The 60,948-nt window shown below is 37.4% G+C and overlaps 1 protein-coding gene and 1 long non-coding RNA gene across 3 annotated transcripts; both read right to left on the bottom strand.

The window, feature by feature from the left end:
- Positions 1-398: 398 nt before the first annotated feature.
- On the bottom strand, positions 399-20,200 carry slc26a6 (solute carrier family 26 member 6). Of its 2 annotated transcripts, none has more exons than XM_038294078.1 (20): positions 19,731-20,200; positions 19,226-19,365; positions 17,989-18,128; positions 17,317-17,427; positions 15,912-16,087; positions 14,595-14,759; positions 14,362-14,514; positions 14,205-14,287; positions 13,970-14,117; positions 13,771-13,884; positions 11,929-12,006; positions 11,479-11,574; positions 10,647-10,753; positions 10,362-10,431; positions 8,351-8,443; positions 6,543-6,674; positions 6,259-6,429; positions 5,427-5,481; positions 4,442-4,599; positions 399-1,449 (listed from the first exon to the last, which is right to left on the bottom strand). In XM_038294078.1, the coding sequence occupies exons 2-20, from the start codon at positions 19,351-19,353 to the stop codon at positions 1,426-1,428; spliced, it is 2,202 nt and encodes a 733-aa protein (XP_038150006.1). In that variant the 5' UTR covers positions 19,354-19,365; positions 19,731-20,200; the 3' UTR covers positions 399-1,425. The 2 variants fall into 2 exon arrangements, with proteins under 2 accessions (XP_038150006.1, XP_038150007.1); XM_038294079.1 differs by having other exon boundaries at positions 6,259-6,426.
- A 15,347-nt stretch (positions 20,201-35,547) lies between these two features.
- On the bottom strand, positions 35,548-45,629 carry LOC119789226. The gene is made up of 2 exons (XR_005281554.1): positions 45,514-45,629; positions 35,548-37,668 (listed from the first exon to the last, which is right to left on the bottom strand). It is a non-coding gene; the product is annotated as an uncharacterized LOC119789226 (long non-coding RNA).
- Positions 45,630-60,948: the final 15,319 nt, after the last annotated feature.

The following is a 60,948-nucleotide window of genomic DNA, read 5'->3' as shown; positions in this document are numbered from 1 at the left end:
TTACAAGGCTTTTGTTGGGCTACTCTACAAAAGCCAGACTTAACTCTAATCCAGACATCTTGAATTGAGAAAGCTTCCTGGATGGGAAGTGAAACGTCTTCAAACTTGGAAAACATGTCCAGTGGTTTCTTTTTTAACTTTAACTTTTTGAAATGACTATGAACTGGAAGACTGAGAATCTCCACCAGCATAAAGGAAGGTAAATGTAGCTAAAACAGAGAAATCCTGGAGGGAAGCATGTTAGAGGCTGTTTAAGAGGAAACTACCTTAAACATACATCAAGATCAACAATGAAGCTTTAGAATTAATTAGCAAGAATTAAACATTTTCAGAACAATTCCCCATCTATCTGACTAAACTAAGGTATTTTGCCAAAAAACAACCCGACACAAAACAAGCTATATCTCATATATAATCTTTATATTTTGTAGAACATGGTTACATAGATTCTGTAAAAGTGGTATCTACAAAGTATAGACCCAAGGGAACTGAATGCAAACGCATTCCATGCTTTACACATTTTTGTTCATGAAATATACAGAAGCCACATAATGTCTTCCTGGCACTTTTAGGAGCTATATTGCATTGGGAGATTAGATAAATTCTTAATCAACTAATTAAATTAACATTTGTAACTGGAGAGTGGAGAAATTGGGAAAGGTTCTGGAAATATGATAATTTTTGTAGGGCACTTTAGATCAGTGTTAATGCTGATTCAAATGCAGGTCTTGCACTTTAAACTGCAGATGTACTGAGACGCCAGTTCTCCTCTGCTTGGTCAGGGGTTTATCTGCAACATGCACCTCCAGAGAAGCAAGAAGATATTCGGCTATGTGGCTAAAAAATTTATGATTTCATTATTTTGTTTTGTTGCCTAATGGAAAAACACTGGCCCTTCCCTGGCACCCTTAGTAGATATAGTCTAGAACCACCACTGATTTTCTATTTTTTTCTCCACTTATGGTGCCAAACTAAGACTGCCTGACATATTTTCAAAATGTAAAATGATCTATCATGATGCTCTTGCACATTAGCAAATATTTTTAATATGACATATTTTTTGCATCCATAAATTAAGAGATTAAAGTACAATGGATCACTTTAGACTTAAAGAAACACTTCATACTGATCACATAAAACAGCAGGACACATATGTCCACATTTACACAAAACTTAGTGTTTAAATCAATTCAGTACAACATAAAGAATAGCAAATAACACAACATAGAAATACAGTCATGGAGGTAAAATGCCTATATTCAGCCTTATACAATTTCAAGAAAATACATTCTGTAGAAAAAAAAATATCCTGTATTTGTTTTCCACTGTATGTTTATGAAACAGGGTGTTCCAGAATTTTCAAGCTGTCTGGATGAAATCCTGCTTCCCAGTTTCTGTCACATCCTCCGTCTCTTCTTTTAGGACTTAGAAATTAGTTTCTTTCAAATCCTGCGAAGAAAGAGGACACAGAAAAGAGGAAAGCTGAAAAAAAAAAGTATTTTTTGACTTTCAAAAAAGTGTTTTCCACAGACTCCATCTCAGAGTTTATTGAGGAGGAAAACTGTGAAGCTGCTGCTTGAAATTGTGACTCAGCAGGCAACGTTCTCTGAAGCAATGGGTCGGATTTTTCTATTAAATTATCATCTGACTTTTGGGATGTTTTTTAAAACTGAATTTCTAATAAGGCTTTAGGGTGAATTTAACAGCCTGTCATTTTTTTTTGTCCCTGCAGAGACCCTAACTTAGCATTTCTTCACATAGCCACATAACATTTTTGGTCTTTGTGTGAGTGACTAAATTGCAGGAAACTATTTTTATAGGAGACTGGTTTACAAACACCCTCTCTTCTTATATTATTATTATTAAAATAAACACTTTCAGGATAATTTGTGGGCACAGATTTTATTTAAATCTCCCTCTTTCCTTCTAATATTGCATGCATTTACATTTATGTGTGCAATCCTTTACACAATCTCCTCATTATCCACATTTCTGTCATTTTTTATTTCCTCACTGCGGTGCTGAATGGATCTGAAACAGATTAGTCACGTAATTTTTTGCAGAATAACTCTTTCCAACAGAAAAAAAATAAATACCAGAGCAGATTGTGCACAAACAAAAGTGTTTTCACTGAAAGCTATGCTAGGATATAAAAGTGTTTGAATATGAGGTCAGATGAAATCTAAACAGCCTATGTAAGCCATTTGGTATGTTTGCTCCAAACTCAGAGAGGCTATTTGCATTAATGGTCAGTGGTGGAATGAGATGTAATGACAGTTCATAGAGCAAAGGTTGTCTGTTAAATTGTGCATTGGAAAGCATTAGCAGTTTCAAGTTAAAACTCATTCAGCTATAAATATATCCAAACAGTGTTTAATGAGCTGTCTCAGTCACAGTGCCTGGACATACAGTAGAGGAGGTAAATGAACCAAGCAATTGAGGCACATCTAAATCATTGTTAATCAAGAGAGGCATAATGCATTAGGTTCACCATGAGCTGCAAAGGGAACTCAATCAAATTTAATCACTTTCATTATCATTCAAATTGGTTTTAGATGGGGGGCTCTCCTTATAAATTAAAAAGGGATGTTTCTAATTTTGTATCTAAAAGCTGAAAGTTAAATTTAACATTTAAATATACGTAATAAGCTCTGACAGGAAAACCTGTCAATGTCACCATTTTATGCTGGGCAGCGATTTCGCATCCTTCAAGGAGGCACCTATTTTGTCCAGTAAACAACAAGCCTGCTTTATTCGATCAATGATCAGGGATGTGAGGCAGAGCAAAGTTTAGTTGAAGTGGCTCTTTTAGCACCTAATCTACACAGTCACAGCAGCACTACTTTTTTTTACGCCAATGTTCCAAGTAATAAAAATGTGTTTTTCAGCTGCGAGAGATCTCAGATTTTGCTCTGCCTTCCTAAAGAAACTGAGTAACATGAGAGGCGGTGCCACAGTGAAAGCAAGTGTTGGAAAATATCACCAGAAAACAACTAATATTTAATAACAAATTGATATTCCATATTGCCAAAGGCAGTAATTAATTATCCATATGAATACAGTTGAATTTGTAAGGCTTAAAACCTTCAAAACAGAGAAAGCTGCTGATTATCAGTTTGATCAACTCCGACTTATAAGCAGTCTGCATCTCAAAATTCCTACTGTTTTGTTATCTGTGAATGTGGCACATTAAGTCACATTAATAACACCGCTCTTAATTGTGAGCCTATTTACTGTCCCGTATTCGCTATTTTCAGCATCAGAGAATATTTCTGTAATGATTTTATTTAATTTTTGAATAATAAAGTCAAAACTTAACCATATTAACTCCCTTTTACTGGTGACCCCTAAAACTCTATAAGAAACAAGAACATTTAAATATTTTATTTAACCTCTTACACCCTAAGGGGATATAAATAAATATCTGCCTGACAAAAACACACAAAAGTAAATAACTTATAGCCTCAAAGCTATTAGATTTAAGAAGAAACTTTTGGTACGTCTGTAAAGGTAAGATGTCATAGAATGGTTTTCTGGTGTCAGCACCATTGTAGCTTTGACCCTGCCTGAAATATTAGGGACAAAATACAAAATATTTTGCAATTTTTGAACCTCGCCAAAATTTTCTTTGAAATAAACATTGCAAAACACTACCAAAATATTATTTATAGCACAAAAAAGTAGTACAGACTTTCAAATCTAAATGTTGTGTAAAAAGATACAAAATGTGGACTCAATCAGATGAATCATATTTATTTTAGAATGGTATTAGTGAGAAATTTCTTAGGCGGAGAGGCCATTTTGGCACATTTATCCATAAATGTCACCAAACTGTGCCAAATATGTTTTTTACATCAAAACTGGGGGTTTGGTAAAACTACAAGGTCATGTAGCAGCTGGACCCGCCGGTGGGTCCGTAGGGTTCAAGGGGTTAAAGTATAGACTTTGATAAATACTAATGTCAGATTTCAACACCGTATTAAATTGCTGCCTTTTTCTTTGCTGCATTGTTGTCTTTTATTACATCCATCCTTGCCTGTTCTCCCTGTAGAAAAGCTTTAACATCCAAACCAATTTCTCTGTATGTCCCTTAATGAGTTTCCAAAAACAAAATTACCGTATTGTGTCAAATTCATGAAGAAATGTTGAAAGAAAAATCTTTAAACGTCCTGAAATATCCAGTTTCACGTCATATTATATATGGAAACAAGCCCATCCTGGTTAAATTAGGAAATTGTGAAGAATTATTCCAAGTAATACTGTGTTCTGATGCATAGTACTAAAAAGTTAAAATATTTCAGAGTCAGAAATAATTGATTTATTGAAGCAAAACAATATTTTGGTGAAGAGAATGCTTCCTAATATGAGTTTTGCTAACTTTGTGATCCTGTTTTGTCACAGAATTAATATTAAACAGAAAGCCTGATAATAAGCCTCCTACCTCTTCTTCACTGTCTTCTTCATAGTCTTCATAACTTTGGCGCCTTGGTTTTTCAGACTGACAGTACAAAACTGCATCATGAATAGTGTTGAAGAGGCAGGACTTTGTCACTTTGTCGTTGAAGAACCCTCCATCCTGGAGGCTCTGCACCACGCCATCTAGGCACAACGTTAACGTTCAGAACATAAACATAGGCACTGAAGAGTAAAGCGGAAGGTACAAGAAAAGAGATGAAAAAATGAGAAAAACGATAATCATAGAAGGCTTCAGTTAAAATACATTATAGTTCCAGAATGCATGAATACTTTCTGCCATTCTTTTGCAAGCCTAAACCATTTTAATAAATAATTTCCTTACTATTTATATATCTCAGCTTAATGCAGGCTAATTAGTGCTGTTGATTATTTGAAGTAACCTGGATGGCTCCCAGCTTTCAGCAAAGCAGACTGTTAATACCCCAAAGATTTATGTGTTGTTTTTGTATATATATTTATATATATAGAGAGAGCTTTGTCTATATATCTACAGTATATAAAAGTATGTATAAAATCTAAATTGAAGTTGTCTAACATTATGTAAACATCACATAAGAAAAATTGCACTGAAAAAGCACATGACCCCGGAGAGGAATCATTTATCATCATCTAATAAGAGAGCTTGAAACAGTCATTAAACTTACTTAACAGTGATGCTAAAGCAAAACTGATTACCAGCTGAACCAAGATCTTGTGTTTCTATATGACCTCCAGTTGGTTATGAGGGTTTTTGAGATATTAAAAGAAAAAAAAACAGAAAATAAAGGCACTTCATGCCAATGAAGTCTCCCAGAAAGACAGTACCAACATTTATCTAATGAAACTAGTGTAGAAATAATGGTTTTAATATTAATTTGATCAACTAAGGTCATTACAGCTACTTGGGAACAAATAATGCAGTGTTTTGTATTCTGGCAAATGATGGTACACAACCTGAAGGTTGGACTTACTCTGGCAGCAAGCAAGAACAACCTCAATGTTGATTTCTCCATAGTCTCTCCAAATCTGAAGCAGAAACACAGATGTATGGATCATTACTTGCCTTAAAGTTACCTTAACGTTTCAATGAGAATGAAAAAATTGATAAAGAACATTTTGCAAACATACAAAAAAACTTGATTGCTTAAAGTTTAATGATTTAGCAATGAAGTTGACACATACTCTAAAAGGATATTTCTCTCTATCTCACATGCACATTGAAAACCTGTTACTGTTGAGCCTGTCTTGATTTTCTGTTTGGAATAAAGATGCTGTTAAATAATCTGATCTCTGCAAGTAAAAAAACTAAACACATAAAAAAATAATAGGATGATTACTGAAGTCAGAAATCTGGGCTAAAAAATATTTTAAATTTAAGATCAACTGAAAATATGAGATATGAAGAAGAGTAAACTGGAATGGGTGGATTTTAAAACAATTTTTAAGGTTAATTTATGTTGCAAAGAATCTCTTCTCAGTCTAAACTTGATTTTTAAAAGGCCTCATGAATTTAACCCCTTAACTGTCCTTTCTGTATGTGGTGCCTCCAGAATTGCAGCATCATGTGGCAACAATAAGGCCACTTTCCACCATTAATAGTTTGATATCTGAACCTTGAACCTCCTCAGAGTTAAAGAACAGCAGCTACTTTTTTGTGTGCATTTTCAGACATAAAAACTGATTTCTTTGTGGTAAGTTAACAGGTTAAAACAGAACCATCTTTTTCATTATTGCACAGATTATTTTTCTAAATATACAGTATTTTTATAATCACATAGAGTTATGTGAATCTTATTTTCTTACGCTTTTTATTGTCTTGACCCCCACTGTATCCAGGAAGTTCACAGGACTAAGGTCAAGGATGATGGCTTTGGGCAGGGTGGGGTCAGGAGCATCGTCCACATCGATTGTGGCGATTTGCCTCTGGTGGTCGGAGTCTGACTCTCCCGACTCTGCTGACTCCTCCTGCTGCTGCTTAGAAGGATAATAGACACAGTTAGAGTTTAGCAAAATCAGAAGAAAAAAAATGAAATATGAAAATTTGTTCTAGTAAATCTGTTCTGGTTCCCTCTTTGGGTTCAGCTTACTATGTCTGTCTTCTGCTTCTTCTTCTTTTTTAGCTCTTTCTTTGCCTTCTTGGCCATTTTCTTTTCATGTCTTTTACGTTTTTTCTCCATCTTCTTCTTTATTGACAGGATCTTTGTGATGTCAATTCCAGTCTAAAAGAAACAGCACAGAAAAATCCCCCCAAAGTTTTCCTTTTATTATTTTAAATAAAAATTCGTAGCGTATTATCAGACAAAGGAGCATGGCCTTTATGTCAGGTTTGATTTGTCAATTAAAGGCTGCTGGTTTGAAACAATCTCATTTAAAAGCTGCAGAATTTGGAGCAAGAAAAACATCAACTCAAATTAATAGCATAAAATACAGCTGAAAATAAATATTTATTTTAAAAATACATATGTAGTTTTATCGTAGGAATCTGAGTATATAAACAACAAATCATATTTTCATTCGTCAGGTGCTGATTCCTCTCATAACATTTCCAAATGTAAACCTTAGGCAAACTTTCAGGATTTATTTTGTGAGTAAATCAATTTGTTTTGCATTTCAGCTCAAACAACACAACTTTAAATATATATGAAGCAGATTTGCAATAATAGAGGGAGGTGGATTTTTGATGAGACCCGATGTTCTCCCTACATATAGCTGGATCTGGTTGAACTGCTGCTGCAACCTCCATGTAATTCTGTGTCTGCCTGCAGGAGAGGCAACCTTCATCTCATCGACCCTAACCTCCAGTCAGTGCAGCTACTCTACTCACTCATTTGTTGACTTTTATCCCTTTCATTCAGACATATTTTCTCTTTAGGGCTCAGCTTGACCTTTCAAATCTGGTCAAAGCCTGATATTTCTAAAGCCAGCCTGTTTCCAAAATCTGTACCTTTCTCAGTTCCATAAATCCACTTGCCATTTTTTTCTGTGCATCTCCATTTGCTAGTTTCTGTATAGTAGTTAAGTTCCATTAGAAAAAGACAAAGGAAGCTGCACTGAAGATTATTGGAACTCTTGGGCATTTTAAATTGATCTTGTTAAACCATGTCTGCAACAACAGATTAAAATAACACTAAATTCCAATATCTCTCATCATCTGATGAGAAACCTTTTATGCCCACGTTTTCACTGGTGGTGATTTCTCACCTTTTGTAAACATCCCCTTCGGTCAGTGCATGCCTGCCCAATAAGAGCTCAAAATAGTGTCTCAAAGAGGAGAAAGGAGAGAGGAGAAATTCTTTGTCTTTGACATGTTGACATTTTAATGAAATGTTCCATTATCTCCCACCCTGATTCAGGCTGTGCACCCCTCACCCCTCCCCTGTCTGCTGGCATCTATTGTCCAAGTTCCCTCCCTTTGTCTTCCTATTTACAACAAGTAGACGTGAAAGAAGAAGAAGAAAAAGGAGAAGTAAGGAGGAGGAGGGTGGGGGTGTTGGAGGGAGAACTTTAGAAGAGAAGAGAAATTAGCAGGATGGCATTTTTAACAATGTCTGTCACGACGGTGATGTGTGAATGGTAACATGCCTCATCTGTTGTTAGTGTGTCAGAAGTGATGTTTGTAAAAGAGAAGTCGATTGCAGAGAGATTGTGACAAGAAGGATTGCAGCTGCCATGGGTTCTTTTATATTGTTTCCATGCATATGTGTGTGTTTATGCATCTGGTTCAATGAATCAAGGCCATTATGGTGCATGGCTTACATCAGCTCTCATGAGGGCCCTGGGTTTCATACAGGGAAATCTTTAAAAGCGTATTTTGTTTTCACTTTAGAAGGAGCACATCTAGCCCTGCTAGAAGAGGTTTGTAGCTTTAATATTTTGTTTGTGTTCGTGTTGTCACCTTTTCTGCCAGAGCTTCTTGGTACATCTCAGCGTTGGCAAAGTAGAGGGTGGCAGAAGAGCGGAAGATTAAAATTCTTGGCACCTGCCTCGCCTGATATCCATAAAGTAGGTAAACACAGAAAAAATACTTTGTAAATGCTCAAACCAAACTCAGACTATAAAGCAAAATAAACATCAGTATTTGCTTTATATTATATTTAAACATCTTGAAAGACTTATAGAAAGCATAAGGTATTTAAGCTCACACCCCAGTAAAAATTAGTACCTAATAGAATTTGAACTTTTTATTATGTTTCATTTTTATAAAAACAATCATATCTGGATCAGTCTCTCTGATTTATTTATTGTTAAAGCTTTTCGTTGCTGTTCCTGCATTTAACCGCTGCCCTCTCAGCCTTTATTCAGCCTCTTTCCTAAAGAGCTGCCCAGTATTTGGCTCCATAAATCTTTCCCTCAACCGTTTTTCAGCAACAAGAAAATTACTTGGGACACATTGTGTGAGATCTTTGCTAGATTTTTGTCATTTTTCTTAGAGATCTATCTTTCTATCTTGTTCATTGTTTTAAGCAAACCTGACAGAATTTATACTGATTTGGTTAGGACCAAAAACTGGAATGAAGATGTTAAAAGTGTTTCAGAGTTTTCCGCAATAACTCTAATCCACTCACTGGCCAATATATTGTAGAAGCAACTCGGTCGGCTTAACTATTGGTATGGTTCAGTGAGTCTTGATTTCACCTGCAACATTCACAAGGTAGGAAAATAAATTATAAAACAACATGAACACATGGATCCATCCTTCCTTGCATAAGTCCTTCAGGTGATCGGTGTGTAGTGTTTTATGTAGTCGATACACACTTTATAAACACCACAGATCTTTTTAGAGGGGTTGCTGAGAGAATCCATCACTTTATGATCACAGTGTATCACAGCAGTACAATCCACCGAGCTCAAATTCTGTCAGTTAATAGAACAGAAAATTGGTTTGTTGGAATTCAAAAGAGCTCCACACTCACAGGAGATTAAAATTGTGGAGGTGTGATGCTTGGGGTTGAATTATGCAGAGAAAAATTAAGGCATATTAAAATCAAATGGGCTACAGGGTCATCCAGCATGGTGGCATTAGAGTTTACCTCATAAAGTGGCCAGTGTTTTGCAAAGTAAAAGGTGGTCACTTTGAATGACCATGTGAAATTTTAAAGGGCTTCAAAGAAATACATTGGTTCTACTTTTTTCAGTCAATCTTCTGACAAAATGAAAATTGGACTCTTTCCTATGGAGATCGGTCTTATTTTTCACGAATACACATATGCGATTCACACATGCACAGGACAAGATCCACACATGCATGGAACGATTCACACAAACACAAAAATATCCACACACACACAATACAAGATCCACACATGTACAGAACAAGATTCACCAAAGTATTTCTGGTCCATAAACAATTATAGATTAAATTGCAAAATACCAATGGTCTTTAAACTTCACTGCACTTGTGTGTGGATTTTTGAGACTGTGCTGACGTGCCTCGATACACAAATGCATTTTTTTAAGCAGGTAATGGTTTGCCACCAATCACAATGCTCCTTTGTGTAAGCCAATCACAAGAAGGTACCTCACATGGGATGACCCCCAGATCACACATCCTTTATAATTGTTTATGTACCAGAAAAACTTTGGTGAGTCTTGTTCTGTGCATGTGTGGATTCTGTACTGTGTAAGTGTAGATTGTTTTGCGCTTGCATGAATTGTGATGTGCGTGTGGATCTTGTCCTGTGCAAGTATGATTCACATATGTGTATTTGTGATAATTGAGGCCAAGCTCCATACTTTCCCTGCATGGCTATAATCTGTAGAATATGGTTAAATAAAGAAGTAAAATCCTAATATACTGTAGGATTTAGATATATTTTGCACTTTATATATATAAACCGGTCATAAGTTGGGTGGTTATAATCTGGACATGCTAATGCTAACAAAAATAAGAGGTTTGTTGACATTACCAGACCATATTCCTCCACTGGTTTGTAAATATCCGTGTCTGCCACCTGTCCTAACAGGGAGTACTTGGGTCTGAAATGTGTAACACAAAGAGGCGGTTAATTAATTTCCCTTCCTGTTGAAAAAGTGTATGTTAAAGATGTAAAAAAAATATAAATGTATTGCCTGAAGGGGAAAACAGTCAGTGTTTCCTTTAACTAATAATCAACATGCTTACATTCTCTCAGTAGCTGCAAAACTTCTGGAGCGTCATATTTTTGTGAATGTTACCAGTAAGGCCTTCTTACAGCTGTGTCCTGAAGATGATAGTGAGTAAAGAGAAGGCGATGGAGGCAGCGAGTCCAATGTCTGGGTTCAACAACACAGTAAAGATGAAGGTGACAATCCACACCAGCTGGAGAAAGAAAGAATCACAAGTCAGGGGACCAAATAAAACCTTAATCACTCAAGGTTACTTGATTATGTACAGCAAGGCAAGAGTTAACTCTTAAATATGCAGAAGAGATGAGGACAAAAATAAGACAAAAAGGATGTTTTCAAACACAAAAACACCATGAATAAGAATAAAATCAAAGACAAAAGAGAGCAACAAAGGGCTTTCTGCTTTCATTAATATATGTAGTTTTTGTCTATCTGATCTTTTTTATGTGCTTTGGTCACCATAGTTGTTTTTTAATGTGCTAATTATATAAATAAATGAACAAATCCTTTTAAAATGCTTATTTGTGGTCTAATGGGTTAAACATGTGACATGATTGACCATTTGAAGGTTTTCCATCTCCTACACATGCAGAACAACTAAAGAGAACATATCACTGTGTTACATATAGAGAAGTTAATGCAGAGTTAAACGACTTCAGTTGTCTTTAGCTATTTATTCCTCTAAAAGACAATTGTGCTTATGGATGAATATCGGGACATTGAAGGGCTTGAAGGTTTAAGCACTGCTATGTTTGGATTAGAAAAATAAAAAAAAAAAATATGCTGTGTTATTTTACAGAGGTAATGAAGAACAAAGAGGTACAAACATTTCATAAAAACATTTTCATATAAAAATGAAACTAAGTAATCTGCCTTTGCTTATACTCTTCTTCCCTACCAACCTTTTGGCACACTCACCATGTCGATCTTATTGCTTCTCCACAAGGCGGGAATATCCCAGAACTGCTTCAGCATACCGTGGAGATTAACGAAGATGATGGCAGCCAGCACTGCCTGAAAAATTAATCAAGTAGAGTAATTGATATCGAGCACTGAGCTGAGTTTAATGAGCTCAACAATGGAGTTAAAGTTTATTCATAGGACTGGAGTGCTTCGAAAATTTTAACTGTGGAGACCTAACAAAGATCTGCTTGTATGTGATGTCATGAAATGCATTGGCTGAGGATTAAAGTATCACAAGTGTTTAACCTGAACAATCTGCTGGTTGTATTTCAGAGTTCAATCCACAGCTGTGAGTTAAATCGCTCCTGGTTTTGGCTTTGAGGAACCCCTTAAAATTCTTCACACATTCCTGCTCAGTTTTGTACACATGTTCATGATTGTGTGTGGGTGAACACATGTGAATACCTTGGGCAGATCTTCAAAGAGAGTTCCAATCCAGAGAGTGATGATAAGGATAACCACCGCTGACAGAGCTCCAGCAACCTGCAGAGAAGAGAGAGAGAGAGAGGGTGGGGAAACAGGCATGATGGATGGATGGATATAAAGAGAAAAAGATCAGAGGAAAAGCATTAGAGAGAAACGTTCAAGAGATTAATGATGTGGCTATTAGCGGAGTGAGCTGAAAGAGAGAGAAGAAATAGTGAAATGCTTCTTTCAGAGAAGACCGATCCTGGATCCGTTAAACTTCATGTCATATCTCTTTTTTTTGGATATAAGTTAAAGTAAAATCTGCAAAAGGCGTTTATATAAACGTCCCTTTGCATATATTCACCTCTTCACTAAATTCAGGTCCTCATTTGTCTCAGTTTGCCACAGTTCCAAGTGTTTCTATCATGTTAATGAATGATCTGAATGTGGAGTTAATACTAGACTGATAATATTGTTGTGGTACTGGTGGTGGGTCTCTTTTATAGCCTTTGTTTTGTGTCTGATGATGGGAATCCCCCCCATTAGAGGGCATCTCCTCTGTGCAGAGAGAGATCAATGATCTGCCTTTTAGTGCTTTTTTAAACACACGGTGAGATGTAGTGCAGCGGTGCAGAGGAAAAATGTGCAACTCACGTTTGTAAGGGCTTTGTGCCATGGACAGAATACAACACAAACCTATTGAGCTAAAATTATGTCAGCCAAATTGGAGCTTGCTCCTTTGAGATCGTGACTTTCTCTTTGGAGAGGACTGGTTCCCCAAACCAAAGTTTGGAGGTTTATGTAAGTGGAACAACAAAGTGATCAGGAAATAAGCTGTGTAGTGTCACATCTTATGTTTATCTTTATTTATTTTACTTTGATGTTTTTGTTAAGGTCATCTCCAGATATTCTAAACCAGACACGGCTGCATGTTTCTACTATCGGGGAAATAATTTCTTATAACAGCAGCAGAATGTCAAAATACCTTTCTTAACAGCCTTCAGAAAGTAGATATTTATACTGCTTTCTATAAGATTCATAGTATTTTTTTAAAGGCAACCATTTCTTAATTTGATAGGTCTTTTTTGGCATTTTTTTAAAATCAAATTCAAATCCTTCATTTTTATTAACTTCCTTTCCTCTGCAGTGACACTTGTTTCCAGATGTTAGCTACATCCGTGGAATTGTTTCTATTAAATAGTAGAACATCAGGGATCCTAAAACAATATAACTTCCTCTCTGAGAATGCTTTGTTGCCTCCTCTCCCCTCATTTTTGCCAAAAAGCCCTAACAGACATAGACTTTGCAAGATTTTTTAAGGAGCGCTGTGATATCTGATGCTAATACGTGGGGAGGAGACCCTTTAAGTCCTGCCAGCTGAAGGAAACGCTCTCTATGAATCAAACCCGTTTGTCAGATCTCCAGGTTTAGAGTTCTCCTGATGTTTTTAGGTTTTAACCAATTTTCTCACACCAAAAGGTTCTCTTGTCAGGAAAATAAAGGGATAAGTAATTTGTGATAATAATATACATATCACCATATGATGTTTTCCATTACCTGAGTACTAAATAAACAGTATGACTGTGTTGTGTTTGCTGGTCTCCTATTTGGCTTTTTGTTGGTACAGCTAATTTTTTTGGAAACTAAATAAGGAGACTGGTCTTAAAAAAGCACGACTCCTTTTACGTAGCCTCAGGGTTCTCTTTAAATAAGCTTATAGGAGGAGGCGGGTGTCTGATAAATACCCCCAAAGAACTGCTCATTAATACAAGAAAATCTTTAAGTCTGGAAAGTACTACTCAGTTGTACTGAAATACAAAGTGAGACACATTTACCAACCTGGGTCCGTCCTCCTGTGCTTTCCTGGACCATAGTGCGAGACATTGAGCAGCTGATGGCAAAACACTGGAAAAATCCTCCAACTAAATTGCTCAAGCCGAGGGCGAGTAGCTCCTAAACAATAAAACACCAGGATTTATATTCTATACCCTACAGTCAAATAGATCAACCTTGAATAATTTATTCTCGGTCACACTACCTGGTTGCTGTCCACCTTGTAACCATATTTGAGTGCAAATATTCGTCCAAGAGAGATAGCAATGCCATACCCTACAACAGCAAGGGCAAAGGCATCCCCGATTATATGGCCGAAGAGGGAGACTGCAGGAACTTCAGGCGCTTGGAGACTGACAAACAGAGATAGGGGATGGAACGAGATACGTAACAAACATCTCTTTAGCAGAGATGTGCAATAATAGATGTGTTTTCCTCACCCAGAGGGAATATCTCCCACTACATCCACTCCATATCTTTCCTCTAGATTAACCTTCCAAGAGATAACTGTGGCAATGATGATCTAGAGGAAACCAAGAACAGATCAACTAAAGAGGCTGTTTTTTTAGTGGAGCATTCACATTGCTTTGTACTTACAGCAATTAGCTCAATGGGAAGTGGAACAGGTATCTTTTTCTTCAACCATATATTAAACTCCTTGGCAGCGACGAGGCAAACAATGGTGATGATGCTGACCACCAATGTGCCAATATTTGTTTGCGGAAGGAGAGAGCAGATCTCCAGCACCGTCTAGAAGACCAAAGACACTTTATGTAATGTCAGGAAATAAAATTCATTTCTATGATGGAAACAATAATTATTTGTCTTACATAAATCAAGGAAATAGGTCCACTGTATCTGTTTGGATCGATACCGAAGGCATATTTGAGCTGGGAAACAACGACGTGGATGGCGGCTCCTGTGGTGTAACCTCGGACGAGGGGCTCAGACAGGTAGGTCACCACGAACCCAAACTGGATCACGCCAAGAAGAATCTGCACACAATGCATGCGCAAGATCACATGACAGAAATAAACAGTGTTTTGGTTGTTGAAGATATTTTGAGATTTTAATGTTTGCATTGATTTACTTGCAATTAGGTGAGTAGAGCTTAAATAATTATTTTAGAGCTATTTAAGTTCAGTAAATGAAACTTTGGAGCCAGGTGTCGTCCTCATCTATTTCTATATCCTGCTCCTGACTGATCTTTAACGTGAGAATTTGTTTGTTTGTTTTTTAAATTGTTGATGTATTTCACAACTTCACCAGTAAAAGAAATCTAAAGCATCAAACTTTCCTGAAATTGCACATTTCTCCTGCCTGATATCTGCTTCATTCATCAGAAACCTTTCCACTAGATTACTGCTCTTTTATGCAAAAAACTATAAAAAACTATAATGATTTTTTTTTTTTTTTTTTTTTATCTGTACTATTTAGGGAGCTTCTATTCTAAGTCCAGGAACAGATTTTGAATTTCAGTTGTTTTACACATCTGTTGTCTCATTTCTTTAGCCCCTGTGTTAGGTTTATGCTGCTTTGGCTGAATTTGGGTAGTTTTACTTAAATCTAAGTCAAAATTTGTGAGACAATTTGTCTGAGCCTGGAAAAAAAACCCCATCTCTTTTTAAAAACAAAAAAAAACCAATTGATATATCACTGATTATATTGATTAAAATGCTATTTTTGCTAAGTTGGAGTTCTTGGAAACAAATTCAAAAGGATGTTTCTCCTTTAATTGAATGGCTTTAGTTGTTCTTAATCATCTCTTCTTTTAAAAGTATTTAAAACATGCAGACTTAGATGTTGCAAGACCTCTGGATTTTGGGGTTATCTAAAACAGAATGCGTTTTTAACCTGCGCAACTAATAAAACCTGGAATTTCTCAAGTATACAACCTACAAGTTCATATAATCTTAGAAGATTAGCTAATGCAGCCATAAAGTCACCCTTTCTAGAGTCAAAGTAATCAGTAACCTTTAGAGTATTTTATTTTTGCATAACCACGCTATTTATAATTAGCGGTTTGCAATAAGTAGCCTACTTTATGACCTACTGGTAGTTTTCTGCAGGAAGTTAGATTTTTTTAGAAGCACAATATGTTCCTGCCTCCAACACTGATTGATGTGTTAAGCTTGCTTCAGACTTACCTGAAACACACCAGATAAAAGAGTAACTGCAGCTGCTATTTGGACCCGGTATTTATCTCGAGCAACAATGTCGATGATGCTGGAGTTGGTCACATTGTCCCAGATCTCAAAGTCTGAATCCGGTGCATGTCGGTCGACCACCCCTCCTATCATCACGCTCATAACTGCGTATGTTCCTGAACATAGGAATAAGGAACAGGATATGAGGAACAGGATCACCCAGTGCTTTTTCTTCTTGTTCATTTGGTTCAGATTTTTTATTTTTTTATTTTGAGCCTTTTTTTTTTTTTTTTTTTGAACAAATTTTGCTGTGTTGACAGTGTTAAGCAAACTTAATGGATTTATAAAAGCTACACTTAAACTTAACTTTTTGGTGCAAAATGTAATTGCAAGTTTATTTTCATATAAACATGTATTTCTGCTGGTGTTTGGGTCAGCTTATTCATTATTCATTCATTCGGCGCATTTTCATTACAACTGTTTCACTTGTTCATATAAATGAGATTATAAACTGATTTATTGCCTATGATTGGATAAATTCTGTGTTTTATAACCCAGTTTTAGCCAAGCCTTAGCTGTCATGCCTCAAGCATTTAACTTTAAGAGTTGCAATGCTTGCACAATCTTTCATCTTACCACAACAAACTGTGTAAATGTGTGCGAAGGAGAACTGTGTCCTTGTCCAACACAAAGTAGAGCATCAAACCCTGTAGAACAGCAGCCAGAGAAATTCTCTGAATGGCAGTTCTTACGTCTCGCCAAAGGTTATAGTTTAATATAGGTATGGACTTAGGCTAGAGTAATCAATAATTGTGCTCTGATATAAACTCTTTTATTGTATTTTTGGCTGTGTGTTTACGGTTGGCCTTGCTGGATCATGAATCACAGTCTCATGTCGTTTGCAGCATCTAACAGGTGTTCTTCAGGGGATCTCTTACATTTAGCTTCATCTGTCTTCCTGCCAGCTCTGACCGCCTCACTCATACCACAGGATTATTATCGAGTTATCTCATTCTTTACAATCAAGAAAAATTCAAACATGATTTTTATAAAGACTAGATACTAAAATCAAGCATGTTTGATAGTAACTCTCCCAAAGTTGATTCAGTTAGGAAAACTATATACCTATATTTGTAAGTGTAATACTTACAAATATAATATTTTTAAATTAAAACATCTATATTATGAATGTGAGGTGAAATAAGACTGTTTACTTAATCAGTTATTTAAATAATGGACACCAAGATATTGTCCCTGCTTTGGTAACTTCTATAATTCTCTGTAATTTCCATGCTCACCTATAAATCTGTCAGAGGCGGACATTTTATTTTAGACTATGGATATTCCTGCTATAAGCAATGCTTACCATCAAAAGTTTTAAAGTGGACCAATACAATAAACATACCAACTGAGATGTGCCTTGATGTTCCAAAAATGAAGTAAATGAGAACTGGGTAGAAGGAGGAGTAAAGACCAAATACCGGAGGAACAGATGCCAGCAGTGCATAGGCCATACCTACAGGGAATACAAACATGAAGGAAAATATTATTTCTCCGTCATTCTGAGATTGAATCAAATGTATATTACAGTCCTGGAAAATGATTTAGCCCTAAACTACCTCACAACAAGACACTGAACAAAGAAAAAAACTTTATTAGATCTGAATCAAAAGTGTTAGCAACCAAGAAATCATTCCTTCCTTCCTTCCTTCCTTCCTTCCTTCCTTCCTTCCTTCCTTCCTTCCTTCCTTCCTTCCTTCCTTCCTTCCTTCCTTCCTTCCTTCCTTCCTTCCTTCCTTCCTTCCTTCCTTCTAAATACTGATTTAGATTATTGAATGTACAGAAGGAATCCTGCTGTTTAAGCCTTTAATCTTTGAAGAGTTAAAAAAAACAGAATAAACACCAGCAACATTGTCTTCTGTCGGTGGACTGCTTAATAAACCAACAAAGAAATGTTGCAAAGGTTTACTGCCTTGGAACTTATTAACCTACCGCCATAGTTAAATAATTTATGGCTCTCTCTTTTAATTCTGTAACCACCCCAACTCCACCCTCGCCCAGTGGAGCTCTGTCTCACCCTGTGGGAGCTGCACAATCCCCACACTGATTCCTGAGATCAAGTCACCCAAAGCATCCTCTTTGAATTTGTAACGAGGCAGCCAGGAAAAAACAGGAAAGGTCCCCAGCATACAGCTCTTCACCCGGGGACCATTACACCTGAGTTGGAGCAACAGAAAACAGTGAAAAAAACATTATCTCTCCTGAAGTACATTTCAGTATAAAGATGTATAACATTCACTACGATCTTCTAGAAATTTTTAGCAGAAAAATTGGGAAATTAATATACATGTAACCAATAAAATCCTCACTTTGCAGGATTTATAATTTTCAGAACATATAACCTGCACTTATATTTGGAGATACAGCATGTTAAATATTTTCCACAAACATAAATGTGTGCATTTCTGCTTTTATATTTATTGTTATAACAACAAAATTGGTTAAGTACTATGAGACTTAAGGTGTTTAAAAATTTGATTTATATTGTGAATTTGTAAGTTTATAAATGAAACTCAATAAGTATCAAAAAGATAAAGAATTGTATTCATTTTTTTTTTCTTTTGGCGTTGTTCCTTCTAATAACACATAGCATTGTGACTTTAAGAGTCCAGTGCTGATTAGAACTATTCATTTAATATAACATAATAGAATTTATTAACTGACATAAAAATAATAATTTAAAAAGAATACATTACTTCTGGAAAGTAACTGATATATAATCATATTGAGTGATTCTAGCCATAATATCACAGAATTTAAGATGCGGCTCAAGATTAAATAATTTTTAGCCCCACCCAAACCCTGCCAGTGGTACTGCTATTATAGTTTTTTAAAAGGAATCTTCTTCTATGCATGTGTTTGTTGATGACCAAAATAATTGGCTTTATAGAATGTGACTTCACACACCAACAACCAGTATTAATGTTCACTCATAGCTTTATTCAAATCTGTGCAGCTGACAGTTATTTTATATCACAGCTCCCCAAACAATGAGAAAGGAGAGGCAAAGTGCAACAACATCCAAACATTTAAACAGGCAAACAGTACTGCAGCTCCACTTTAACTGATAAGGACAAAAGAAAGCAGGTTAATTGATTTATAAATCTTTATTTACCCAGCGAAGTTAGAAAATTATTTAGATAGCCCCTATTTTTAGTTGACTTTATTGTATTCTTAATTGTTAAATACATATTTTAAAGTTAATCAGGGTGGATGCGTACTTTAATGTAAGAGTGAAATAAATAAGGCTTTACCTCAGTGAGCCTTTTATCTTGTTTAACAGAGATGGTTTGGATTCGTTCTTCTCTCCTATCTCATCCAGAGCGCCTTCATCCAGGAACTCCCTGTCCACTTTGTAGGGCAGCCTTCTTCTCTCCTCCATGGCTACAAAAAGCTGCCAGCAAATCTTTCAGTTATTATTGAAAGACATTGGAGCCACATTGGTTTGCTCAAATTGAGCAATACTTTATAATCAACCACCCATACTTCCTCGTCATAGAAGCGTGACTTTATCACGACTGAATTATTTTTATGACTGAGTTATTATTTTTTTGTGGCTGAATGATTCACAGTTATGCACAGTGTAACTTAAACCAAAACACGATTCTAAAGTTGGAACTGATAATTAGGACCACTTTATAAAAAAACAGTCTGATTTGCAACAAAATAAAAGGAAGCATTTTAAAATTTATTTAAAGTATGACTTCACTGAGAATCAACTGTTTCATACAGCAAATTCCAGATGAAATAATGAATTACCTTGGTGCGATCAGTAAATAAGATGAGATTCCAGTTTCCACCTCCAAAGCTTAGATTCCAATCCTGGATTCCTGTGATACTCTGATGAGAATGATGCTAATGTGTAGTCAAACCGTAAAGCTTTTACACCTGATGCAGTGTGTGGTATTCTGTTCTAAAAATTCTAACCCAAGAGCAATAAGGCTTGAATAAAACCTTCTTCAAATCATATATTACCCCTCCCCCATAAGTCTTCCTCAAAAGTCATAAGATTACACTTCTCTCTTTCTGATGAATAAACCCAGCCTGAGCGCAGAGGTGGTTCCTGGATGGCAAATTGAAATTGTGGCCCAGTTTTCCATCAGATCCAAACGACTCTAAACTCAATGTCCTCAACTCTGTTACTCATACAACTGTGACCTTCCTCCTCCACTGCTGTGGCGTAAGTGCTTTAGAAAAGAACACCTGATATGACACCAGACTTGGTCAAGGAAAGACGGAGCAAAGTTCCTTCAATGCAAATAACAAGTGAAAACAGGTAACTGTGTCCATGTACGCCCCATGTGTCTGTGTGTCATTATGAGTGTCTTATAACTGTCTGAATGAGTCAGCTCACTGCTTCTCAACACAAAAAAGCTAATTTGGGGATTTCAACAACTTGTTTGATGCAAAAGAATGAAAGTAATCTGCAAAAAGCAAACCAAATACAATATGTTTTAATGGTATATAGATTTGGAGGGTTGTTTTACCCAAGTTCAAGCTGTGCAAAAACTCTTAGATGTGTCTTATCTGCACATTCCATGCCTTTAAGCATATTTATTTATGATAAGATAATCAAGTTATTTCCCCCTAATCAGGGTTGTCCTTGCTAATATTGTTTTATGATTACACCAAAGGAAGATGGAAAAGCCTCTGGAAGAACTGATACTTCTTATCACAGCAGGAATCAGAGGCAGATAATCCACGATATAAGGACTAACCGTAATTTTCTTTCAGCTGAATTCGACTTACACGTTAGTTATAGTGTGAGGGGTGAAATGAATATCTGCTAATTAAACTAATACCACACCATTGAATTCATATACACTGTAAAAGAAAAGAAAAAAAAACAGCTGTGCAGTGACATGTTTCAAAGGTCAGGCGGACTTTTTTCCTTGAAACAAAACTCTCCAAGATTTCTGTTCAACTTTTTAAATCACTCTTGTAAAGCTTTTTCTTGATGTCAGCACATTAACACATGCATGCATGCAGTGTTTACAGAGTAATTTGTGATTAGCCTTAATGATTGAAAGGTTTAACAGAGTTAATTATCAACATCTTTAGGTGTTAATCTCAAGGGTTAACAAACTGCATTCACCCCAGGTCCAGTCATGCAGCATGCACACAGCGAGCACATGTTGTATAAAAAGCACTTAACTTTTTATTTTACCTACATCTGTGTAATGTATTATTAATAATACAAAAGGGTAAATAAATGGGGTAATATATTCATAGTACTAGTTAATTTGTTTAAAATTCACGCTTTTCTATGTTTAAAAGCCTTGTCTTAACTAACCATAACATACACCTTATCATTGTGTCCAAATAGCTAAAGATTAGTCTTAAATAAGCATTAATATTGGCTTAATGCTTGATTGATCCAAGTCGGAGGCTGCAACTTTTAGTTAAATGTAAAGGAGCGGCCTCTCAGTCAACGCTGAGGTCAAACTGGCCTCACCGCATACAGAATGACTAGTTTTAGGAAAGGAAATTAAATTTTACTTTTATAGGCGTTTCATCATTGAGTTTCTGCAGACGTTGATGTCTGAAGTGAAGTGAGAAGTGAGACATTTTTTTTCTCAAGCTGCCTCAACTCTTAAAACCAATAAAACGTTTTGCAGACTAAACATTGGTTTGACCTGTTTTCTTTAATGATGTAGTGAGACATTCAGATTAACAGGGTCTTAAACTGTAACCTTTCAGGCTATCTTTTGCTCATTTAGCTATTCATTGACAGACATACACCCTCTGATGCCAATGTAATACTACTCTTTTTTTGTTCCTTTGTTAGTTCTCGTCTGAGATGTTCAACTAACATAGAATGCTGCCTGGTCATTTTGCACGTCGTGTTATGTACACCTGTTGCCAAAGCTTCCAGTTTCAACAGTTTATTCTGCACGTAAAAGATTAACTTTGCCAGGACTTGGAATCTGCACTGATATTTACTACATTATAGAAACAATAAGAAAGGATTGAATTATAATTGTAAAAGTAACTTTCGTAATATCATAAAAAAAACATTTATAAAGAAGAGCTGTAAACACCAAGTTAGGATATAAATTAAGATTTAAGATCTATTGGACGATTATGTAACTCTGGGACATAGATTCTCTGAACTTTATATGCAAAACAGGAAACACACATAAAAAAGTAAAATCAAATAATTTAGGACTTTACATAATAACTTCTATGTCTCTGATTTAAGGTTTTGGTATCTCATCCCTTGGAAATAAATTTTAACAAAGATGACCTGTCTAAAGCAGCAAACTCTTATCTTATAGTTCATACCGAACGCAGAGGGTGAGGTTGCTTCCAGCCGGTCGGCTGCCCACGCGATGACGGTATCAAGAACGTGCTTGGTAGTCATAGCCAGGAGATCAGAGATTCAAAAAGATGCCGAGGAAGGATCCAGAACGAATTTGGGAAAAAGTTCCAGGTTCGGTACACAGACAGGCAGAGATCTGGCAGGAGTCAGAAGACATGTCAGGCAAACAGATCAGAATGGAGACAGGCAGGCTCAGAGGTTTAGAGGCAAAACGGGGCAGGATCAGGTAATCAGAAACATATAAACATGAAAACCTCTCACCACAGGCTCGATATAACCCGGCACTGATGACTGGTTGAAGGCTGGTTAAATAGATACTGAAGCAGGTGGATCAGATGAGCCGTAATAAGAGCTGGGCGCAGATAAGCAGGTGGAGGAATTTTACTTCATACAATAGATAACCTTTAAGCAACAGGAAACAAAAATGTGTAAACTTCGAAGTCATGAAAAAGTCCTCCAAATGATTTTCCTTTTTTAAATATTGTTGGAACTTAGACTATACTAAAACATAACAATATGTAATAGTGGGAATAGCATTTGAAAAAATAGCTGATACTTAGCTTTCAAAATGATTGACATCTCACACACAAACTTTAATGTAGCATTTAGATTTTATATGATGGAGTAATGTGTAATGGCTAAATTAGATGAAAATGAAGTATTTTTCAAAAGCATAATATCTGTATCTTTAAAGTATTTGTAAAAAGATATAGGAAGAAAATGATGTCCTCAATATGACTTAGATATTCTTGATAGATAGTCTTAAATCTTGTCTCTTTGTTTTTGGGCTGGCTGACTGTTTACTAATTTCTTCTTTGCTCAACTCTGCTAATTAGAGGTTGGCAGATGCACCTGCAACTTTCCCAATCTCCTACATCTCTCCTAGCTGTTACTTTGCCTATTCTACCTACCACTCTCAGTTTTTCCCCACCAGAATGTCTCCTTGTTCATGTTAGGTCCAGTAAGTCCAGTGACAGAGCCCACTCCTCTGCTGGATTGTTATCAGCTTCTAATGCTGATCATTTTACAGACTCTTTCTGCCTGACACCAGTTTCTTCTACCTGCATGCAATCTGCTCAAAGCCTATTTCCTGCCTGTCAGTCATCATCCACTCTACTCAAAGACTACCTTTTCAGGTCTCTAGTTGGCCAGTTTAGCCTGTCATCTGCAGGTTCATCTGCCTCCTCAAGCCAGCTGCCTGTCTGTTGTCCCTGCCATAATTTGGTTCAGTCACCATCTACCAGCGTAAGATTGCTACCACTCTGACTGCCTACATTAATAAAAATGTATTACCCACAATTCTTAGTAAAGTTTTTAAATACACACCTTGTGTCTGGCTAAATCCCTGGGTCTCAGGGATCTGCTTGTTAAATGTCTTTGTAAATATAAATAAAAACCAAGTATAATTCCTATTCCTCTAGAGAACTATGCATTCCTTTGTGATTGAGTATCACTTAAAATTCTAATTAAAAGCACAGAAGTCTTAGGTTTGAGTTTTGATAAAATGCGAAAAAAGTTCAAGTTACATGGAAACCTTAGGAAAAACTCGGGATGAGTGTTAATATGACAGAGTGTAGTAAAAGATGTAATTGAAACTATGAAAGAAAGTTGGAGGTGAAAATAGAACATGAAGCTGATCTGAACATATTGCCACATCTGCTTGGATACGCTGTAGTCCGAACCCTCTATAAACAGGTCAACACGCAGACACACAGTGAAAAGGATCATGGTGAACATTATAAACGTGTTTATGTCCTCTTCAGGCACGTGTTTGCAGTGAGGCAAACAGGAAGTGATAAGAGTTTCATAAATGTTTCTTATCTGTAAACTAAAGACTGCATATTCAGCCTAGTAAGGATGTTTAACCCATATGAGTTTATAGCACGCAGTCTGGTCTTGACCCATATAATAGTAACATGCAAAGTTCTTTGGTGAATGGAGGGAAGCTGCTGTGAGCAGTTATTCAACTTTATCTTGTAAACTTCTGATTTGGATGACTGACAAGAGGAACCAGACCATTTTATTGTAGTAAAATATTTAGCAAAAACTAAGCTATCAAATTTAATTATTTATGGGCTGCATTTTATTCTTTATTCTCCCCCTCTGTTATTACCTTGCAAAGTGCAAGTACTGAACCTGAAGCTGTAGTTGTGCTGGAATCCAGACCAAAGCGGGGTCCTCAACTTGTGAGTCAAAGGTCAAAGGTTGTGGGGCAAACTCCACCTGGGTTGTGCATTTAAAATCTGTCTATGCAAAAACATTTGTTAGATATAATAAAACAGGGTTAAATTAGGCAATATTTCACCAAAAAAAGGAAACTATTTTTATGAATAGATGGCCTCCAATGCAAAACCATTTTTTACCTCGTAGACCATTTTAGAATACCACCAGCTTCAATGTTTTTGGCTTATTATAGATGGAAACAACATAAAATCCTATTTATTCTTTGCCCCAAGCATTTGGAAGAACATGCTTTGGTCAGATAATATATAAATTGAAGGTTTTGCGTTCATGCAGAACACAAAAACTAGCACCATTAACCCACCCTTCCGACCATGAAGGACAGTGGGCACACATTGCTTCCTACACATATCCTGCATTTGCTGTGAGGAGTTTCTTGGACAATTCACAAACGTTAGCAATCCTAGACGAAAACTTGTCTAAGGCTTCAAAAAAAAATTAAAAATGAAGCATATCTTCAATTTAGTTCAGTTTAATTACATTCAGTTTACTGTTATAGAAAAAAAAAGAACTTTATTGAACCTTTATTGAACCTTCTCAGAGCACAAGAGCACTGCTCTAATCACTAGGCCAAACTCCCCGATAAAACTGTTCCAATGGACTTTACAAAACAAAGTCCTCATATTTATATAAATAACTATAAAGACAATTCACTTCAAAAATTAAAAAACACATTCTCTCTTGAAAAAAAAAAAAGATCAGTCAAGTTTACTTAAATATGTTAAATGTCCCATATTAGGCTACGTTTGAAAATAAAAAAATCTTAACAATGAGGCCCCCATACTTCATTCTTGCCGTTTGTGCAGGAAAATTTCTCCAAGATTAAGTAAACAGCATGTACCCAATAACTCCTCATTCAGCCCTCCTCTGAACAAGCTGTTTTGGCTTTTAACACCCCAGTCCTCCCAAAGGCTGCAAGCCCTCAACCCGCAACCATGACAACCAGTGGTAACGCTTATAAAGATGATGAGTAGGAGAGTGAAAAAAAAAACGTTCAGTGAAGGTAGAGGCTTGACCAATGGTCTGTTTATTTCCCCTTGTGATGTCACAAGGGGAAAGGTTTATAAACAGAACATTTTTAGCACACATTATTTCTCATTTGTGAACCTCATACATAGGCTTCAGGACACGCATGACCGTTACAAAATGTTTATAAAGTAAATTTTACATAATATAGGACCTTTAAATTGTAAAAATATGGAAACTATGGAATCCGAGAGAATTTCATTGAGTCATTGACACTGAAGCAATTCCTTATAATGCAATTGCACTGTATGCTGTGAATTATAGAGATTAGAACTTCCCCTTAAGAAAAACCTTCACCAGAACCTGACTTCCCACTAATAGCCATTAACTCCTGTTGTTACACAACCAATTGAGGATTTTAAAGAAACAGTTGTTTTTTCCACTTCTGCATAACAAGATGCAGAATATTGACCTTTGTTGGCTATTAATGACGTTGAGGTTGAATGAATGTGACTTGGACGTTCAGACACAGGTCAAATTTGAAAACATCAGATTTGTATCTGATTTAGGACCACATAGCCAAGTGGCCGGGGTTGCACCGAAAAAAATCGGATCTGTGTTGTTCATACTGAGGTGAAAACATCAGGCAGAGGTCGCAATTGGGCAAAAAAATCAGATTTTGGTCACTTCAGGCTGCTGAGTGAACGTAGCGTAAGGGTTCATAGAAGTATTTCCCAATCTAAAACCCTAAGATATAAATTACAAAAGGGCACAATGGCAATAAAAAAATCACATCAGTAAATACTTGGTTCTGCTTCTTGTTTCTGTCTTTGTTGCTTTAGACCTCACTGGTTTCTGTCCTCCTCATCCTTTCAGATTGAAGACTTTATCTTTGCCCTCTTGTCCATTCTGCTGGTTTTTCTCCACTTCTCTGCCAAGTTATTGCTCGACTGCCCTCTTCTCGGCCTGCTGTCCAGTCCGCTGCAGGCAGCTGACCCTTCTTTCTTTTCAATTGTCCTTCTCTTTTTTTTATGTCCTGTTCCAGTCTCCGCTCATTGCTGATTGAGAACACCTGCATGTTTGGCCAGTCTCATCTCCGGCTTCAGCTAAGTTGGCAATGGCCTGGACTCAAATATAAACATGCACATCTGGAAAAGATTCACAGGTTCTCTTAGTATCTCAAACCGCCCTCTGACTGTGTTTGCTATCAGCCCCTGAGTTCCCTGGTACACTGCCTTCTAGGGTTTCTACATCTACAGTCCGAGACTTTCTAGCATGGGAAAATTCCGCTTTCCATTTGTACCTCATCTATTCAGTTAAAAACAGTTTGAATATTATAATTGATTATGGAGACAATGGGGACTGGATATTTAATAGCAAGAAAGCCCAGATTCTGAAGTGATGCTGTTTTCAAAGACATTAACACAACAAAAGCCTAATATGCTGTTTAATTTCTGGCTATTGTCAGACTTAGAGTAAAAAATGGCTTTGGGCAGCTAAACAAAGCACCCTGGACTAGTACATGCTGTATCAAACATGTATTGAATATTATTTCTGCAAAATGCTTGTTTGTTTTTCCTGTTGGGTTAATATTATTATTTTAATGCTGTTTAGCTCCATTAATTAGTCTGCCTTCCTCTGTCTTCCTTTCCTCATTTTTCACGTTATCTCCTCATAACTCAACAGCAATTCAATTTTATATGCTACTACTACTAAATAGCTTTTTGCTGGATTCCTCCTTTTACCTGCAGAGTAGCTTTTCTCTGGATATATTGTTTTCTCTGTTTTCTCTGCCTGTGCTCCCGGCCCTGTGCGTCTTTGTTGTTTTAAATTGTTTGATTTATTATGATTTATTCTTAAGCTCTAGTCATCATTTTGATCCAACCAGCAATACAAAATGCCTTGTAAAAAAAAAAAGAAAATTTCCTAGAATATTCATCTAGTTCTTAAATATGTAAATAAAAGATAAACAAATTATTGTAGATGGTGTTTTTTTTTAAAGAAAAAAAAACAATATCTAAGTCTAAAGTCTCTTTTCAAATAAATTCATGATACTTTCTTTAAAAATTTGTCTAAATAAAAATGAAGCTTGATTATCTAATCCATTTGTGCAATTTTTGTTTTGAAAATATTTTAAAATATAGCAAATAAGATGTAATTACTGGCAATTTATCAATAGCGATCCATACCAATTTATTCATAGAGTAGCCTCCACAAAAAAACAAAAAAACAAACAAACACCTATATAAAACATAAGACATGAACTCTGTTCAGAGGGGAAGCCCAACAGCAGCAATTAAACAGACTGAAGAGAGAATCACCTGCAGAGAATAGAGAGGACTGACTGAAACTCAGTGATCCTTTGAGCCACGCAGACCGCCTGTGGTGACAGTTTGGTGTTTTGATGTGAGACAGACGGTGAATTTCATCCTTAGATTTATTTTTAGGATGTTTTTGATACATCTCAGATGCACAGTTCTGTGGTCCGTTTAGCAAAAATCTGACCTTAGTTTCAGATTTTACTGCTGCTCTCCAGAGATAAAATAAATCTGTCAGCTGACCGATAAGTGGATATGAAGTACCTGCAGAAATATGCATCAATGCATTATAACCATACGTTTATCAACTATCTCATCATGTTTTAAGGGGCATATTAGTCACATGACATATTTTAAAGCCTAAATGCCATTTTGTGCATGTTGGTTTTTAAACAATGCTATTCTGAAAGATTAAAGAATAGAAGAGAATTCAAATTTTCATTACATTATTACAAGTGCAAAGCAACAAAATTCACCTCTGCATTTGACCCACACCCTTGGGGAGCAATGGGCTGCCATTGTGCGGTGCCCGGGGAGCACTGTGGGGTTAAATGTCTTGCTCAGGAACCCAGAGTGGCAGTCTGTGGGAGTGGAACTTGAACTCAGAACCTCTGGGATCCGAGCGCAATGCCCTAACCACTAGGCCACCACTCCCCCTAAACATGATTAATGTGTCCTGCTCAGTATCTTTTTTGCTATTTTTGTGTTTTATGCTTTTTTTTTTTGCTCAGTTTGTTAGTAAACATAGGCCTTCTTGTAGATTTACAATAACAGAGATACCATGCATGTGTGCAAGGAGTAAACAAGAAAGAAATGGGTTCAGGAAGTTAGCACCTCCTGGGGAAATCATGAAAATACAAGAGAAAAGTCTAAGATTCAGTGATTTAAAAAAAAGTAATAAATTCCAAGAGGAATAAGACTCAAATAGCACTGAGAAAATAGTATTAATGTTGGTTTTCACTGAAGAGGAAGCTAAAGCTGTGGAGGCATGCAGATGTTGTTGCAGAGTAAATGGATGCGGAAGTAGAGGGGGTGGTGGGTTGGTCAATATATTCATGCTTTGTTTCACCATAATTTTGAAAAATCAGGGAGAACACAGAGAAAATGTATTTTATTGCAGGATTTTTAAAAAATATTTGAAATATTCAGTGGGACATATATTTTCTTCTTCTTTTGGGCCCCACCTCTGTCAAGGGCCCTTAGAATCTTCTTAATTTGTATTATAAATACATTGATTCATTGAAATAAACAGAGCTGGGGGGACGGAAAGTTTTCTGTCACAGCTGCTAAAATGTCACAGCTGCCACTATTGATCAGATTCAATGCAGATTTTTTCAGCCGTGCACTTATTAGGTAAACTAGCTGTTTAATGCAAGTTTTTAGCCTATTAATTTTTATATTTATTTTATTGAAATTTACCTTGATGTGTGTTATTGTGATTGGAAGGGGAATTTGCTTTTATCTTTATGTTCCTGAAGCAGGTTGAGGTGGGGAGGTTATTGGCTTTTGCGAAAAATAAGAGATGTGACAAACTTTTACCTCAAATGACTGATCATCTGTGTCAGCTGTCTGCCTTCTCGAGTGTTTTGGATTGTTTTCTTTTTACTTTAATAGTGCTTTAATATACAAATAATATAGATCATTGCATCCCTTACTTCTTCATATCTCTTAGGCCGTGTTGAACTAAACGAAAGTTTTCTTTTTTTTTTTTTTAGGTAATCCTTATGTTGCAAAAAAAAAAAACAACACTATAGGCCAAATGTTATTATTCTTTTTTCAGAGGATAGTGGACCATAATGTTCACCATGTTCATAGTGAGCTTCATGGTCTTTATGTAGCATAAGATGATAAAGTTTATGTGTGATTGTAGCTTCCATTTCGCCACATAAGGTTGCTACAAAAACCTATGTTTATTATTTGAAACCTACAATGCAGCGATAGAGTTGATTCATTTCCACTATCATTGCAACCCCCACCCCCATACAGGGGACCAAAACATCTCACATGTTAGGCCAGGCCAGTATCAGGTATTGCAGGTTAACAAAGAACCCAAACAACTTCCCATTCCTAAGGGGCTGACCCGTTCTTCCGGTTCAATTTGCATTTGTCTTCTAAGCCAAAACAAGGCTTTGTTTTGGGCCACTCTATAAAACCTTTGAACACAACGCTAATTCTGACATTTTGAATTGAAAAAGCTTCCTGGATGTCTTGTCTCTTGGAAACAAAGTCCAGTGGATTGTTTTTTTGTTTTTGTTTTTTGGAATGACTATGACTTGGATGACTGAGAATCTTTACCAGCAGCATTAAAGACCTTTTAGTTTTGGTTGATTTTTGCTCTCAAAATAAATAAACACAGAAAATGTTCAGTTTAGATCTTTTGGAAATGGTCATAAAGTTTATTAAATCAGATCCAATTTCTTATAAATTCCAGATTATATAATCTATGAGAGTACAGTATGCTGGGACTTTCATGTTTGCATCTCAAGCTTTAAAAACAACAATAAAAAATGCCCTGCTTATTAACGTTTTGCTTGTGAAATAAACTGAGTATTATTACAGGCTTTAATTACATCCTCAGCTTAGAACACAACGGAGATCTAGTCCTATTGGCAGACATCCATTTAAAATGTAGGCAACTGCATGAAAAAAGAAGTTTCTACTTTTACTTTTATACTTTAAGTAAATTTACAAGCCTGTACTTTGTTACTTTTACTTGAGTAAAGAAGTTTAATCTGTACTTCCACTTTTACCAGAGTATTTTTTAACACAAGTATCTGTACTTTTACTCAAGTACGGAAAGTGAGTACTTTTGCCATCTCTGCAAAGCACAGGGTTTTTCTGTTAAACTTCTGTAAAAAGGGATTTCAAATATTAGAATGTTTCTCACAAACAAAGTTATGTGAAGCAAGTGGGTGCAGAGGATGTCTGGATTTGATTTCCCTGAAATTGTTCACAAATGAGGGCAGCTGCAGAAAAAAATGAGAATTAAATCTAATTTAATAACTATTTCTTCCTTACTTAAAATGAACATCCCAGTACAAAGAAACAATGGTTAAAGACTTGTTGGCTCAGATTAACACAGTATAATTTTATTTTACTCTCCACCTTTTCAGAAATATAACCCTGTTCATAAATTTGTTTTATTTCCTTTTATGCCTTGTAAACCAAGCATCAATTAAAGTAAGATCAAAGACATTTCTGACAAATAAAACGGCCTGCAGGATGAAGCCTTGTCATACACAATTGTTTCCAGTTTTCCTCACAGATGTATAGTCAGACTTGGATCTGAATCAGAAGTTAGATTTGAGGCCTGAAGCAGCAGATGTGGAGAAAGCATTGTTTTTGGGTTCACTAGGAGTCAAAACATATGGCACAATAAACAACATATTTACTAAAGCAGAGAAAAAGAAAAATTATGAATACACCCAATATGCAGAGCTCATGAACATAGCCCTAACCCAAAAAATAGAGATCATCCAAATAGGGCGCTGAACAACATGGCATAATTTTACAGTATGATAGTTCTGAATAACGTTCAAACAAAGTGACCACATATTACCAAATCCAGTTGTTTGGATATTAACAAACTTTTGCTAAATGCACTATTTTAGATTTTGGCAGGTTAAACAAGGTCTGCTGAGGAGGGACCAGGGCAAACCAGTGGGGCTTTATGAAAAAGAGTGTGGGAACTATTGATGCTTTGATACCCACAGTTTGAACTAACAGCTAACACCCTGTAGCTCAGTGTTTCACAGACGGCAGTTAAGTGCCAGGCGATTGAACAGATGCTTGCAATGTCAACAGGGAACCAAGGCACAAGGTCAGTGGATGGTACCAACATCAGTCCCAATGGGTATCAAGCCCCAATGATGCAAGAACAACTGAATGAGAAAACCACTGACTTAAAAATTAAGATCATGGTTCAGTTGAAAACTTGTCAATCCCAATATCAGCTGGTAAGGAGCTCCTCGCTGATCTCTTGGATGAAGGTACATAATGATGATTCACAGTGGCTACTAGACCAAAACGAAACTTCACTAATCTCCCTGAACAAGATTGACTGAACATTGCAATGGCAGACTTCTAACAGAAACTCTTAAGAAGAACTGGAAAGCACCAGGCCCAACATGATCCACACTGTCTGGCAGAAGAAGCTAACGTTTCTCTATGAGTGCCTGGTAGTGGCAACTGGATATTGTGATCTCTGATAAGCAGCAGAGGACGGCCGTAGTCGTTGTTTTGGCAATCCGAAATAATGGAAACATCAGGAACAAAAGATAATAAGTCCCTGTGTACCCAAATTCTAAGAATAATTAAACTGAATCTGTATACCAAATTATTATGAAATGTGTCTCCTTATGGAGAGATATAGCATTTCAGTGGTTAATAGCATCCTGCGGATAGCAAGATTATTTCAATAATAATCCTGGATCAGAACATCTGAATTTAGTCTGTTACTTAGAAAAGAGGATTCAATTTAGCCCCAGATCCAACAAAAAATGGGATAATATGACATTCATAGTAATGGGTAGACTAGCCAGCCATACTGATATGAGGTATACACAACGTATCAGTCTGATAAAGAGTTGATAGAGCTCCATTTCAAAGGTGGTAGTAAGAAGGTCAGTGTCATCAGGTTAGATAACTACAGACGTGGTGCAAAAACTACAAGATATGAGCTCTGTTTTTATGATTTTGTAGTTTGTGGAACGTGTCAACCGCAAATACGTCGTGTTAAAAAAATAACATAATAGCTGTGGGTGGTTGAGGTTTAAAGTTTGATCACTTTCACTTAGAACATCAGAATGGGTATCATTAAAACACTGTAATCGACCTCTTCCTGTTTTTCTAGAAGAAAAGCAGAAAGGCTCTGAGAGTAACTTATTGAAAAGTCTATAATAATTTCTACTGACTGCATACTTCACATGTACCATAACTCTTCCTTAGAAAGATTCTGTTTCTCCCAATGTACACAACACCGGAGACCAGGATGTTTTTTGAATCCTTCCACTTTAGAACCTATAATGAAATACTGTCATTGCCAGAGAAAGCGCGTGTCTCTGGTTTATATCATGAGCAATAAAGCAAAAAACTTTGTCTATAATTAGAAAATAATAATGTCCACAGGGTCATTGTTATTATAGTGCTGCAGTCACCGGAGAATCTGAAACAGCATGGTGCCTAAAGAAGACTTGTCTAAAACTCATCCTATACAAACTGTATAAGAAGTCTGCATTCGTATCTGTAAAATTCAATTCTTTGTTCAGCATTTCTCACAAATCTAAATAAAATGCAACATAGTATGCTGTACAGATACAGCTTCGTCAAGGATGTTTTGTTTTCAGGAGAGTTTTTGTGTGTGTGTACAGGATAACTTAAAAAGTTATGGTGCATCAGTGCAAGGAAGAATGTATAACATTTTGATGATGATCCAGATCACCATCTGGATGGAGGAAATTTTTTCGAAAGATTCTGTGAATGATATTAACTTAAGGTGGAAGTCGCAATTTGTTGGGAGAAATCAGGTAGGCTACTTAGTGGATTCCTGCGCTCTCTGAGTTCTTCTCTAGTATTGTTATTGAATCTTAAAGGTCATATCTATTATGAGCTTTTCATAATTTATGGAAGGTTTGTTTTTTCCGGGTGGCAAAAAAAAAAAAAAATACACTATATTGCCAAAAGTATTTGCTCACCTGCCTTGACTCACATATGAGCTTAAGTGACATCCCGTTCCTAATCCATAGGGTTCAATATGACGTCGGTCCACCCTTTGCAGCTAGAACAGCTTCAACTCTTCTGGGAAGGCTGTCCACAAGGTTTAGGAGTGTGTTTATGGGAATTTTTGACCATTCTTCCAGAAGCGCATTTGTGAGGTCGCACACTGATGTTGGACGAGAAGGCCTGGCTCTCAGTCTCCGCTCTAATTCATCCCAAAGGTGTTCTATCGGGTTGAGGTCAGGACTCTGTGCAGGCCAGTCAAGTTCATCCACACCAGACTCTGTCATCCATGTCTTTATGGACCTTGCTTTGTGCACTGGTGCACAGTCATGTTGGAAGAGGAAGGGGCCAGCTCCAAACTGTTCCCACAAAGTTGGGAGCATGGAATTGTCCAAAATGTCTTGGTATGCTGAAGCATTCAGAGTTCCTTTCACTGGAACTAAGGGGCCAAGCCCAGCTCCTGAAAAACAACCCCACACCATAATCCCCCCTCCACCAAACTTTACACTTGGCACAATGCAGTCAGACAAGTACCGTTCTCCTGGCAACCGCCAAACCCAGACCCGTCCATCAGATTGCCAGATGGAGAAGCGCGATTCGTCACTCCAGAGAACGCGTCTCCACTGCTCTAGAGTCCAGTGGCGGCGTGCTTTACACCACCGCATCCGACGCTTTGCATTGCACTTGGTGATGTATGGCTTGGATGCAGCTGCTCGACCATGGAAACCCATTCCATGAAGCTCTCTGCGCACTGTTCTTGAGCTAATCTGAAGGCCACATGAAGTTTGGAGGTCTGTAGTGATTGACTCTGCAGAAAGTTGGCGACCTCTTCGCACTATGCGCGTCAGCATCCGCTGACCCCGCTCCGTCAGTTTACGTGGCCTACCACTTCGTGGCTGAGTTGCTGTCGTTCCCAAACACTTCCATTTTCTTATAATACAGCTGACAGTTGACTGTGGAATATTTAGGAGCGAGGAAATTTCACGACTGGATTTGTTGCACAGGTGGCATCCTATCACAGTTCCACGCTGGAATTCACTGAGCTCCTGAGAGCGACCCATTCTTTCACAAATGTTTGTAAAAACAGTCTGCATGCCTAGGTGCTTGAATTTATACACCTGTGGCCATGGAAGTGATTGGAACACCTGATTCCAATAATTTGGATGGGTGAGCAAATACTTTTGGCAATATAGTGTACATACATACAGTATGTATATATATATACACTATATTGCCAAAAGTATTTGCTCACCCAGTGATTCGTTTTGATTGGAAAAAGATCCACCATTATTTCAAGAGTTTGGAGCTATTATTTTCATTAAAAGTCAGTCATTTTTATTATTATAAATATTTATCTCTATAAACACATCCCTTCAAATAAAATAGTGAATATAGAAAGAAATGCAAATTAGTGGACATGTAATTTTACTCTACATGCTAAAACCAAGATTGACATTTATGAACTTCTTTTTGACATGCAAATCTAACCTGACTACAGATTATTCCAGCAGCTGCAAAGTGAGATTATAGAAGATTTTAGTGACATTAATACTCAAAAACTGTATTTGACCATAACTAATACTGAACAAAAAGAATGAAGAGCCAAAAAATATTAACCTTAAAAAAAGAGAGCAGCTGACAATACTGTGGGGGAAAATAAACCATTTAGAAAAATATGCAAGTCATTAATCTCTTGGCTATGATCCAGCTTTTAGGACCAAGAAGAAAAGCCAAGCAAACAGGGTGCTCAAGTTTATTGATTTATTAGAACCATACAGGTTTTGCAATAAAAATGTCATATATAATACACAGCCTCATATTGATCTCCTCTCATGACAGCTAATAATATCTAACAGAGTTGTTAAAATGTCTGTCTCTAATTATCCTGTGGAAAATATTTGATTAGTTCTGATACCTTTGATCACAAAAAAAAACAGTGTTTGTACAGTGCATTGAAAAAAAACCCTCAAAATAACTTTGTGATTATATAAGAGGTACTAGGTTTCACTTCTTGTTGAGAACATTTTATTTTATTACAAACTTCAGTTTGTAAAAGTAAGATGTGTTTACTTCACTACTGACTTTTCAAACAGAGGAAAATCACAAATGATCAGTTCTAAACTGGGCTAATATGATGATGACACTGTAGTATTTAACAAATAAAGATAAAAATCAAATCATTAAATTAATGAATATATTCTCAAAAACTTTCTAAAAGTAACACATTTGTCACTGTGTGGGTAAAAATTAAGCTGTTTGAAATGTGATCAAATATGAGCCAAACAGCACAAACAATAAAAAAAAAAGATCTTTGTGTGAAAAGTCAAACATAGAATAACCCAGTTCTACTGACCCACTCGGTTGGCATCCCACCACCTGGACCATCCATCTGTACTGACAGGATGGTGCCCAAAAACAATGGATGTGACATTTCAGATTAATACAGAATATCAACTAATCAGAGGTCTGTGTGATTGTCAGCTACAGCTGTCTGGGCAAACAGATCAACAAGGTTATTCATACGCTCTTTATATTCACACCTTTTTGCCATTCCTTTGGGTACTTGACAAATTTTCAATAGTTTATTTTTGTTTATTATGGTTCTTTTATTTTAAATTACAAACCATGAGACTTAGTCTAATTTCTCCACCCCGACTAAAACAAAGGCCACACAAATTGAATTATCACCGGCACCATCACAGGACATAATGATGACTAATGGGGGACCAGGTGGGCATATCTGTTGTATCAGCCCATTGGTGGTTATGGAGATAAAAACAGATTATTATATAATAATGACTCATTCATCACTTTATCAGTGTGGCATCTGTCCATCTGGGTGCGTCTTATGGACACACGTCTCCTCTGTGTGTTTAAGTGCGTGTATCCGTAGTACAAATAACCAGGGTATGAAAAGCAGCTTTCATTTAAAGGGACACATTCAATACATTGTATCGAATGATCATTAAAGGGTATCTATATTTTTTCCAAGGTGAGGACAGACATCCTTAAATATGAAGTTTAAAGACCCTTTCTTCAAAATCCTTTCCGTTACATTACTATGGGAATGTTTTTATTTTTGCTAGGGCATAAAGGCTAATCAGAGTTGATGGGAATATGGAAGAGGTTAAATAAGGTTAGTCTTGAAATAAAACCTTCTCTAGGAGGCATGACATGAGACTGAGGTTCACCTTCCTAGAGGACAATGACCCTAAACTTTCCACATAGAATAATTTGGATGGAAGCATATAGTTATCAGTCAAAAGGGTCCAGTCAAAGTCTAGACAAAATACATGCAAGAATCAATGGGATGACTTAAAAAAATGATTATAACAGACACTTCTCTGATTGAGCCCAAACCGTAATGCAAGTTTGTAGTTGTAATGTGACAAAAAGCAAACAGTTGCAGTACCGTTGGTTAACCGCATATAACTGATAGTGTGCAGTTATGTGGTCAACACGCACGGAGCTACACAAGCTGTTACACGTGAATCAGCAAATGAGAAAGACAGTCTTGAACTCTGCACATTGATGCCGTTTTACCGCCCCTTTCTCTCCCCTTCTGCAGTCTTTCAGAGCTACTGAAAGGCTGCATGGTAGCAACTCTGCTTTAAGTGATGTGGGTGAGAGAGTGAAAGAGACAGACAGAAAAGTGAGGAGAGTAAAGGAGAACTAAATATACTAATACAAAGAGGAATCTGCAGTTTTAAACAGTTTAATCTATTAAATCGGTCCATCTGTGGACTATTTTTAACTGAAACCAAAACCAAGCAAGACATTTAAAAGGACGACACAGTGCACCCGAATTTTAAAAGTTCAGAGAACAGAGTTTATCCTCTCTTTTCATCATGTCTGAAAAGAGAGGATAAACTCTGATGACAGAAAAATCAAAAACTGCCCCATTAAAAGAGTTGTCAGTAGTGTATCTGCTTAATAAGCTGGAGGAGGTTCCTGACATGCTCAGCACGGCAGTGAGGGGAATGATGCAGCGGTAGCTCAAAGAAGGAGAACGTGAAGCTCCTAGAGAAGCTGAGGTTGGTGACTGGATGCAGTGGTGGAAGACGTGGAAGACGAGGAACCCGGCGCTGAGGTTCGACCTTCCTTCTCCCCCGCGGCCCTCTGCCAACTCCTCCTAAGACAACATAGCAGAAAATGCTTCTAATAATCAACCAGTGTTATTCTAATTATTTTATTACTCTCAGTTTCATTTTGGGGGTTTTAAGCATTCGTTATGGGCTGATACTTGAATAGAGACAAGTACATGAAATCTTAAGATGCTTACCCCAAGTGGTATGTTCTTTTTCTAAAATAAAGTAAGCTTAAATATGCTGTCGACACTTTCTTTACAGCTGCAAAAGCTTAATATTTCCTGGAAAAGCTGCCAACCATGTTTATGAGTCTTTTATTGGATTATATGATCATTGTTATGACCGGGGCCACAGTTTCTCCTATAAATAGTCCCACAGGTACTTCAGGCTAAGGTGAAGGCTTTAGGCCTTCAGTCCACACCTAACTTGTATTGCTAATTAGTTTAAGTAAGTCAAAAGTTTATTTGTATACCACATTTCATTGGCGAGGTAATTAAAATGTTTTACATCATAAAACCATCAGAACAAAGGTGCAGTAAAATCATGAAAATCAAACATTTAAAATTAGTGCACACTCTTTAGTTTACTCTTTTTTTTTTTTGGTTATGATTGTGTTTAATTTATATTCTCTTTAAGTTTTGGAGTTGCTCCAGTCCCTTGGCTAAGGAACCAGTCGGTGGTCAAGGAGCTGAGTTAATTTGGACCGTACCAAATCAATGCAATGGGGGGGGGAATTGGGTTTTACTTTATTTGGTTTAGTCAAGTTTTTGTATGTTGTTGTCTCATGTGTTTCTTGGATATTTTGAGTATCTTTGGTTCCTTTGACCTCTTTTCTGGATGCATTTTTATACTTGTTACATTTGATATTTTTTGGGTTAAATTAAAGAACCCTGTTTGTTAGATGCAACTGTATCTGACTTTCTTTACTGCTGGGCCCATCACAAGCTACTAATAAAATTGTTATGTCATGTTGGAAGAGGTAGCAGTCATTCCTGGAACCAAGAGGTTTGCATTTTCCAATGGCATGTAGACAATTAAAAAATTATTTTCATTAGAATTTCAGGACCAAATGCAACCTTAAAAAAAAAAAACAATAAATAAACTATACATTTAACACAGTGTCATCATGGATATATGGTTCTCTTGACAACCATCCTGTTAGTTAGACTGCCAGAAGCAGGATTTATCACTTCAAAGTCCAGCGCTGACTGCATCCCACGCACTGAATTGCATTTGGTGATGTAAAGCCTGGATGTAAAGTAACCTCTAACAGTAAATGAAGCTCTCTGTGCACTGCTCCTGGGGTAACCTGAAGGCATCATTAACATTTTAAAGTTTGTAGCAGCTGACTGAAGAAATATGCTATTTTTCTCAGTTTTTTTCAACTTTACTATGATACCAATAACAGCTAAGGTGTTAACTGCGAGAGACTAAACAGGGTTATCACAGCTTGGGGGGAAAAACTAAACTAAGGAGGTTCGCAGAGAGACCTAACTGGGTTTTCTCAGCTTTGTGGGGGGGAGACAAACAAGGAGGTTCTCAGTGAGACTAAATTGGGTGTTCCTCAGCTTGGTGAATTCCAGGGTCTGGTGAATCGGAACCGGAAACTCTAGGGGGAAGATAAGAGTGGTGAGTTCAAGGACCGAAGGGAAAATGAACGAGGCTGAAGAATGGTTCAGTTATGACTCACATTAAAGGGGTTCTTGGTAGATCCTTGGGTCCAGTTTGTCAACATATTCTCATTATCAGTTCGTATGAAATCGTACGAAAAGTTATGCACACTATTTCGTACGTTTTGGACGTTTTTCCTCAAAAACCCACTTCAGTGCGCATGCGCTGGCAGACAGAAAAAAAAAAAACAGATCCGCGGACGGACGTAAAACTGGGAAAAACAGTGCAATCATCACTTATTCATGTCGCTAACTACGTTGCTTGCTGTTTTATATCTTAGGGTTAGGGTTAGGGTCAGGGTTAGGGCTAATTGTAGTTTATATTCTATGTTTGTGAATGGTGCGTCAGATGCGCATGCGCATATGACGAAAAAAACGTCCAAAACATACAAAATAACGGTGCATAACTTTTTGTACGATTTCATACGAACTCATAATTAGAATACACTGAGTTTGTGGGGGTATTGTCCAGAGATAGTTGTAGACGTTGGAGGATGGACAGGCAGACTAATGGTGAGTCCAGAGGAGCAGTGGAGCGGACTGTCACAGACTTTCTTAAACAGAGTTGCAAACTGAAACAGTGAATGATTTCCTTTTTTTCCTCAGAGAGACAAGTTAATTCCTTCCATAGCTTGAAGGACCAGGCTTATCCAGTGGATCAGGTGATTATCCTGTCGGAGACCACAAAATGACAAAGGGTTAGATCTAGAGGACTCAAAAAGACAAAAACTCTTTGATTAGACTCAGGTAAGCTCAGAGAGGCTAGAGTACCCAATACTGGCAATCACTCTGGCGTCGAGGTGGTAACAGTCCGCTGCTCAAATACTCCTCTGGTTATGGCCCAACGAGCCGCAGGTGTGGGAGGAAAAAACCTAAGCCACCCTCCAGACCAAAACAGGGAAGGGGCACCATCTAGTGGTGGAAGGAGAAACTAATGCAAAACACAAAAACAATCCCCACAAACAGAACCCTAACACTCAGCTGGTATAAGTATCGCTTACACTTGACATCCCACCTCCACCCTTTTCCAGAAAGGATAAGAATGGGTACCATTTCTCGTCAAATTTGTTACATTTACCTTTCAATATCTTATTTTTTCCATGACCTTGTTAGTTGCCATTTCTTTCAGTCAGTCATTTACATGTGGTGCTTGGACTTTTTTCCAAAACAGAGCTATAACACGCTTAGCTTATAGCAAACACATGTCAAGAAAAGTATATTCCTTTCTTCTCAAAGACATTTCAAGAGGATATAAGTGCAAAACAAATATTTTTGCTGATAATGGTAGATTAATACTTAATACTGGCAAAACTATACATCAAACCAAGGAAAGTTTATAAGGCTGAGTTGGAAGAATCCTGAGAGTGGATTGATAACAAATTAGATATTTGGTGGATTGAGATCAGGGCCTCTGTGCTCAGCAGCCTCCAGGCCTGGCCTGCTCTGCAAAGCTAGGCCACAGGAGCAGTGGGACCACACTGTGGGCGTGTCCACCACCATACTCCCAGTATTACACTGAGGGTGTGTCTACCACCATACTCCCAGGACCACACAGAGGGGGTGTCTACCACCATACCAGCAGGACCACATGGAGAGGGGGTGTCCACCACCATATTCCCAGGACCACACTGTGGGGGTATCCACCATCATACTCCCAGTATTACACTGAGGGTGTGTCTACCACCATACTCCCAGGACCACACAGAGGGGGTGTCTACCACCATACCAGCAGGACCACATGGAGAGGGGGTGTCCACCACCATATTCCCAGGACCACACTGTGGGGGTATCCACCATCATACTCCTGGAGCAGTAGGACCACACTGTGGGGGTGTCCACCATCATACTCCCAGTATTACACTGAGTGGGTGTCTACCACCATACCCGCAGGACCACATGGAGGGGGTGTCCACCACCATATTCCCAGGAGCACACTGTGGGGGTGTCCACCGTCTTACTCCCAGTATTACACTGAGGGGGTGTCTACCACGAAACTCCCAGGAACACATGGAGGGGGTGTCTACCACCATACTCCCAGGAACACACTGAGGGTGTGTCTACCACCATACTCCCAGGAACGCATGGAGGGGGTGTCTACCACCATACTACCAAGAACGCATGGAGGGGGTGTCTACCACCATACTCCCAGGACCACACGGAGGGGGTGTCTACCACCATACTCCCAGGACCACATGGAGGGGGTGTCCACCACCATATTCCCAGGAGCACACTGTGGGGGTGTCTACCACCATACTCCCAGGACCACATGGAGGGGGTGTCCACCACCATATTCCCAGGACCACACTGAGAGGGTGTCTACCACCATATTCCCAGGACCACACTGAGGGGGTGTCCACCACCATATTCCCAGGACCAGACTGAGGGGGTGTCTACCACCATACTTCCAGGACCACACGGAGGGGGTGTCCACCACCATATTCCCAGGACCACACTGAGAGGGTGTCCACCACCATACCTCCAGGACCACATGGAGGGGTGTCCACCACCATACTCCCAGGACCACATGGAGGGGTGTCCACCACCATACTCCCAGGACCACATGGAGGGGTGTCCACCACCATATTCCCAGGACCACACTGAGAGGGTGTCCACCACCATACTCCCAGGACCACATGGAGGGGTGTCCACCACCATACTCCCAGGACCACACTGAGGGGGTGTCCACCACCATACTCTTAGGACCAGACTGAGAGGGTGTCCACCACCATATTCTCAGGACCACACTGAGGGGGGTGTCCAATATCTGACTGCCGGAGCTGTTCAAAATCAGCCTACTATGGCTAACAAAAGGATAAGGACAACACACATTACATCTCATATGTATGAGATGTATAAGTTTGTGAATTAATGGAGCAACAGAAAACTTTTTATAAGGAAATGCTACAGCAGCAGGGAAGTAACTTCAAGGCTTGTTTGAATGTTTTGTTGGATAGTACAAACTCCAGAGTGGATGCTATTCTAGAAGATCTACAGGAATTAAAAACTAGTCTACAGTACACACAAAAGGAAGTAGATGATTTGAAAGCTCTTAACACAACTATGTCATCAGATTGCAAAACTACTCAGGAAGAAATACATAAGCAGGCAGAATCTGTGATCATTATTGATGGCAAAATAGATGCTTTAGATTCTCAAGCCAGACTTATATAAAAGATAATGAAAAAAATCACTTGATTCTGAAAACAAGGCGATGGCTGTCTTTAAAGAAAAACTGGATCTGGATACCAACCGCATAGGCATTGAAAAATTACAGCGTCTTGGAAAACTAGACAAAAAGACACAAGATACAAAACCCCGACCGCGACCTCTGATGGTGAAATTTTTAAGGCTTAGGGACAGAAATGCTGTGGTACACAGCTTGAAGAAGCTGAAAGGATCAAACTGCTTCATAAATGAAGATTATCCTGACTCAGTCCGTCAGAAAAGAAAAGAACTGGTCCCCCAAATGAAAGCCGCTAGAGAAAGAGGGGACATTGCCTTTTTAAGGTATGACAGGCTGATTGTACACAAAAAACACTAAAGGATTAGAAAATATCTGCAGTTAGAACATCATTGCTGATACCCATCCATCCATCCATCCATCCATCCATCCATCCATCCATCCATCCATTATTTGACACGCTTATCCCAATTGGGGTCGCGAGGGGTGCTGGTGCCTATCTCCAGCTGTCAATGGGCAAGAGGCGGGGTACACCCTGGACAGGTTGTCAGTCCATCGCAGGGCAGCTGATACCTAGTATGGCCAGTTTTCCAAATAAAAGCCTAAAAGTTGCTGACCTAAACATATGTAGCGTGAGAAATAAAGTGCATGAAATAGAAAATTTTCTGAATATTAATAACATTAATGTTCTCGCTCTGTCAGAGACTCATTTAGATGGCTCTTTTGATATTGAAGAATTAAGCATATCTGGGTACAGTTTGTTCAGAAAAGATGGAAATCAATATGGTGGAGGTGTGGCCTTTTACATTCAAAGCAACATACCTGTAAAAATAAGTGAAGATGTCATGTGTAAGGATCTATCAGAATCAGAATCAGAAATACTTTAATAATCCCAGAGGGAAATTACTTTTGTTACACGCTCCAGTTACAGTTTTACATGATATATACACACATCCAACTATACAATATAATATAGATAAAAATAAGAATAAAAAGAGATAAAATATATACACATATAGCTCTTCTGTATATATTTCTGTACATATATCTATGCATATGTAAAAACTAAATCCAAATAAAGTGAAATATTCTTTAGAGGTCTTTTGGCTTCAAGTCAGCTTCCCTTATATAAAGCCTATTCTAATCAAATGTTGTTATAGACCTCCATCTTCTAATATTAATTATTTGGAAAATATTGGTAGAATGTTAAAGAAGGTATGTGACCTAAATATGGAAGTTGTTTTCACAGGGGACTTAAACATTGATTGGCTGGATAAAAAGTGTCCATTAAAAAGTCATCTGACTAATATAAGTAATGCATGCGGTTTAAAGCAAATTGTGACACAGCCTACGCGCATGAGTACAAACAACAGGGGTGTAAGCACATCTACCTGTATAGATCATATTTACCTCTCAGTAAATTTTAATTACACAAAAGCCGTGTCAACACCAGTAGGCTGTACTGATCATAACATGGTCATCATTGCTAGAAAAACAAAAGTCCCTAAAGCTAGACCTAAAATTGTATTCAAAAGATCTTATAAATCTTTTTCTAATGAAGCGTATCTGAAGGACATTCAAAATCTATCTTGGACAAAAGTTTTTAAGGCAAATGATACAGATACCGCACTAGACATATTTTTGAACAATCTTCTGCCCATTATAAATAAGCATGCCCCTGTTAAAAACTGACTGTGAGAAGGTATCAAGCACCTCGGGTTGATCATGAACTAAAGACTTATATATCTCAAAGAAATGATGCCAATCATTTAGCACAAAAAACTAAATCTGTAGAAGATAAGCAAAAATATTGCAACTTAAGAAAATTTATCAGATAGGTCACAGAGTGTGTATTTCAATGGTAGTTTTTCAAAGAGGGTGTCAGTAAACTGTGGAATTCCACAAGGCAGTTGCCTTGGGCCACTTTTATATGCCATCTTCACAAATGATCTACCATTAGTATTAAAATATGCTAAATTAACAATGTATGCAGATGACACAACTGTCTATGCATCTGCAAAATCAATATCTGAATTAACTTCCATTTTAAATAAGGACTTAAAAATTGTAGAGCAATAGGTTTTAGATAATAAATTAGTTTTGAACATCTCAAAGACAAAAACTTTAGTACTTGGTTCAAACAAGTCTCTTAAACATGACCCAAAGTTAAATTTCTTAATAAATAACACACTCATCGAGCAAGTAACAGAAGTGAAGCTTCTCGTTGTCTATTTGGATAATAAACTCTCTTGGTCAAGACGCACTGAAACAGTTGTAAAGAACATGGGCAGAGCTTTAGCTATATTGAGAAGATGTAGCAAATTTTTGCCAGCTGATTTGACTAAGCTTATAGTAAGAACATTAATAATTTCTCAAATTGACTACTTTCAAACAAACACTGTTTGTGTTTGTTCAATTTAAGAATAATTTGGACTCTCATGGTTATGCCACGAGACATGCAGCTGAAGGACGATTTGTAATTTTTAGGGCGAAAACTAATTTTCTCAAATGCACCTTTACTTACAGAGCAATGAAAGAATGGAACTCATTGCCATTCATTCTCATAAAAATTGTACATAAATCTGCTTTTAAAATGCAACTTGAGAAGTTTTTAGGAGCAACTTTTCTTTAAATGAAATAGTTTCATATTCTTATTTATTGTAACTTATTCATAAAATGTTAAAATTGTAAATTTTAAAATGTAACTTTCTTCTTTTCTATGAATGTTCAGTCTTATTGATATGTATATGATATTTGTCATCTGTCAAACATGTTCATGAATTTACATTGTATACTGTATTTTAATGATGTGGACCCCAGGAAGAGTAGCTGGGTGTTAAGCACAGCTAATGGGGATCCTAATAATAAATAAACAAATAAACAAACTAGTCTATATTACCCCAAATGGGGCTATAACAAGAGAAATTGTTAGGAATTCCAGATGTTTCTTCACCAGATACCGTACTTTAATCATATTAAGAACAATTGGGTTTGAACAGTTTTTCCGGTGGTGTTTGAGATTAGCTGAGTATATATACCTTTTTAAGGTCAGACCCTGTGTGACTTCCGCTGATTCCATGTTAACCAACGATGGGGGACTTTCTGTAGAAAAAAACCCCATTATGTTTCTGATCTGGGCCGCCCAATAGTACCATCGCACATTAGGGCACTGGAGCCACCCTCTTTCATATGGCAAGTACTAAAGTGAAAGGCGGAGCCTGGGACGCCTATTGTTTCAAATTAAGTTGGTGAATAACTTAGTAAGTTTCATAAAAAGGTGCTTTGGCAGTGGTAAAGGAATATACTGAAATAAGCACAGTAATTTGGGTATAATATTATTTTTAAAATATTAATGTCATTTTAAAACATAATAAAACATTATTTTCTAATAATGTTACATAATTTACAGAGACTATGTTCTCTAATAATAATAATAATAATAATACATTTTATATGAAAGCGCCTTATCAAAACACCCAAGGACACTGTACAGACAGATAAAACATTAAAAACAGGAAACTAAAAAGTACAAGCAAAAAGATGCCACAGTAAACAAAACAGCAGGAAGTAAAATAAAGCCAAAGGAAGAAAAGGAAGAAAACAATATTGGAGTGATGCATATGAACTAGATGGGATAAGACTGTCTGAACAGGAAAGTTTTGAGTCTGGACTTTCAAAAGAGGGAAGGAGTCCAGAGTACGGAGATCCGGAGAGAGGGAGTTCCAGAGGTGGGGAGCAGAGCGACTAAATGCCCGGTTCCCCATTGTGACAAGACGGGCCGAGGGAACAGAGAGCTGGAAGGTGTGGGAGGATCGTAGGGAGCGGGTGGGGGTTTTAACGTGAAGGAGATCTGAGATGTAAGATGGAGCCAAGCTGTGGAGGGCCTTGAATGTAGTTAGGAGGAGTTTGAAGATGATTCTTTGTCTGATGGGGAGCCAGTGGAGTTGTTGCAGGATGGGAGTAATATGATGAGAAATGGGGGTCCGAGTGATCAGGCGTGCTGCAGAGTTTTGGAGGAACTGTAGTTTCTGGAGGGACTTGTTTGGAAGGCCAAAAAGAAGTGAATTACAGTAATCGATGCGTGAAGTGATGAGACTGTGAACAAGAATGGCGGTAGTTTGGGGAGTGAGGGAGGGACGGAGACGAGAGATGTTACGCAGATGGAAGTAGGCAGACCGGGTGATCTTGTTAATGTGGGACTGGAAGGAGAGGGTGCTGTCGAGGACGACACCCAGACTCTTAACCTGAGGGGAGGACAGTTGAATCATTGATGGTAATCAAGAAGTTATTAGCTTTGGAGAGAGTGTGAGGTGTGCCTACTAGGAGGACTTCGGTTTTAGAGCTATTCAGTTTGGGGAAGTTGGATGAGAACCAAGAATGGATTTCTTGGAGACAGAGGGTGAGGGAGATTGATGGGAGTAAGGCAGAGGGTTGAGTAGAAAGGTAGAGCTGGGTGTCGTCCACGTATCAGTGGAATATGATGCTTACGGAGGATGTAGCCAAGAGGGAGGATGTAGATAATAAACAGGAGGGGCCCCAGGACAGAACCTTGGGGCACACCAGCAGAAACGGGGAAGTAGATGGATTTATGAGATTTGAGTTGTATGAACTGTGTCCTCTAGCTTTGGTAAAACTCGTATTCCCAGATATGTAAAGCTGTCGTTTAAATGAAAATTTGTATTGTTGTTCTGGAAATGTACCCTATTGTTATCATCTAGTAACATTAACATGCTTTTTGAGTAATTGACTTTATATCCTGATATCTTCCCAAATGTTCTGATGAGCTTTGAAAAAAAACCCGGTAAGATTTTTAAGAAAAAGGAGAACATCATCAGCAAACAAAGCAAATTTGTGTTCCATCTGGCCAACATTAACTCCAGTTAATGTTTTCTAACTGCAAGGGCAAAGGGTTATATAGAAATTACAAAGAGGAGAGGAGAAAGACGCAATCCCTGCTAATATCCCCTCGATATGTTGAAAGGTTTGACACTGTAGTGTTTGTAAGTACCTCAGCTACTAGGTCATTACAGAGAATTTTAACCCATTTGCAAAAATTCTCCTCAAAATCAAATTTAGTCAATAAATCAAATAAGTAAGCCACGTCATAAGGTTGAATGCCTTCTGTGCATCGAACGATAAAATGGCAGTATCTGGTGCATTCTGCTGGTTATGAAGGATATTGAGAAGCCTTCTAACATTATGAAATCCTTGTCTATATTGTACAAAACCATTTTGGTCCTCTCCAATTAAATAAGCTAATACTGCTTCCAATCTCTGTGCCAACAGTTTACATAAAATGTTTGTATCTGAATTAAGAAGATTTATTGGGCGCATGTTTTCATATTTTGTATTACTTTTTCCTGGTTTTGGTAGTAATGTAATTAGTACTCGTCTCATTGATGTCAGAAGAATGCCAGATTCAAATACCTCAACTGCCATATCTGAAAAGGGATTTATTAATTTTACTTTAAAATTCCTAGAAATATCTTTGAACTTTATTTTACTTTGGGAACATTTTTCACTCAATATAACTTTGCATCTTCTGGGATCAAACCCACAACCCTGGATTCTCTCTTTCTCTTCTGCCCTTCTTCTCCCTCCCCTTCTTCCCTCTTTCTTCTGTTTGTTCCCCCCCTAAGCAGAGTATGTTTCCCAAGCTTTGGCGCAGTGGTTAGCGCATTAGTCCTCAACCAGGACCGGGGTTCAGATCTGACCTGTGCTCCTTTGCCTCAAAATTTTGCCTAATTTGAACCAAAGTCTATTGATCTTTTAGGCTATAAATCTAAAGAAAAACATTTTTTACTTATAGACGGCCAACCTAAACTGCCAGATTGGGAAACATCCCAACCTGGCAACAATACATGTAAGACTGGAAACATTAGCCTTTAGATGCAAAACCCCATCATGCACCGCAACATATTTTTGCATAATATTTGATTTATAAATTTGCCAAATATAAGAGGAACATTGTAGTTTGGTTTAAAGAAAACATTTTAGTTTTATTATAATTGATTTGGTTGCAAGGATTTTACAGTTTGAAGAAATAGAAAATTACACCATATGCCAACCGTCACAAGGGAATAACAAGGAAGGGCTACATATAGTGTATGCATCATTTAAATAGTTAACCTTGTATTACTTCTTGAGCTCCTTTAGTTATTTACTGTCACAGGTAGGTGCTTCGACCGGAGAGTAAGTTTTGGTGCCAGTATGGTTTAAGGAGGGCCGGCCCTCACATGCTGAAATTAGGACTGGGCCATCGGGTTTGAGTTAAAGTTTTAACTTTAACATAATAAACACTAATAATCACAGCAATAAATAGAAAACTAATACAGAAACATATCAGAGTGTATTTTCATGAGTTTCTTCACTGCTTTCTTTGTCTTTCAAATGTGATTCTACTAAGGTCACTTGAATGCTACACAGTTTTCTTCCTTTGAAAAGAAATCGCTACAACTTAGCTCCTAATCAACACGTTGGATAGTATCAAACTGTAACAGATTTTTAAATGGATCAGTGTCTGTTTTAAAAAAATGGACTTAATGTTCTAATGTAAGATTTTTTAATACTTATTTTTGAAATAAAGAGAGATTAAGCCTTCACCTTTATGTCTTTACTTCCACCTCTCCAGATCTAATCTCCTACATAACTGTTGCCTGATCTCTTAACAATACGGGACAATCTATCAATGCAAGACTTAATCAAGGAATTGGAAATTAAAGAAATACCCATTCTAAAGGCAGGTTAATGTTTGTGGATGGGAGAACAACTCCCTTTCTTGCGTTGAAGGTTTGTAATATCCTTATTTGTTAAATGTAAAGTGCAGCTTTCAAATTCTGAAATGCAAAATAACACAGACATTACTTTCTTATACATGGATATACCTGGGGTACATATTCCAAGTTATTATGGTATCCCATCATCTATCACTACTAGTTTAGCATTTCTTATAAATTAAGCATAATTTAAGTTTTTTTTTTTTTTTTTTTTTTTTTTAAATTTTCAGTAAAATGTTTGATTTTGAATTTTTTTTTTTTTTTTAGGTGGGAAGGAAACTGGGGTACCCAGAGAAAACCCACACATGGAAAGGAATAGGGCAAAACTTAAAATACATAATAAATAAAATAATATAAAATAGAAATAACTAAAATAAAATCGGTATCTTTCATTCAGAACAGAACAAGGGGAAAACTTGTTCAGTAAAATGTTTGATATTAATTTTGATTTTTTTTTTTTTTTTTACGTGGGAAGGAAACTGGGATACCCAGAGAAAACCCACACATGGAAAGGAATATGGCAAAACTTAAAATCAGTTGATTAAGCGAGGAAGGAATGAGGGGTGAAGGGAGGAAGAGATGAGGAGATTAAGGGAGAAACGGTGAGGGGATGAAGGGAGGTAGGGATGAGAGATGAGGGGATAAATGGAGAAAGGAATGAGGGGATGTAGGGAGGAAGAGACTGAGTTAATGGATTAACTTCATTTAATTTCCAGTAAGGCTGCTGATATTATTTTATTCTTGGGGACAAAGGCAACACCAGTTCATGTTGGAGAAAAATGTCTTTACTCTATCCCAACAACTATTTTTGGTTTTATCTTTAACTAGCTGTGAGGGATCATCAAAGGTTGTTAAGATGTTGATATCTTGAAATGACGATTTGGTGTCTTCAGATCCTTTTAGGAGCGGTTCCTCAGAATTGCCTTGTTTGTTTATCACCTTATGTCTAGAACTTGGTGGCGATACTTGTTTCTGGTCAGAGACACTAACTGATGCCGGTTGGGGTGTCACAGTCGGGGATACTGTGTATAAACCGGACGATTTGGTGTCTTCAGATCCTCTTAAGAGCGGTTCTTCAGAATTGCCTTGTTTGTTTATCACCTTATGTCTGGAACTTGGTGGCGATGCTTGTTTCTGGTCAGAGATACTAACTGATGCTGGTTGGGGTGTCACAGTCGGGGATTCTGGGCATAAGCCAGGTGATTTGGTGTCTTCAGAACCTTTTAGGAGCGGTTCCTCAGAATTGCCTTGTTTATTTATCACCTTATATATGGAACTTGGTGGCGATGCATGTTTCTGGTTAGAGACACTAACTGATGCTGGTTGGGGTGTCACAGTCGAGGATTCTGGGCATAAGTTGTAGCAAATGTCTGGTTGTCTTTGAGGAGAGAGGGTCCTGCTGTACCAGCTTGATGGGGCCCTTTCGTATGAGTACACTGACGAGCTTTCTGGGGTTTTTCCAGTCTTAGCATGAAACAAATCCCCTTTGGGTGGGTCGTAGTTGCCTGAAGTGACACTGTAACTGTTGTCAGAAGGGGAGCTTTGAGTTTCAGAGCTGTAGGTCGAAGATTCATCAGAATTGGATATAACTCCTTTGGGATATAATGATTCGGGTCCCAACCTTTCTGCCGTCAAAGATTTGTGATTTATCATTGCCTCATAGGCCTCAGAATCATAAGAACTGTTGCTCATAAAGTCAGAAAAATGGTTCATTGTAATAAAGCTGTGTTTAAGTGCGGCTGCTGATGTAATACGTTCCTGCGGTGTAGTAACTAGCATTTGTTTTAGAAGATCGATGAAACTTAGTAAATCCTCCCTTTCAATGGGGTCTTGTGTTGGTGGTCGGATTTTCAGCAGGTCATCCAAAGACTTCAGCTTCAACACTGGATCATAATCCCTGAAATCATTTTGACAAGAAGAGGAACATTTATAACTACAATGTGGTTCACCCAACATTTTAACAATTGCTGCCAATGTTTCTTCCATGCTGTTATAAGTGAACAGGTTTTCTCCAATGTAGAGATAGATCAAAGTGAGGGCTAGACACCACATATCCACACTTGCATCTGGCTTTATGAGCAAAATTTCCTCTGGAGGTATGTAAAGCAGAGGATTACACCTAATATTTTCCATTCTTTTTATCTCCTCAGTGAAACCCATATCGATTAATTTTACTTTTAGTGACGATCGGTCTACCAGCATTATGTTGTCAGGCTTGAGATCTCTATGCGCCATTCCATTTCTATGTAGAAAATTTAATGCAACCAGAACCTGTTGAGCAATAACACGAATATCACTCAAATGTAGCCCATCATCTACAATGTCTTCTGTAAAACTTCGTAAATCGATATCCAGCTTTTCAAACACAAGGAATTGTTTTGTTTTGTAGTAAAAATCTTCATAAAACTTGACTATGTTGTAGTTGTCCGATCCACGCGCTTTAATTTTCTGTAAGACCTTTTTTTCCTCATGTAAATTGATTTCCATGTCATCTGTTGCTGTTTTTATTGCAACAATCTCTCCAGTTTCTTGGTTTACACACTCGAAAACTTCTGCTGTTCCTCCTAAGCCCAGATTTGCTACAATGCCGTATTTGCTTGTTTCAGATTCCAAAACAAAGTGATTCTCCAAGAATAATTTTGTAAAAAATCTCCCACAATTGGTTGGCTGTTGACCATCAGAATTTAAGGAGGTCATTGATTCATCTACCAGATCAGAGGTTTTAGAGGAGAGTTGAGATGTCACAGCAAGGGATTCTGGGTGTCTTTGAAGAGAGAGGGTCCTGCTGTACCAGCTTGATGAGGTCCTGTCATATGAGCGCACTGACAAGCTTTCTGGGGTTTTTCCAGTCTTAGCATGAAACAAATCCCCTTTGGGTGGGTCGTAGTTGCCTGAAGTGACACTGTAACTGTTGTCAGAAGGGGAGCTTTGAGTTTCAGAGCTGTAGGTCGAAGATTCATCAGAATTGGGTATAACTCCTTTGGGATATAATGATTTGGGTCCCAACCTTTCTGCCGTCAAAGATTTGTGATTTATCATCGCCTCATAGGCCTCAGAATCATAAGAACTGTTGCTGATAAAGTCAGAAAAATGGTTCATTGTAATAAAGCTGTGTTTAAGTGCGGCTGCTGATGTAATACGTTCCTGCGGTGTAGTAACAAGCATTTGTTTTAGAAGATCGATGAAACTTAGTAAATCCTCCCTTTCAATGGGGTCTTGTGTTGGTGGTCGGATTTTCAGCAGGTCATCCAAAGACTTCAGCTTCAACTCTGGATCACAATCCCTGAAATCATTTTGACAAGAAGAGGGACATTTATAACTACAATTTGGTTCACCCAACATTTTAAAAATTGCCGCCAATGTTTCTTCCATGGTGTTATACTCGAACAGGTTTTCTCCAATGTAGAGATAGATCAAAGTGAGGGCTAGACACCACATATCCACACTTGCATCTGGCTTTATGAGCAAAATTTCCTCTGGAGGTATGTAAAGCAGAGGATTACACCTACTATTTTCCATTGTTTCTATCTCCTCAGTGAAACCCATATCATTTAATTTTACTTTTAGTGACGAGCGGTCTACCAGCATTATGTTATTAGGCTTGAGATCTCTATGTGCCATTCCATTTCTATGTAGAAAATTTAATGCAACCAGAACCTGTTGAGCAATAACACGAATATCACTCAAATGTAGCCCATCATCTACAATGTCTTCTGTAAAACTTTCTAAATCAATATCCAGCTTTTCAAACACAAGGAATTGTTTTGTTTTGTAGTAAAAATCTTCATAAAACTTGACTATATTGTAGTTTTCCGATCCAAGCGCCTTGATTTTCCTTAAGACCTTTTTTTCCTCATGTATACGGAGTTCATTGTTATCTATTGCTGTTTTTATTGCAACAATCTCTCCAGTTTCTTGGTTTCTATACTCCATAACTTCTGCTGTTCCACCTAAGCCAAGATATTCTACAATGCAGTATTTGCTTGTTTGGGATTCCAAAAAATAATTATTCTCCATATCTTCAATATCTTGTTCTAAAAAAATGTTGAAGAATATTTTGAAGAATTAAAATGAATCTCTAAAATGTTTTTCCAAAGAGGTTTTCCTGTTAACACCAATTGAAATGCGTGGAGCTCTTGGTCAAACCACTGGGAATTCACAAATGTGCTTGTGGCTGGGCTGTTCTATTCTGTTCTATCATATGCTATGACATCACAATGGAATGGGGGCTATGTCATCACAAAGGGGAGGTCTATGCATAACTCCGCCCACATGTGGGCGGGGTTATGCGGAGCTTTCCTATGTGTCGTTAGGAAGTTCCAAATTAAGGTTTTTTTTTTCTTTTTTTTTTTTTTAAGCTTTATTAAAATATTTTTGTACTACAAGAATTTATAGGTACATTTTCCAAAGAGCAGTCGCCAGAAGTTTCAACTAGTTTGAACAGAAATAGTAATTATAAATAAAAAATAATTGAACGAACATAAAAATAGTAAAGTGATTGGGTAAAGCTACACATAGAAGACATAGAAGCATATAAGGGGATTATATAAATATTTAAGAGCATCGAGATAAAGTTTTAACAGACTTTTTGTTATTGGAAGAGCATAATGTAGAGAAATAAATTGTTGCTTCCTTTAAAAAAGAGGTAAAAGAGTAACTAACGCCGTTACCTTTTTTTAGTAACGAGTAATCTAACTAATTACTTTGACTATAACTATAGTCTATATATAACTATAACTACTATATATAACTATAACGCAGTTCCAGTACTCGTGCGCACCTTGTCCTTAGAGAAGGAAGGATGAGATTGGCTCTTATAACGTACAGCACACACAGAGAGTTGGAGAGTGAGGAGGGCCCCAGCAGCAAAAGAGCGTTTTCCAGATGGAAATACCGGTGTTACGTCGAGCTGCGTTTCCCCATCAGATACGGTTTCCCCGGCATCTCCACACAGCGCAGGCGGCATGATTCACCGCGTAAGCGACAGGAAACGAGCATGCTCGCTAAAGGCGCGTAACAGCCGCCCTGTGCTCGCGCCACAGGGGAACTGGATGGATGGATGGATGGATGGATGGATGGATGGATGGATGGATGGATGGATAGATAGATAGATAGATAGATAGATAGATAGATAGATAGATAGATAGATAGATAGATAGATAGATAGATCGATAGATCGATAGATAGATAGATAGATAGATCGATAGATCGATAGATAGATAGATAGATAGATAGATCGATAGATCGATAGATAGATAGATAGATAGATAGATAGATAGATAGATAGATAGATAGATAGATAGATAGATAGATAGATAGATAGATAGATAGATAGATAGATAGATAGATAGATAGATAGATGTTGCAGTATCTATAACAACCCAAACACACAGGATTTCAGAATTAGACATCCCCAGTTATTAATTTCATACACTCACCAGATCTGAACGCCCTGTTAAAAAACTTTACACCCATGAGTAGAGGTAATGCAGCCTGATGATATTGACACCGCATCAGATACCTAAACCCCATGTTAAGCAGGGGGAACGCTATCTGATGGGGTTTAGAAGCCCATCAGATAGCGTTCCCCCCTGATGTCATTTACTTTGAGTTGCAATAAATGCAAAACTCTCTGCAGGTTCTTGTCTTTGTTGTACACTCTATTCAGCTGGCTTTTGAAACACACGGCGAGAAGGTGGGGGCCGGGTGGTGAGGGTGAGAAACGCAAAAGTAACGCAATAGTTACTTTTACTAGTTACTCAGTTACTAACTCAGTTACTTTTTGAAAGAAGTAACTAGTAACTATAACTAATTACTTTTTCAAAGTAACATGCCCAACACTGTTCCTAAGTAATTAACATTTTCTTTAATTGGAATATAAAGTTGTGTTCAATTAAATCGAATGTCCAGGAAAAGAATTAAGCTTTCCTCGTTAATTAAATCTGGTTAATCTAATATGTCAAGCAGAAGCCGAATATTATTTTAGATGTGCCTGTTTCCTAAAAAGCCTTTCTTTCTTCAGTAATGTCATCCAGAACTAACTTTAATATTTTAGCAAATATTGTGGCCAGAATTTTGTAATTGTTATTTAGCAGACTAATTCGACGACAATTGTCAATATTTTATTTTTTTTTTACAGTGTCCTGTCTGTGGCAATAAAATGTGGCAATAAAAATAATTGTCTTGATGCCAAAAAGAGCCCAACAGATTTTACTTTCACAAGTGTAGCAATATGGCAGTTGGCGGCAGAGATGGCAAAAGTACTCACTTTCCGTACTTGAGTAAAAGTACAGATACTTGTGAATACTCTGGTAAAAGTGGAAGTACAGATTAAACTTCTTTACTCAAGTAAAAGTAACAAAGTACAGGCTTGTAAATTTACTTAACGTATAAAAGTAAAAGTAGAAACCACTTTTTTCATTCCATTGCCTACATTTTAAATGGATGTCTGCCAATAGGACTAGATCTCCATTGTGTTCATTTTCAATCATCTCGTCGTCCATACTACTATGCTAACACCCCCGCCACCAAGCTGCAATGATTTGCCACGAATGAATACTGCCGAATCTGTCGATTCATCTTGTAGTGATGTGTCAAATGCAACGTAGATTCCCATCCAATTAGATTGAATTTGGTATTGATGACTTGAAAAATAATAATGTTACAGTGGGGACTGGTTGGAAATGGACGGTTTCCTGCGTGATTCCTGTGTGATTCCCACGTGAATCACGTTGTATTTCCTGAGGCCAGTTTTTTTATTTCAAAAAGAACTGCAATGTACCCGGACAACCACCAGGTGGCGCTTGGGACCTCTGCCGTGCTGAGGGTGACGTTTGTGGGCCTGCAGTCAACTGAAAAGCAGGTTTATTGGGGATCTTGGTGTGATACTGTGCTATTTTATTTTGTTTTTGATTAAAATAAACTTAATGAATTAATTTAACATAAGATTATGCAGTCAAGTGACTGCATAATCTTATTTTATGAAAATGGTTGCGTAGTTGTAGATACACCTCCGATCTTATCTGAGAACTGTTATTTCTATTTATCTGCATCGCTATTATTTAATGAAAAATAAAATTAATTAAGTTGGAGCCGGGGATACGGACTGTAGCGCAACCAGAGAAAGGCGACAGAGACAGTGCTGCGGCTGGTGATGTTGAAATTAAAATCATATCCAAAGTTGATTCCTCATTAAGATAAGCCAAAGTTATTCAAAAGGGTATGTAAGAAAATATATTTTCTCTAGTTTTGTAAAATATAAGTGCCGTTGAAAGCTTTGTTTTTGTGTGTTACTTTCTTGCCGTGCAATACGTGACACCCCTCCCAGTCTGGTCAAGTAGCAGACTGGGAGGTATGTCACGTGTTGCGAACTTATAGTGCAGTGGTTAAGCTGAGTGGTGTGTAGACTAACAGCTTGTGGGTTCAGTCCCAACTGTGGCCGAGTTGCCTTAAATGTTTTTTTTTTTGTTTTTTTTTATAAAGCATCTTAATGCACCTTTTTCCTCCCTGTTTGCACCTCCAGTAACTTCTATGCCAATATGTGACGAGTGAATTTCTCCGCTGTGAGATCAATAAAGCTCATCTAATCACATCTACTCCAATCTAAATAAATAAATAAATATACACATGTTCAATAAATAAATAAGCATTCAATTAATTACCCCCAATAAATGGTGAAATGATATGTTCTCATAATAAATCATTTATTTAAAAAATGCTGTTATGTTCCTTTTTTTTTTAAATTCCTTTTAAAATGCTTAACTATTTTTATTCTTTTATTTTCTTTCAAAAAATCACTAGATTTTAAAAACACTCATAGGTTTTGAAAGGTATTATATATATATAGAAACTAAAACGCTCGGATCTTTCTGTCATTTTGTGTGCGTGTGAAGCATCTGCAATGTTTTCGTTAAATATTCAAATAAATAAGATGGACTTTAAACTAGCAGACACGTTTGGATTTTTGCCATTTAATTTTTTTATTTAATTTTAAAAACGAAAGAAATGGAAATGGGGTTTGACGAAAACCAGAAATATGGTCTGCCTGCATTCATGAACAACTTATGTTTGTGAGACCCCCTACCCCTCAGGACCCCCGCCTAATCAGTGCAAAAAATAACGACAAATGGCTTTAGCAGGTTATTCAGAGTTGACGCGGTACTTTGCAGACAACTTACTCTCTTGTTCTCTGACAATAGAATTCAACCACCACCATTTACAGAGACCCCCTCCCCCTCACAGCTCAACTTTGTGGTTTCAACACTGCAGCGAAAGTTTCCTGATATGGGGAAGAGTGACTTGAAGGACTGCATTGATAAGATCAACGAATTTCTCCGTACAACACGCAAATCATCCCAACGACTCTCAATGTAAACCTGTTCAGTATTCATCACAATAAACACATTTTCTCTCATGCTCTTTTCCCACTTTGTGTTGTTTTAAAATCTAATCTGAAATATAGAAATAGAAATTATAGAAACAAAATGTTTCACAGCAGTTTTTTCAGGAACAGAATCAGGTTTATTGACATTGTCAGAGAAGGAGTTCACAAACTAGGGATTTTTTTATGGTACAATCGTGCAAGATGACACATATAAGGGTAAATAGAATTATAAAAATATCTAAACACTGTGGCAATATATAAGCAATATCTATACCGTATATCCAGGTCTGGGACGGATTTTAGCAGGGGCTTACCGGGGCTGCAGCCCGGGGCCCCGGCATTCCCGTAGGATTTATATTTTTGTGAATGGATAGCGTTAGAATTTACCGTATTTTCACGACTATAAGCGCACATAAACGTCTTTTTATCCCTTGAAATGTGCGATGCTCCCTTTGGTAAGGAGACCAGGTGGGGGTTTTTTCCACTCATCAACATCGCTGTTGATGCAGAAGCAGCGAGTTTACATGCAAAGTCAGCTCCTCTTTTTATACAGGCTCATGCGTGAATGTCCAACGAATAACTCCAATTGTTGTTTCAAAAATAGAAAACCTGGTTACATTCTAACTTTCATTACTTTATAAAAAAAACTGTTGATGCAGAGGCAGCGAGTTCTGCGGTTCTAATCTGATTGTTTGCCTCCCATCAGCGCCAGGTTATTTGTGTGTTTTGGTGAGACGTTTCCTAGCTTTCTTTAGTCTGTCTGCTTCCCTGATTATGACCAGTTTTTTGTCCTGTGGATCAGCAGTCAACTGAAAAGCAGGTTTATTGGGGATCTTGGTGTGATATTGTTCAATTTTATTAATTTTATTTTTAAACTCGCTGCTTCTGCGGTAAGCCCCTGCTAAAATCCGTCCCAGACCTGGATATACGGTATAGATATTGCTTATATATTGCCACAGTGTTTAGATATTTTTATAATTCTATTTACCCTTATATGTGTCATCTTGCACGATTGTACCATAAAAAAATCCCTAGTTTGTGAACTCCTTCTCTGACAATGTCAATAAACCTGATTCTGTTCCTGAAAAAACTGATGTGAAACATTTTGTTTCTATAATTTCTATTTCTATATTTCAGATTAGATTTTAAAACAACACAAAGTGGGAAAAGAGCATGAGAGAAAATGTGTTTATTGTGATGAATACTGAACAGGTTTACATTGAGAGTCGTTGGGATGATTTGCGTGTTGTACGGAGAAATTCGTTGATCTTATCAATGCAGTCCTTCAAGTCACTCTTCCCCATATCAGGAAACTTTCGCTGCAGTGTTGAAACCACAAAGTTGAGCTGTGAGGGGGAGGGGGTCTCTGTAAATGGTGGTGGTTGAATTCTATTGTCAGAGAACAAGAGAGTAAGTTGTCTGCAAAGTACCGCGTCAACTCCGAATAACCTGCTTAAGCCATTTGTCGTTATTTTTTGCACTGATTAGGCGGGGGTCCTGAGGGGTAGGGGGTCTCACAAACATAAGTTGTTCATGAATGCAGGCAGACCATATTTCTGGTTTTCGTCAAACCCCATTTCCATTTCTTTCGTTTTTAAAATTAAATAAAAAAATTAAATGGCAAAAATCCAAACGTGTCTGCTAGTTTAAAGTCCATCTTATTTATTTGAATATTTAACGAAAACATTGCAGATGCTTCACACGCACACAAAATGACAGAATGATCCGAGCGTTTTAGTTTCTATATATATATAATACCTTTCAAAACCTATGAGTGTTTTTAAAATCTAGTGATTTTTTGAAAGAAAATAAAAGAATAAAAATAGTTAAGCATTTTAAAAGGAATTAAAAAAAAGGAACATAACAGCATTTTTTAAATAAATGATTTATTATGAGAACATATCATTTCACCATTTATTGGGGGTAATTAATTGAATGCTTATTTATTTATTGAACATGTGTATATTTATTTATTTATTTAGATTGGAGTAGATGTGATTAGATGAGCTTTATTGATCTCACAGCGGAGAAATTCACTCGTCACATATTGGCATAGAAGTTACTGGAGGTGCAAACAGGGAGGAAAAAGATGCATTAAGATGCTTTATAAAAAAAAAAAAAAACATTTAAGGCAATTCGGCCACAGTTCGGACTGAACCCACAAGCTGTTAGTCTACACACCACTCAGCTTAACCACTGCGCTATAAGTTCGCCACACGTGACATACCTCCCAGTCTGCTACTTGACCAGACTGGGAGGGGTGTCACGTATTGCACGGCAAGAAAGTAACACACAAAAACAAAGCTTTCAACGGCACTTATATTTTACAAAACTAAAGAAAATATATTTTCTTACATACCCTTTTGAATAACTTTGGCTTATCTTAATGAGGAATCAACTTTGGATATGATTTTAATTTCAACATCACCAGCCGCAGCACTGTCTCTGTCGCCTTTCTCTGGTTGCGCTACAGTCCGTATCCCCGGCTCCAACTTAATTAATTTTATTTTTCATTAAATAATAGCGATGCAGATAAATAGAAATAACAGTTCTCAGATAAGATCGGAGGTGTATCTATAACTACTATCAATCTATCTATAAATATTTTCATGAAATAAGATTATGCAGTCCCAATGTTAAATTAATTCATTAACTTTATTTTAATCAAAAACAAAATAAAATAGAACAATATCACACCAAGATCCCCAATAAACCTGCTTTTCAGTTGACTGCAGGCCCACAAACGTACAGACACGGTGTCTCTGACTAAAGGAGCTGGTCAGCTCCTCTTTTTATACAGGCTCATGCGTGAATGTCCAACGAATAACTCCAATTGTTGTTTCAAAAATATAAAACCTGGTTTCATTACTTTACATTCTAACTTTCATTACTTTATAAAAAAAGCGATAATAATTATAATTAAAAAAAACAAAAACAATTAAGGCAACTCGGCCACAGCTGGGATTGAACCCAGAGTCTATTGAACCAAAGACCACTCAGCTTAACCTCTGCGCTATAAACTCGCAATCTGTGACACCCCTTCCAGTCTGCTACTCGACCTATGTAATTCTGACTCATGGGACGCCGAAATGGAGTCAGACTGCCACCTAGTGGCTATAGTAGTCACATGTTTTTCACACAATACGTGAAACACGCGGAGCGTGAGTGAAGTGTCCATTTCCAATCAGCGCCCACTGTAACTCCATTGAAATGATTCAAAACTAAAGTAACGAGCCAATTTTTTAAAATGTAAGGAGTAGAAAGTACAGATATTTGTGTAAAAATGTAAGGAGTAGAAGTAAAAAGTCGCCATG

This window comes from Cyprinodon tularosa, unplaced genomic scaffold (genome assembly GCF_016077235.1).
Source record: "Cyprinodon tularosa strain WSP-4 unplaced genomic scaffold, ASM1607723v1 ctg333, whole genome shotgun sequence".
Lineage (NCBI taxonomy): Eukaryota > Metazoa > Chordata > Actinopteri > Cyprinodontiformes > Cyprinodontidae > Cyprinodon > Cyprinodon tularosa.
This window is presented reverse-complemented; position numbering and strand designations above follow the sequence as displayed.

Coding starts and splice junctions, on each gene's coding strand:
- slc26a6 (XM_038294078.1), bottom strand. CDS start 19,353: ATGGAGGAGAGAAGAAGGCTGCCCTACAAAGTGGACAGGGAGTTCCTG. Junction 12,007..13,770: donor GCACAGGAGGACGGACCCAG/GTTGGTAAATGT, acceptor TCTTCTCTGCAG/GTTGCTGGAGCTCTGTCAGC. Junction 10,754..11,478: donor GAAGCAATAAGATCGACATG/GTGAGTGTGCCA, acceptor TTCTTTCTCCAG/CTGGTGTGGATTGTCACCTT.